A 72089-nucleotide genomic window follows, 5' to 3' on the forward strand; every position below is an offset into this window, starting at 1 on the left:
AACCAATAACAACTAATCACCTATGATTTATTGTGAAAATATTGTAAAACTATTGTAAACATGGTACCTCTCTCTATTTTTTTTTTTTTTTTTAAGGGACGAAAGGATGATATTTGGGTTGCAGTGCATGTCTACAACGTGGCCACCAGTAATATAAGAATCAACAATTTTTTTTCAAAATAAAAACAAAACATAAAAAGTTAAACACTTCAACCACTAGCAAAGCAAAACGTGAACCTCCAATAAATCTCCCACCTACCCCACCTACTACGTTGACCACTTCTCTTTCTTTACTTTTGGTCGTTGAAACCATTATTCATTATTCGATATTTTCCTTTATGTTCTTCTGTGAGCTCTCTGTCTCTACATCTGTTTGCTGGGTTTCTTCTCCACAATCAACAATTTGCTCTTTCATCAGTGGTCTCTTTGTGTTTGTGTCTATGTTTGTGTTTGTGTTATCAATCAAAAAGAGTTCCTTCTCTTGATTATAAAAAAAAAACAAAAAAGCTCTTTGTCCCTCTTTGCTACAGATTTGAAGATTGTGAATCAGTGAAGCTTAAGCACCTCCAAAAATTATCAGATCTCCTTCTAATCTTTGTTCTTCGTTGTGTTGTTTCATTTCTTTTTCATTTCTTCTAGATCTGATCATAACTTCATACCGGTGTACCCAAAATTCACCGAAAAAGCTGAAGCAAAAAGAAACCGTCCGAACCTCAAAAACCGGTCACAATTCTCAGAACCGTACGGTCTGACCACGGTTCGCATGGGTTCCTGCTTTCTTCCCGTAGAACGGTTCTTGAAGCTAAAAAAATTGCAAAATTGAGAGGTTCACGGTTTTTCCAGTCGGACCATATGGTCCGGTGTGAAACCATGATTGGGATAAGGTTACTTACCTCCAAAAGCCATACCAAAAGGAACTTCTCCCTAACACTTCTTCTAAAATCCTTAGATATCACTTGATTGAACTATGGCTGTGTGAACTTCCCAGCTCCCTGAACGTAAGGATCTGCCATCTTTTGTACCTTTATAACATGTGGTACTACAGAACTCTTAGATGCATGGTAGGCCTCAAACGTTTTAGCATTAAGTGAATGAATATGTGGTTCAAGAGAGGTTACAAATGTCAACCATTGTTCCATCATGCTTGGTAGCCATTTAGTCGTCATTGTTTCAATGTAAGGCTCAGCCCACTTTTCAACTTAAGCTTTATTTTTCCTATGCCTTTTTGGATTAACAAATCCGAGGCTGGCCTTCCATGATCATTCCAGTGAGTCACTATATAGGACTGGAAATAGCATAAATGGACTGCAAGCCAACGTGGAACCCACCATCTATGGACCTTCACTAACTCTTCAGATATTAAAGCAGCCTCCAATTTTTCCATCAACATCTCTTCCTCCGCCACTTTCAGAAGATGTTCAGCTTTACGAACTCTAGTCTTCTGTTCATCACCAATTTTTTTTGAAGATTTTCTAGTTTTAAATTCAGTTCAGGAATCTTTTTCTCAGCTACGTTTGCCCTGGCTTCCAACACATCTTTTTCTCACCGTCTCCCCCCTCAAAAATATCCCCCCATATACTTGACTTAATAAGCTTATATAACTAGGGTTTCAACCCTATTTTTCTAAAAAAATAACTCCAAATAATTATAAATTATAAAATTAACCCCACAAAATATTTACTTAAATACCCTTCCTTTTAATTTTAATTTTTTTTTTCGAGGTATTACAATTTTCTTCACTTATTTTCTTCACTGCCTCTCTCTCCCTCTTAGACCCAACCACTATCATCATCACTACTCGATCGGCAAACCATTCAAGATCAAACCAACCCAAGATCAAAAATCCATTCAAGCCGAAACCCACTCAATCTGAAACCCAAATCAACACCCACCCACCCACTTGACTTCTCGACACACCATCGTTCTGGGATGCAAAATTGGGATGCGAAACTGAACCATTTTGGGATGCAAAGACGTTATGGCAAGGTCTTTGAAGGATTGAGATTTGAGAACCAAAACAGAATCTAGGACCAAGGAAAAAGCTGACCCAACTTGCCTTAATGTTTTGTTTTTCCAATTATTGTCATTCTCTGTCATTGGTTTGATTTTGATCAGGTGAGTTCTTCGTGCGGCAGTGGTTTGATGTTGATCACGGAGAGTGAGGTGAGAGGGAGAGTGAGAGCAACTGAGACCGAGAGAGAGAAAAATTGTTAAAATATTAAATACACATGCTACAATAACCGTGCATATATGCACGGTTACTGTAGTAATTGTGCATTTATGCACAACTTTACACCTATTGATGTGGGTTTTTTTTTGGCTCAAAATGTGTAAAATCTATTACTTTTTCTATTTTGCACAACTTTACAAAAATTTGTGTCCATGTGAGTACAATAGCATGCTTATATAGACTATCTAGACTAAAGCCTAATTCTAATTTATGGAAATCTCAATTATTGAATTACAAAAATACCCTTGAATCTAGGAATTTAAATGTAATACTAATAACCTAATTAACAAATAAGGCTTAAAATCAAATCAAATTGACCAATAAAAATACAATGACTTCTAAAATTAAATAAAGCTAAATTAAAATAGAATTTACTCAGTGCTTCTTGCATCACATTAAGATACAAGATTCAAGAGAAGCAAGGTCCTCTGTTCTCCAAAGATTGTACAATTTCTTTTCACATGAGATGGACCTTCTCCTATCTTACTTGTAAATTTGATTTGTTAACTTCCTTCATAAATAGATCCAGGGTCTGGTCTCTCAATTTGCCAAGTGGCTACATTTTCTTCATTATATTCTTTATTAAGTCTAACATTGCTGCTGCGTCTGCAGGTACGTTAAAACTTTGTTTCGGAATAACATGACGATGATTCATCCAAAATGCGAGGAGAAGTGCTACATTATATAGTATACTAGGATAGTGTGGCCTACAAGGCCAAAGTGTAACATATTAATAACATTTTTAATATTAGGATCTTGTCAATGGAAATAAGTGATCAGCAAAGCACATTCAAACGCACTTCCATTATTTAGGGGAATTTTGTTTCTCTACATACTAACAAACTTCTGAATGTGCAGTCTGGTTCAGATTAAGTTGAAAATTAATATGAGCTTTTTGATTTTGCACCTTCACCATTTTACAAACAATTCCTGACATATTGTAAAGTATCAGTTTTGTAGCAGTGATAAGCTTCAGGGATAGAGAGACTGTTGATCATATTCAAACATGGTGGTGCACAACATATATAGTTCCAACATGTTATAATAAAGTTTATTATCATGGTTTGTTAATTGTTTTTGTTGTCATTGTTATTGAATATTGCCAGTAAATTTCCATTTTCTAAGTCATTCACTGTTGAAATGAAATCCAGCATTAGATTTAATGAAGAATGAAGAAGTGCAGGCCATTATAGTACCTCAAAAGTCAGCACAAGCAAGGTTTGTGATAGAACTTGGCCGCAAAACTCAGGTTCCCATCATTTCCTTTTCAGCAACAAGCCCCTCTCTTTCTCCATCCCAGAACCCATTTTTCATACGTACAACCCAAGATGACTCTGCACAGGTTAAAGCCATAGCAAACATTGTTAAGACCTTTGGCTGGCGGGAGATTGTCCTTATTTATGAAGACAGAGTATGGAAATGGTTTAATTCCTTATTTAATGGACGCTTTACAAGAGATTGACACTCGGGTGCCTTATAGAAGTGTCATTCCTCCATCTTCTAATAATACTGAAATCATTAAAGAGCTTAACAAGTTAAAGGAAAATTATACAAGAATATTCCTTGTGCACTTGACTGTTTCACTTGGCACAAACTTTTTTGTACTTGCAAAGAATGCAGAAATGATGAGCGAAGGGTATGCATGGATCCTCACAGCAGGGTTATCATCTTTGCTAGTTCCTATAAGCTCAAAGGTCATGAACTCAATGCAAGGTGTAGTAGGAATAAGGCCATACTTACCCCCATCTAAACGTCTTGAAGATTTTGAAAGAAAATGGAAGAGAAATTTAACCTCAATCAAAACAAAAACCAAGAGTACGTACTACTAGCTTTAACCTATATGGATTATGGGCATATGATACAGTTTGGGCATTGGCTATGGCGGTGGAGAAGGCTGGCATAGTGCATTCTAGCTTCTTGAAGAAAAATGATAGTGACAGTAATGTTGATCTTGCAGCCTTAGGCATTTTTGAAATGGGTACAAGGCTTCACAATACAATTCTAACTAATAAATTTCAAGGCCTAAGTGGGAATTTTCATTTGGTTAAGGGACAGCTAGAGCCTCCAGCCTTTGAACTGTTCAATATAATAGGAAAAACTGAGATTATTATTGGATATTGGACTCGACAGAGAGGGTTTTCAAAAGATTTGAATGATAATGGTGAAGAGACATACTCAACTTCAAAGGAGAGACTTAAAACACTGATCTTGGCCAGGATACACAACAGATCAGCCTACAAAGTTAAGGATTGGGGTTCCAGTGAAAAAAAGTTCTGAAGAATTCTTGAAAGTAGAATGGGATTCTCCTACTGATAAGCCTATCATATCAGGGTTCTCTTTGATGTGTTCCATGCTGTACAACATGCATTACCCTTTCCCCTTCCTTATGAATTTATACCCTACATGAATAAGTGCTAATTAACCAATCGGGCACAGGTCTAGCTTGCATCAGCAAGGGGAAATTTGATTTTGAGACAAAGATACAAATGATCAATGAAATGGCCACAAAATTCAATGCGAATATTGAAATTTGAAAGTCAGTACCGAATTCCCGTGGGTCCAACTGCTCTTGTTGCATTCATGTCGTGTGTAATGTGTCCGACCATAGCTATTTGAGCCTCTTAATAAGGCAAACAAAATGAAGGCTAGCTGTGCCTGTAAATTTGGGCCACGCAAAGTAAGCCAGTCAACTGTCAGCTGCCCAAAATTTTCAACATGGGATGGAATGGAATTTTCTAAACTTAATTCAAACAATTCACAGTTAACGACTTAACGTGTAGACCAAATTTTCTAAACTTAATTCAAACACTTTGCAAAATGCTAACGTGTAGTCCCCTCTGCTTTTTCTAGTTAGCATTTGGCAAGGTTAGCTTGATCTCAGTTAAACATTGATAATGGCAAACCAGAAACACCTGTTCTCTTTCCTATCGTTTCTCTCCCTCTCCCTCTGCCTCTGGGGTCAGATGACACGTAATTTGCCTAACCATAGCAACTTGAGGCAACCAAACTTTTGCCCTTCTCGGCCTTAATAGCTTGGATCCAGACTTGTTGTGCCAAATGCCATCATCACAACAAGTCAAGCGCATTTAACGCAATGGACCCAAGTTTTGGCCTTGTTTCTCAGATATTTACGTATCTATTATTTTGCGTCTCTTTTTTCACGTAATCTTTCATGAGTTAAAATGTCAACATTTTTAAAATATGAATATTCCTGCATCAATTACTGATATTTGTGTAAAATATTGCGTGTGAATAAATATTTTTCCATTAAGAAGGGCCACGTAAAGCAGTCTACGGTCAGCTGCGCCAAACTTCAACATTCAGCCGAATTTTCAAACAAGTAACAGTCTGTCGGATGCGGGTCTAACTGTTACAAAAACCGAAGTTTCGGTTCGAGTGATGATTTAAAAGTTTGAAAACCGTAGCAACCGACCCGACCGAAACTACTGCTGCATCTGCAAATTTAATTTCACTTTCACGTGTGTGGGTACTGGGTAAGTTTCTCCCTGTGTTTTGTCATGTCAGTGGACAGTAGCTGTTCACCACAAATTAATTATTAAAATAGTTGAAAAATACTATTTTAACTATTCTTATACTTGTGTATTCTTGCCATTTTTTATTTCAATTCTACCTTCTTTAGTCAAAAAAAGAAAAAAGGTCAATAGCTTTTCACCACAAAATTAACTATAAAAAAATTGTTTGAATCAATATTAGTAGGCAGTAGCTGTTCACGTCAGTTTGAACTTTGAATCGTTGTTAGGCAGTGGCTATTACGTGGGCATTAATAGCTTTGTCCTATTGTAGTTGCTGGGCTTAATGCAATTTCATCTTAATAACCAAATGAAAATAATAATATTAATGGCTCCGTATTCATAATCCCAATCTCATAATTTCTCTTAAAGTTCAAACCGTAGCTTGACTCTTCCTACCATCTGTGACCATTGCAGATGAGTTTCGCTTCCTGTTGGATAACATGTGTTGGGTGTCCTCTCTCTCAAATATGATTTCAAAATCTCATTTTTCTTTTTATCTTCTCTCGTTTCTCTCCTTATCTCTGTTCCAAGCTCATAAATATTTGGTTTTTTCCATTTCAAACTTTTTCTTTGGTTGATTTTTCTCTCTATTTTTTTTCTTTTCCTTCAAACCGATCACCCGACGAATCCGACCCGCCAAACTGAAGAATCGAGACAAACGGTTTCATCCGACCATTCAGTCAACAACGGGTGAGAAATCTGTTCACCCGACCTAAGCGGGTCGAGTGATGGTTTGAACCCAAACCCGATCCGTCCGACCCGTGGACAGCCCTAGTCGACATTGACAATGGCAAATAAGAAGTGTAGAGTAGTCCCCTCTAGGCTCTAGCTACCAATTTGCAAAGGTTTGACAATGGCAAACCAGAAGCCCCTCCTCTCTAAATTCCTATCCTTTCTCTTGCTTAGCCTCAGCCTCAGCCTCTGGGGTCAGCCGCCTTTGGTGATGGCAAAGGAGGTCATACCAATAGGAGTTGTTCTTGATTTGAAGTGCCCAGTTGGAAGAGTGGCAGAGAGCTATATGTCCATGGCGCTCTCAGACTTCTATGCTATGAATCACAACTATAGCACAAGACTGTCTCTCCTCATAAAGGATTCTGGGAATGATATCATTGCTGCAGCATCTGCAGGTACGTTTCTAAATGTTCTACGCATGTAACTAAGGACATGCTCACATGCTCAAGCTTGTTTTAGGTCTAAGCAACTTAATTAAGACTTGTACAAGGCTCCCACTAGAAGAGAAAAAGAGTACAAAAATTAAAATATTAGTTTTTCCCCCCAAAAAAAATAATAAAAAAGGACTGAATTATACTTTTGACCTTTAAAGGTGATTGTTTTTATCTTGGTTCTTTAAGTTTGAGAATTCTCATTGTGGTCTACCATGTTTAATTATATTTTCAAAATGATCATTCATGTTAGAATTATGATTATATTCATTATTTTCCTTGATAGCTTGAATTTTTGGAACAATTGATAATTTATTATGGTATTAAAATGAGTTTCTGAGTTCTATTATTGTCTTTACTCTCTAATTTTAAATGTAAAAAATCTCACGTTGCTAGACTACACTTTTTAAGGGGGAGTTTGAGCTCACATGTGAGGGGAATGTGAGGGGAAGTGTGATAATTATTATCAAATTATCAAATTCATCTTTTCATGACCAGCTTTGTAACTTATCTGACCATTAAGTGTGTTTGGAATCCGGTGGTTTCTAATGGGGGTGGATAGGAATTATAGGGGGATTTATGGAAATAGTAGGAAAATTGACTTAATTAGAGGTAGTCATCCTCCATAGAGAGAGAGATGCACTAATATACTAAGAAGTTGGTTTATTCTTCAATTGATATCTAATGTTGGATTACAATAATGTATTTATAGGAAACTCACTCTAATGTCATTGGCCTACATAGCTCAAAATAATTTGCTAGTTAATTCAACATGTGTTCTATGAATAAAGCCATGTGTTAAATGAGATACATGTACTCAAATCCTAACTAACTCATCCTAATTTCAATCAACTAGCTAACTACCTAATTAAAAGGATTACAACAATTATTTCATATTCCTAACAAAATCCCAGTAAAACAATATAATTTCTTAATCAGATTAGTCATGGACATGGATGAAATAACCATTTAGAATGCGGAATCAAATTTGATAGGCCAAAATGAAAATAACCCCAAATTTTGAGATTAAAAGTATAATTATTTTTTAAAAAATGAAGAAGAAAAAAAAAATTAATAAGTTTTGCATAATATTTAGATGTTTAATATTAGGATCTTGTTAAGGGAAATATACTTTGCACTAGGAACTTTAGAATTGCTGCAGATCCTAGTCTTTATACTGTGCGTTTGACAAGCACCAAAAAATCACACTTCATTTTTCTATAGTATTTTTAGCAAATAAGCTACCAACAAAGCACATTCAGGGATTCAGGGGAATTTTGCTCCTCTAGGTACTAACAAACTTCTAAACATGCAATCTGGTTCATTTTGGCTCCGTTTGGGAGTTCATAAGGGAAATGAATGGAATGAAATGGAATGATCATAAGGGAATAGAAAGGAACAGAATGGAATGGAATGGAATGTATTTAAGCAAGAGAAAGGAATGGAAAAGAATGGAATAGAATGGAATTAAGTAACCTTGATTGGATGTTTTAAAATGAAGGAATGGAAAGGAATAGAATGTAAGTAATTTTGTTTGGGAGCAACATGGAGGGAATGGAATGGATTCATTTTATAACAATATTACTATTAGACCTTTATTTTAAAATAAATAATTGAATATACAGGAATATTTTGGGAGTTTTAGTAAAAAAATCATTAAATCTAATTTCATTCCCTCCCATTCCTCCCAATTTTGGGGGGAATGAAAATTTGAGATTTTAAGGGAATAGAGAGGAATGAGTGTTCCCTCCTACTCATTCTATTCCCTTCTATTTAAACTCCCAAACAAGGGAATGAGCTTTCCATTCCCTTCATTAAAACTCCCAAACAAGGGGAAGGGAAGAATATTCTAAAATTATTCTTTTTATGTTCAGAATTACCCCCAGCCTTTTGAATTTGCATCCTCACCTTTTTACAAACAATTCTTGGCATGTTGATGCTCCAACTTGTTAACATTGAAAAGATTGAATTTTGCACAATGGATTGTTTGTAAAACCGTACAAAGATTACCTCTATATAGGCGCATAGATATCATGGTTTTAAAAATCAGTCCGGACTGATCGGTCCGACCGGTTCAATCGGGAACCGGTCATGAATCCAATCCGATTATAATAAACAACCGAAAAAGAGTTAAAAACTGGAAATACTCAAAAATCGGTTGGTTCAATCGAAAAACTGGAAACTGGTATGGTTGAACCGGTTTTGGAATGTTTGATGATTGATTAAAACACTGTCGTTTTGAACAATAGCAGCTACAACAAAAAGAGGAAAAAAAAAGAATATGAAATATAGGTAAAAAGAATTTAGAACCGTGATATGTGTTTTACAAAGAGAGTGTGATCCTCACTATTTCTTGAGGTGGATATCCTTTAGCTTCTTCAACTTCTTTAGCTCACTGATTTTTTATCTGGAGTTTTGCTACAATGAAAGGGACTAAGGATCCGTTTGGATACAATTGAAAACTGAAAAATACTGTAACAAAATAATTTTTAAATGTGTGAATAGTATCGTAAGACCTATTTTTAATGAAAAAGTTGCTAAAAAATGAAATTTATGGATCTGTGAACAATGCACGATGTGTCCTGATTTGTTGAAAATGGTTTGACAAGTCAAACTTTTTAGTTACTGTTCATATACTGTACATAAAGAGGAATCATAACAGTCCTAAAACACGTGAAAAAAAAAAAAAGAAAAAAAGAAAAAGAAAAATGCAGACCCAAACAATTCAGCCGAAGCAGTTTTGGCTTTGGAGACTTCAGAGATTGGATCAGACTTAGGCTATGTTTGGTTGGAGGGATTATAGGGAGGATGGAAAATAATGGGTGGAAAATGGTGTGGAAAACAGTATTTTCCATTGTTTGGGAAGCAAAGGAAAACAGAGAGGATGGAAAATTCGGGAGAAAATTTTCCTCCCGGACCCACCAATTTTTTTCCTCCCAAATAGGGAGGAAAACTGTGGAGAGAAAGCTGCTCTTACCGTGAAATTACACAAATGCCCTCTCCTACCTACCCTTCTCACAAACACAACGGTTGTCCTGGAATCAAGTAAAAAAAAAAAAAAAACCATAGACCGAGAGCTGGAGAAAAAAAGAAGAGAGAAAGCACTTCTTGAATGAGGGAGAAAAAGAAAGAAAAGAAGGGGGAGATAAAGAGATAAGGAAAAATGTGTATGGAGGAAGAAGAAGAAAAAAAAAAAAAAAAAAAAAAAACCAGAGAGAGCGAGCTGGAGAAGATGAAGGGAGAATGAGAGTGCTGGAACGTGTGTGGAGAAAAAGAAAAAGAAGGGGGTGGGGATAGAGATAACGTGTGTGGTGGAGGAGATAGCATAAAAAAAGAAAAAAAATAAAAAGAAAAACGTATGGCTGTAATGAAAAGATTGAAAAGAGAAATAATATAAAAAATAAAAAATCTTAATTGAGAAATGTTACTACAATATTTTCACAATAAATTTTAAGTAACAGATTGTTATTAGTTAATATTGGTGAGCAAAAAAATAATTTCTGTGGTGGGTTTTTTTTTTTTTTTTTTTTTGAGAAAGTCTGTGGTGGGTTCAAATTAGAACTAGTAACAACTTTTCACATAAATTTTATTTTGAAAATATTGCAAAAAATATTGTGGACGTAACACTTTTTATTGAAAAATATAATAGATGGTAAATTTTATATTATTTAATGAGTATAAATAAATCTATTTTTTACCAATTATGTAAGAAGGGTTTAATAGTCAATTTATATAAACTACTTTTTCTATCCTCTCACTTTTCTTTTCAACCAAACAAAAGAGTTTTCCATCCTCCCACTTTTCCATCCCTCCAACCAAACACACATGAGAGAAAACTAAATATTTTTCATCCTCCCATAATTTTTCATCCTTCCACTTTTCTACTCCTCCAACCAAACGGACCATTAAAGAATAAAAGAAAAAAATTGAAGTGGAAATTAGTGGGGTTGGAGAGGTAGGTGTGATATTTAATGGGGAGTGCATTTATTAATTAATACTTTTTTCTTTGTACTACCTAGACCTAGATACCCACGTTACTTTACAGCTTATACGGTGGGGCTATTTGCACGCTAATCCTAGAAAATCACATCACTGACACCGGATTTAAACCAAAAGGAGAAAAAAAAAAAAACAAACAGTGGGACTAAGGTGCGATTTGGATCCGGATTCCTGCTGCGTTTCTAATTTTTTTTTTTTTTTTTTTTTTTTGCCTCAGCCGCACTTTTTGACCAAGTAAGTAATGAACAGTATATTTGTGCACTATTTATGGGTCTCATAAATTACACTTTTCAGTTATTTTTTCATTAAAAATAGATCCTATAATATTATTCACACATTTAAAATTTATTTTGCTACAGTATTTTCAGTTTCAGTTTCAACAAAATAAATTCTATCCAAACAGACCTAATTATATAAGTATCATATATATAAACATAATAATAAACCAACCTTACTACAACTTTTTTATTATCTATTGTTAATTTAATACTTTTTTTTCTTAGAGTTAATTTGATATTTAATACATATAACTTCTTATATACTCTTATAAGTTGTAGATTAATTTTCTAAATACAGTACAAGAAAACCAAATTCATATATATATATATATGTATTTTAAAACTAAATATTATTAGTCATAAATTTATTATTTTTATAATTGAAAAATTATAAAATAAATATGTATGACATCACCGGTCGGACCATCGGTTCAACCCCAATCGGATCAGAAAACCGATAATCAGTCTCTTTTTCGGTTCTTTAACCGTACTGGTTTTTAAAACCATGATAGAAATACAGAAGTACATAATTACAGTAGTATGAAGCTCAAAGTATAAACTACATAGATAGTATAATGGACTCTGGGATCTAATTGGGCTTATATTCTAACAAACATTATCCATCATCTTTTGAAAATCTTTCAAATAATTGTATGTTGTTGCTATAATTGTTTTTTTTTTTTTTTTTGTCCTCATTATTGAAAATTGCCAGTAAATTTTCCATTTTCTAAATCATTCATTTCATTGTTGAAATGTTATTCAGCATTGGATTTAATAAAGAATGAAGAAGTTCAGGCTATTATAGGACCTCAAAAGTCTGCACAAGCAAGGTTTGTGACAGAACTTAGCCGCATATCTCAGGTTCCCATAATGTCCTTTTCAGCCACAAGTCCCTCTCTTTCTCCATCCCAAAACCCATTTTTCATACGTACAACCCAAGATGACTCTGCACAGGTTAAAACCATAGCAGACATTGTTAAGGCCTTTGGTTGGCGGGAGATTGTCCCTATCTATGAAGACACAGAGTATGGGAATGGTTTAATTCCCTATTTAATGGATGCGTTACAAGAGATTGACACACGGGTACCATACAGAAGTGTCATTCCTCCATCTTCTAATAATACTGAAATCAGAGAAGAGCTTAACAAGTTAAAGGCAAATCATACAAGAATATTTCTCGTGCACATGACTGCTTCACTTGGCTCCAAGTTCTTTGTACAGGCAAAGAATGCAGAAATGATGAGCGAAGGGTTTGCATGGATCCTCACAGCAGGGTTGTCATCTTTGCTAGATACTATAAGCTCAAAGGTCATGGACTCAATGCAAGGTGTATTAGGAGTAAGGCCATACTTACCCCCATCTAAACATCTTAAAGATTTTGAAAGAAAATGGAAGAGAAATTTAACCTCAATCAAAACAAGGAGCAAGACTACTACTAGCTTAAACCTCTTTGGATTATGGGCATATGATACAGTTTGGGCATTGGCTATGGCAGTGGAAAAGGCTGGCATAGTGCATTCTAGCTTCTTGAAGCAAAATGCTAGCAACAGTAATGTTGATCTTGCAGCCTTAGGCATTTTTGAAATGGGTACAAGGCTTCACAATACAATTCTATCTACTAAATTTCAAGGCCTAAGTGGGAATTTTCATTTGGTTAAGGGACAGCTAGAGCCTTCAGCCTTTGAACTGTTCAATATAATAGGAAAAACTGAGATTATTATTGGATATTGGACTCGACAGAGAGGGTTTTCAAAAGATTTGAATGATAATGGTGAAGAGGCATACTCAACTTCAAAGGAGAGACTTAAACCACTGATCTGGCCAGGATACACAACAGATCAGCCTACAAAGTTAAGGATTGGGGTTCCAGTGAGAAAAACTTTTCAAGAAATCTTGAAAGTAGAATGGGATTCTCCTACTGATAAGCCTATCATATCAGGGTTCTCTATTGATGTGTTCCTTGCTGTACAACGTGAATTACCCTTTCCCCTTCCTTACGAATTTATACCCTACATGAATAAAGATAAGCAGAGTAATGGGACATACGATGAACTTCTTTACCAAATTAAAACTCAGGTGGGTTTTTTTTTTTTTTTTTTAAATGATTTTCTTTTTGACTCTAGGTAAATAAAAGTCCTATGTTCTACCTTGAGTGTTCTACTTTATACTCCACCGACGGTAATATGTCATATGTATCTGATTTTTTTTCTATTTTAAATGTCAGTTACTTTATAAAGAAAACAAAATGACATGTTCTAGATTTTGATTGATGGAGTATAATGTAAAACCCTCAAAATAAGACATAAAATTTTTATTCACTTTAGATGGTGTGTGTTAGTTACTTCATTGAACTTTTTTCAAAGTCCATCAATTAGTAACTCTCTCTCTCTCTCTCTCTCTCAATGCAGAAGTACGACGCAGTTATTGGAGACATAACAATCCTAGCTAGTCGTGCCTTGTATGTTGATTTCACTTTGCCATATACAGAAGCAGGAGTGTCAATGGTAGTTCTAGTGAAAGATGATGAAAGCAAGAACTTGTGGATCTTCTTAAAGCCACTAAGCTTGAATTTATGGTTAACAACTGGTGCAGCATTCATTTTTACAGGTTTTGTAGTATGGGTTCTTGAACATCGTGTAAACACGGAGTTTAGAGGCCCTCCAAAGCAACAACTTGGCTTGATTTTCTGGTTCTCCTTCTCAACACTTGCCTTTGCTCATAGTAAGTTTTCTTCAACCCTATAGAAAGAATTTAGGGAAAAGTATATAAAATCCTCCATGTGGCTTCTTAGCAAAACAGGAAAGCCCTAAAATTTCGAATGTAATTCTTAACCCCACATGTTCATATTTAGAAATGCATTTTCACATAAAATAATACTAAATGATGGTTTTGAGTTACACTCAAAAACCTCATGAGGTTTTTATGGTACACTCAAAAACTTCAAGGGGATTAAGTGTTACACAATTAACAATTTACACATAAATAATACCACATAGGCTTAAGTGTTACACTCATGACCTAAAGGGCTTTCTGTGTTTGACGAGAAAACCATGATAAATTTTGTGCACTTTTTTTCCAAGACTTTATTCTTTCCCTTTGTAGTTAGTTTCAATTCAAAACATAGATATTCATTATGCATTTGTATATTAATAATAATTTAATGGTGCCTACAGGGGAGAAAGTCGTAAATAATTGGTCAAGATTTGTGCTAATCATATGGATTTTCTTGGTACTCATCCTAACTCAAAGTTATACTGCAAGCTTAACCTCAATGTTGACAGTACAGAGATTGCAGCCTACATTTGTGGATGTTAAAGAGATTAAAAAGAATGGTTATTTTGTTGGATATCGAAAGAATTCCTTTCTTAAAGGGATTCTAATAAAACAATTAGGTTTCCATGAGTCCAAGTTGAAGCCATATGAAACCCATGAGGAGTACCACGAAGCACTGTCAAATGGAACCCACTATGGTGGTGTTGCAGCTATTTTTGATGAAATTCCCTATTTGAAGTTGTTCCTTGCAAAGTATTTCTCTAAGTATACCATGGTTGGACCCATCTACAAAACTGATGGATTTGGCTTTGTGAGTCTCTCTCCACTCCTCCACACCCCCTCTTTAGTACCCTTCTAAGTCTTAAAATTTGGGGTTGTTTTATTTTGATTTCATTGTCAAAATGTTTTTTTCTATTTTTAAAATAGTGACTAACATTGCCCCTACTAACAAAACAATGTTGGTTCCTTTGGTTTTTCTTTCTTAATGGCCAAATTAGTTAGAAACATGAATTGAATGATCATTTTGAAAATTGAATCAAATTTGGAGGACCAAAATGAAAATTCTCAAAATTAAAACAATCCAAAAGGACCAAAACTTTTTAGAACAAAACTATAATTTAATCAAAAGAAAACCCACGAGTTTTCCTTTTATTTTAAGAATGCAATAACACCAACTACTTCTTCAGTAATCCCCTTTATTATTTATTCCTGGTCATTCTCTTCATGCTTCATAACTAATTCTTATATTTAATAAATATGTAATTCATATAGTAATTCTTATGAAATTGACTATTCTATTCATTTTTATTTACAAAATGCTATATTTTTTAAAAATGTTTCTTCAGGCCTTTCGACAACGATCTCCTTTAGTCCCTTACATTTCGAAGGCAATTTTTAATGTCACTCAAGATAAAGATAAAATTGAAGCTATTGAGAAGAAGTACTTTTCAAGTCAAACTGCTTGTGAAGGTCAGAGCACCACAATCTCTTCATATAGTCAAAGTCTTGGCGTGGATAGCTTTGGGGGCCTTTTCCTCATCACAGGAATCACTTCTATAGTTTCACTCTTGATTAATGTGTTTAACTTCATTTACTCACACTGGCCAGTTTCAAATGACAACAATAGTACTGGCAACTCCTTTTGGTCCAAAATAGTTGAAATGGCAAAACATTTTGACCAAAAAGATCTCTCACACGACTTCAAAAGAGAAGAATCAAGGTTTCATGCCGTAGTCAATCCTAACGTTTTGGACCCTTCGCCTAGACCTAGTATTGATGAGATGCAGAGCCACTCAAGGAATTCCATTGAAGGAACAGATGGTGTGGTTATACACGATGACAACAGAAGTCTTTCTTCAAGCTCAAAGGCATGAAGATGCATCTATGCAGGATGTACACAATTCATCATAGACATGGTTTTCTACCCTAATATTTAAGATAATCTCATTCCCCTAAGTTTGTTTAATCATTTATCACCTGAAAATAGAAGTTTATTCTTATCACTCATGATTGCATTGAATGGTTATTTTTCTCTACAGGAAGTGACTGCATTCTTTTTTCACTAGGTGACTATCATTGATTACATAATGATAGGTAAATTACATATTTCCCTATATAATTTAGGGTGGTTCAAAATTAAACTGTAAATATTAAAAAAAAAACAATGAACTTCCTAAATTGTTTTAATTTACACCCTTAATGAGTTACTATTAACTAAAAGTAACATAAATTTATAAAGTTGTTTCTCTATAAAAATAAATTATATAATTTTTGGACTAAAATCAATCTAAACACAAATTTCTTCCATGTAAAATTATAAGACCGGCACACTATATGCAAATTTTAAAACTATATTAGAATGTCATTTAGTTACTGACTTATTGTTATCAAAATATTCACAATAAAATTAATTTATCATGAACTCTAGTCTAAATCATATCATATAAATATTAAAAAAAAAAACTGTTTTTGGTTGTACTAAGTGGACACCCCCACCTTTTTTATGGATAATGCTGAAGCAATTGCATGAGCGTGATTTGTACTCGTGCATGTGTACAGGGATACATACTAGTATATTATAAAAGTTGAATCTTCAAATCGGTGGATGCATGCAATGATAACACGCGTTCATTCTCAAAACATACTACAATGATACATGGCAAAAAGATGAAAGAAGCACACAATAATAATAATCAATTTTTTTTCCTTTGTGAAAAAAGTACTATTATTATTATTATTATTAATAATAATTATTATTATTCAATCTAATTTTTCATTAATCTCAAGATGGCAACACATTGGTTTTTGGGTTGTGTATATGGGTCATGGGTCACAAAAATTGGGTTGATTTTGGGTGTTAATTGGGATGATTTGTGGGTCCTTTTGGTGGTGTTTGGTTTGATTTTGGCTTGTGGCCACGACGGCGGTGGTTAAGTTGTGGACACGATGGTGATTAGGATGTTATTTTTTTGTTGGGTTAATTTTAGTTTGGGGTTTGCAGTGGTGGTGGGTGGGTGAGTTTTAGTTTATGTGGTGGTTGGTGGGTGGGTTGGTTTCAGTTTATAGTGGTGGATGGGGGTAGGTTTCGATTTGTGGTGGTGGTGGCTAGTGGGTGTGTATATGTTTGATGAGAGAGAGAGAGTGTGTGTGTGTGTTTGACTGTGATATGATGAGTTGAGATATTAAGTTATAAAATAGTAAGTTAAAATAAATAAAGTAACTTTTTTAGGTGCTAAAATTTACTAAATATTTTAGGACGACCAATATGAATGCTTTAAGTTGAAGAACAAGAAGAATGAGATTTTAAGATAGAAGTGAGGGTAATTTAAATTAGGTTAGAGTAGAATTTCTATTTTGTATATAAAAAATATATAAAATAAAAAAAAAATTAAAAAAGAAGATAAAAGTGAGGGTAATTTAGGGAGACTATGTAAATTCAAAAAAGGAATATTTAAAGAGATCTCATTTCCTTACTTTCTTCCATAATTGCGGCTCTTGTATTTTGGTATTGCGACTCTCTGGTCTCAAATGTAGAACATGCTTATTTCCTCCATATTAGAGCATTCATGTCAGCTCGAGCAAAAATTCATGTTTATTTTAGTATAAGAAATTACTTTTTCTAGTTTACATAATTTTCAAAATACTCTACATTAGATTATTATTTTACGCTATTTTTCATTAAAGTATTTTTTTAATTTTTAAAATGGTTTATCTTTCTTTACACACAACAACCATATTTACCATTTTATTTCATCTTCGAGGTATGTAAAAAAAGAATAAATAACTAAATACAAAATGAATAGTGTTATGATTATTGTAGCAAAATTGTAAATTTATACAATTATATACACTGAGTGATGCGGGTCGTTTTTAGGCAAAACTATGTAAATTTTAGACCTTTTTCTATTACAAATGAATTGATGTGAATGCACTTAGCCAACATGACTTTTGGTCGAATAAGTTAAGTGCTAATTAACCAAGCGGGCATAGGTCTAGCTTGCATCGGCAAGGGGAAATTTGATTTTGAGACAAAGATACAAATGATCAATGAAATGGCCACAAAATTCAGTGCGAATATTGAAATTGGAAAGTCATCACCAAATTCCCGTGTGTCCAACTGCTCTTGTTGCATTCATGGCATTCATGGCGTGTGTAATGTGTCCGACCATAGCTATTTGAGCCTTTTAATAAGGCAAACAAAATGAAGGCTAGCTGTGCCTGTAAATTTGGGCCACGCAAAGTAAGCCAGTCAACCGTCAGCTGCCCAAAGTTTTCAACATGGGATGGAATGAAATGGAATTTTCTAAACTCAATTCAAACAATTAAAAGTTAACGACTTAACGTGTAGACCCCTTTACTTTGCAAAATACTAACGTGTAGTACCCTCTGCTTTCTCTAGTTAGCATTTGGCAAGGTTAGCTTGATCTCAGTTAAACATTGACAATGGCAAACCAGAAGCACCTGTTCTCTTTCCTATCATTTCTCTTACTCACCCTCTCTCTCTCCCTCTGCCTCTGGGGTCATGAGCCTTTAGTGTTGGCAAAGGAGGTCATACCAGTAGGCGTGGTTCTTGATTTGAAGTCCCCCGTGGGAAGGGTGGCAGAGAGCTACATGTCCATGGCTCGCTCTAACTTTTATGCAGTGAATCATAACTATCGCACCAGACTCACTCTCTTCGCAAAGGATTCTGGGGATGATGTCATTACTGCAGCGTCTACAGGTACCTTATGAAATGCCACTGGAGATGTGTTTTTGTTTAAAATAAAAATTTCTTGACGACACAATATATATAATTCAAGTTGTTTTAGGGACACAAACTATTTCACAGTTTCTTTGTCACAATTTTAATCTGGCAAATTGTAAATACTTGTCTATCACTTATATATGGACTCATCATTTTTTCTCTACCATTCACACTATCACATTATAGTTGTGACAAGATGTTGTGATCAAATTAATTTGTGGTACTAAATTTTTTCTATATAATTCATCCAAAAAGTCAGGAAAGTTTTACATTACATAGCATATTAGGATAGTGTGGCCTTCAAGGCTGAACTGTTGCATGGTAATAACATTTCTTTTTCTTTGTCTTTTTTCTTGAATGAAAGATATAGCATGGTAATAACATTTCTAATGTTAGTATCTTGTCAAGAGAAACATAATTTTTCTATTAAAGCCAGCTCTATGCATTTTGAGGTTCAATAATGCAACAATGTACTTTTTTTATATATATTTAAATATTAAAAATATATATATATATATATATTTACTTAAAATATATGTTTCTTGTGTCTTACTATTGTTTTTCTAGATGCAAAATTGCTAATTAAATTTTTGTATTCAAGTTTATCTAAAGAACCTTTGGAAGACTCGATTTTATATATATATTTTTTACATATATATCCAAGATATATTTTCAAGTACCACCGGGCCTTGTGCCTGAGTGGTACCCAGGCCCTAGTGCCTCGTCAAGCTCGGGGGTTCGATCCCCCTATAAACCAATTACCCAGCAAAAAAAAAAAAAAAAGATATATTTTCAAGTAGGCATTTATATACTTAGATCTGCATCACATAATATTATATTATATCAAACTATTGATTCAAAATCATGTATTGTACATTCTCAAAATCATTATTACATAATATAATATGTCATATATGAGTAATTAAAAAAAATTGATGAAGAAAAAAAAACATCTCATATGTGATTAAAGTAATAATAATACAAAAAAAAAAAGAGTTTTTAGAAATATATATATATATATATATATAATGATTCATTTACATACTAGCTGAAATCACCATATCAGACTAAATTTAGTGGAAATAATTGTTACTATAGTGGAATGGATTAGCATGTGCGGAAATTTAAAACAAGATGAAATAGAGGGTAATTGGTACCATGCTTTTAAAAATTTAATTGGACAAGTCAAAGAACCAAAATAGGGAGTGGTTCTCAGTTCTCTAGTCTAATCAGAGTCAAACTGATAGTCAAACCGGTTATATCATAAATAACTAATTAATAATTTTAAAATTATAAAAATATACAATAATTTTATAACTAATAATATTTAGTTTTTTAAAAGATTATTGAAAAATAACTAATAATATTTAGATAAAAAAAAATATAACAAATGAATTAGCATAGAACAAGTTTATATTAATTTTATTTATATTTTTTCATTTAGTTTATATATTAATTATTATGTATATTTATTACATATATAATAACGACTATTTAGTTAATATATAATTATTTAGATATTTATAATTATATACTAAGTGTGTGTATGTATGAGTATATATATATAGCCATCTATTAAATTTAGAGTAGTGCTATAGTTTATAGGTACTGCAAATTTATTAAATTAGGCTAACAAACTAATGTGTAACTAATTATAAAGTGGCCATTCAAATAATAATTTTAAATCGATTGAAGCCTACCAATCACATTTATTCTCATATTAATTTTTTATCAGAGAATTGTCATATTAATTTGTAAACTTTATACTGTACAACTTGTAGTAACTATAACATTTTCCTTGAATTTATTGTTATGTTTGTGGTTTTTATTTATGCCATCTGTAAAATTCATGCTAAATTTTTGTTGTGTGGAATGGCCAACAACTGGCAACTAGGAATCACTATACATTTTCCTATAAAAAAAAAAAAAAAAAAAAAAATTGAATCACTATACATTAATAGAAAAATTCTACAACCAAAAGCAAAATGAAACGAGGAATATCCTCACCTAACCCATATGCACCCCACTATTGTCTTTGATCGGCTACCAGCCTACCACCAACAGACCAACTTTTCTTCTTCTTTTTTTTTTTTTTTTTTTTTTTTTTTTTTTTTTTTTGCGATGAACTTATTATCTATACTCTATAGTACAAATAAATATGGTAAAATACTGAAATGGTGCTTGCTGCCTTGGGGATCATTTCTTCAATGATGAAGGTTGTAGGCCTAGATATCATTTCTTTAAGAAAAGAGGAACGTTTTATGTAAGGATTCTCTGTGACTGTTTGGATTTTGAGATTTCATTGTCATCAAATCTCTCTCTCTCTCTCTCTCTCTCTCTCTCTCATTGTTGTGGACTTATATGTTTTTTTTTTTTTTTTTTTTAAATCTGATCTTCCTCTGCTACAAGGAAGAATCAATGGGTTGTTCTTTGTCATTTCATCAACCTGAAGGAATATATGACAGAAAATAACTTCCGAAGTGTGCAGTTTAGAGGTGAGGCGACTGAATTTTCCAAAAAACGACTATATTTGACAATAGTCTGAACCATCCCATAACCAGTCGAATCAGCCCGATTTGCAGTTTCTCCGGTTGAACCACATATTTTCAGTTTTTTAGAATATGATACAGTTTTCGATTAAACTGGCCAGTCCAGTTCAGTTTTCAAAACCTTGATTGTACATGTTAACTAACTGGAATGGAAGATTCCGACCTTTTCGGGTGGAATGGAATGGAATTTATAACTATTCATAACTATGGTGTAAAGTAATAGAAACTGATTTATAAAATGTAGGGCTAATTACTATTTTGATCCCTAATACTGGGTCTATGTGTCAAAATATGTCATATTAGTTGCTAATCTTTTGATAATGTGTCAAAATAATCCCTCCCATTAAGTGATTGATAGAAAAAACTTATTTGGCTAACGTTAATATTAAAATATTATTTTTTATGCCACATGAGATGCAACGAATCCTTCAAAAAAAAATAAAAAAACCCTAACTCTTTTAACTTTAAACAATACTAAAAAAAATTAACGAAAATAAACCAACAAATCACATTAAAAACATGCATTCTACAGGGCGGGTTTGGGGGAAAGAGTGCCCTTATATATATGGTCTTTAACATTCAAACTTAGACTTATAAAATCTTTTGTTGTTGTATTATTGAATTTATATTTTTATGTTTAAGATTTCAATTGTTGTATTGTCATGTTTGAATTATTTTTATTATTTTAAATACTTACATTATTGCATTGTTATGCTTCTAAAAGGTTTTGTAATGTTAGAATTTTATTTTATTTTTTATGTCTAATGATTTTTAGTTTAATGAATAATATATTTTAAATCAAATTTTAATAAATTATAAAACAAAAAAATAGAGTGGGATGGGGCAAGGTAGGCACACACAGATGCTTGCTAGGATTGGACCAAAAAAAAAAACTTATCCAAAGTGACAACCAAGGGTGGGGAATAGAAAACTCATCCCATAACCACCTCGTTGCCACTCATAGTGGGGATTATATGTTCTACACTCTAAATCTCCCACCTAAAGAAAAAGAAGAGGCAAGACTTAGAGCACATCCCACGAGCCAAAAGAAGAGTTCTTTCTTCCCTTCTTTCTTTCTTTCTTTCTTTTCTTTTTTTTGGGGGGTGGGATGCTAATATTTGGGGCTTAAGTAATACTCCTACAGTCAAAGAAACAATCCAGCTGTTTACAATTTGTGATTCTTCCATTTGGGAATCTTAGATGGTACAATGATCCCACTAAAGCATGTAAAAAGAAAAAGGACTAATGTCCACTTTTAGTGTTCTACTTTATTTTTTACTAATCATAACTTACCACAATTTATTTTTCCTTATAAAGTGACCAAAGTTTAAATGAAAAAAAAAAAAAAAAAATCAAACATTTGGTTTATTTACAGTTAATGAAGCATGAAGTGAAATACTCACATGCAGAGTGGGATACAGGATTTTTATTCAACTTATTACTAGGAACTTTTGAATTGCTGCATATCTCAAGTTTAATTTAAAGGATGCCCATGGGGAATTTTGCTTCATGTATTAATATACGAACTTCTCATCATATAGTCTGATACAATTGAAGTTAATAAAAAAAAAAAGATACAATTGAAGTTCAGAATTTATCAACATTTACCTTCACCTTTTTACAGACATATGTTGGCATATCGTAAAGTATCAGTTTTGTTATTAAACATTGCAAGTAAATTTTCCACTTTCTAAGTCATTCATTTCACTGTTAAAATGAAATCCAGCACTGGATTTAATGAAGAATAAAGAAGTGCAGGCCATTATAGGACCTCAAAGCTCCGCACAAGCTAGGTTTGCGATAGAACTTGGCCGCAAAGCTCAGGTTCCCATCATTTCCTTTTCAGCCACAAGTCCCTCTCTTTCTCCATCCCAGAACCCGTTTTTCATACGTACAACCCATGATGACTCCGCACAAATTAAAGCCGTAGTAGACATTGTTAAGGCCTTTGGTTGGTGGGAAATTGTCCTCATTTATGAAGACACAGATTATGGCAATGGCTTAATTCCATATATGTTGGATGCTTTACAAGAGATTGACACACGGGTTTCTTACAGAAGTGAAATTCATCCATCTTCTAATAATACTGAAATCAGTGAAGAGCTTAACAAGTTAAAGGCAAATCATAAAAGAATATTCCTTGTTCACATGACAGCTTCACTTGGCTCCAAACTCTTTGCACTTGCAAAGAATGCAGGAATGATGAGTGAAGGGTATGCATGGATTCTCACAGAAGGGCTATCATCATTGCTAGATCCTATGAGCTCAAAGGTCATGGACTCCATGCAAGGTGTATTGGGAATCAGGCCATACTTACCCCCATCTAAACAACTCAAAGATTTTGAAAGGAAATGGAAGAGAAATTTAACCTCAATTAGAACAAAGAGCAAAAGTATTACTAGCTTAAACTTTTTTGGATTATGGGCATACGATACAATCTGGGCATTGGCTATGGCCGTAGAAAAGGCTAGCATGGTGCATTCTAGCTTCTTGAAGCAAAATATTAGCAACAATAATGTTGATCTTGCAGCTTTAGGCATTTTTGAAATGGGTACAAGGCTTCGCGATACAATTCTAAGTACTACATTTCAAGGCCTAAGCGGGAACTTTCATTTGGTTAAGGGGCAGTTAGAGCCTTCAACCTTTGAACTATTCAATGTGATAGGAAAAACTGAGAGGATTATCGGATATTGGACCCGACAAAGAGGATTTTCAAAAGATTTGAATGGAACTAGTGAAAGGGCATTCTCAACATCAAAGGACAAACTTAAACAACCTATCTGGCCAGGAGACACAACAGAGCAACCGTCAAAGTTAAGGATTGGGGTTCCAGTGACATCTGGTTTTAAGGAATTCGTAAAAGTGGAATGGCATTCTCCTACTGATGATAAGCCAAGTATATCGGGGTTCTGCATTGATGTTTTCCATGCTGTACAAGAAGCATTACCTTTTCCCCTTCCTCATGAATTTATTCCCTACATGAATAAACATAAGCAAATTAATGGGACATACGACCAACTTCTTTATCAAATTAAAAATCAGGTGAGTTTTTTTCTCCCAAGGTTTTTCTTCTAGCATATGCCTCTAGGTGAATAAAATCCTTTATAGGAAAATGCTAGAGTTACAAACTTTTTTACAATTTTTTTTTTACAAATTACTAATGTGGTAAATAGTTATTAGTTATTGGTAAGTAAAAAAATGATGTAAGTGTAGGCCCATATGAAGGACCACTAAAAATTTCCCATCTTAACAGTTTGTAAAGATGTTGTAAAAAAGTTTATAATTGTAGTATCACTCATCCTTCATTCCACTTTGAGGATTTCATTTTATACTCCATCAATTGCAATATATCATCTAAATGTATTTGATTTTTATTTTTATTTTACAACATGTCATATTGCTGATTTTTTTCTATTTTAAATTTTGGTTACTTTATAAGAAAAAGGGAAGGGGAAAACATGTGCTAGGCTTATGATTGGTGAAGCATAACATAGAATAGTCAAAGTAGGACATAAGAATTTTATTCACCTTAGGTGGGTGTCAATTAGTTACCTCATTTAACGTTTCTTAAAGTCCATAAATTCATAATTCTCTCTCTAAATGTAGGTTTACGATGCAGTTGTTGGAGACACAGCAATTGTTGCTAATCGCTTATTGTATGTTGATTTCACTTTGCCTTATACAGAATCAGACGTGTCAATGGTGGTTTTGGTGAAAGATGATGAGAACAAAAACTTGTGGATTTTCTTAAAGCCGCTAAGCATTAATCTATGGTTAACAATTGGTGTATCATTCATCTTTATAGGTTTGGTAATATGGGTTCTTGAACACCGTGTAAAAACTAAGTTTAGAGGTCCTCCAAATCAACAACTTGGCTTGATTTTTTGGTTCTCCTTTTCAACACTTGTCTTCGCTCACAGTAAATTTTCTTCAACCCTCTAGAAGATATTAGGAAGAAGTATATAAAACCCCATTGTGATATCTTTGCAACGCATAGAAACCTCCAGAAGTTTGTAATGTAACACTTAACCCCTACATGGTATTATTTTGTGTGTAAACCATTAAACACCCATGAAACTAAATAGTGAGTTGCTCATGTGATGACATGTGTCCAAATTTAGGGATTCATTTTCACATACAGCATTACCAAAGTGGGGTTTCGATATTAGCCAATTAATGGTTTACACACAAAGCAATATTAACGAGGATTAAGTGTTATACTCAAAACCTCAAAGGGATTTTTGTTTACGTAGAAATCACATAGAGTTTTGTGTATATTTTCCAAAAAATTTATTCTCTCTTTGTGGTTTGTTTGAATTCAAAACATGGATATTCATTATGCATGTTAATATTAAAAATAATTTATGGAAATTATAGGGGAGAAAGTGGTAAACAACTGGTCAAGATTTGTGCTAATCATATGGATTTTTGTTGTACTCATCCTGACTCAAAGTTATACGGCAAGCCTAACCTCAATATTGACAGTAAAGAGATTGCAGCCTACATTTGTTGACATAAAAGAGATTAAAAATAATGGTTATTTTGTTGGATACCAAATCATTCCTTTGTTAAGGGACTTCTAATAAAACAATTGGATTTTCATGAATCCCAGTTGAAGCCATATTCGACCTCTGAGGAGTAGCATGAAGCATTGTCAAAAGGAACCCACAATGGTGGGGTTGCAGCTATTTTTGATGAAATCCCCTATATCAAGCTCTTCCTTGCAAAGTATTGCTCTAGGTACACTATGGTTGGACCCACCTATAAAACTAATGGATTTGGATTTGTGAGTCTCTCTCTCTCTCTCTCCCCCCCCCAAAAAAAAACCACCCCAAATTATTCTTTTAATTTTAAGAATGCAATAAAGAATGCCATTGCATTATTTTAAAAGAATGCTATAATTTTGTAACATTTTTCTTCAGGCCTTCCAACAAGGATCCCCTTTAGTCCCTTACATTTTGAGGGCAATTTTGAATGTCACTCAAGATAGAGATAAAATTGGAGCTATTGAGCAAAAGTACTTTGGAAGTCAAACTACTTGTGAAGATCAAAGCGCCACAATCTCTTCACATGGTCCTAGTCTTGGTGTGGACAACTTTAGGGGCCTCTTCCTTATTGCAGGAATCACTTCCGTGGTCTCACTCTTGGTTTATGTTTTTAACTTCTTTTACTCACATTGGTCTACTTTGGGCAACAACAATCCTGCCAACTCCTATTGGTCCAAATTAGTTGAAATGGCAAAACATTTTGACAAGAAAGATCCACAAACATTTCAGAGAGAAGAACCAAGGGTTAGGAATGGCAATTTTTCCTCGCCCCGCTTAACCCGCTCCTCCCCGCTTCGTCCCGCGCGAGTTTTCCCCACCCCGCAAAGGCGATGGGGTGGGGATGGGGCAAGATTTTAGCCTTGCACCACGGGGCGGGGCGGGGCGGGGCGGGGCGGGGATGGGTTTAGGCTTTTTAGACCCACCCCGCCCCTCCCCGTCCCTGCCCCACCCTGCCCCACATTACTAAAGGTTATAATTATAAAATTTTCATACTCTAAAACCCTACTATTTAAACAAACATATTAATATTAGCATATTTTATTCTATCTAATGTGATTCTCTGCCTTTATTTTGTTGTGTTATACTATGAGATTTTTATTTATTTATTTATTTTAATGATTGTCTTGTTAAACACTTGGATATATTATTCAATTGTTTCTAAAAATTGATTTGATTTGATGGGATAAATTTAGTTGTAATTTCAAGTATATTTTTATTAATGAAATAGGTTTCATTAAAAAAATTGTACTAGTTGTAGGACAAATTAACAAAAAGTAGAGTTTTACGGGGTGAGACGGGGCTTCGTGGGGCCCCAAAGGGTGGGGATGGGGTGAGAAAGTATTCCCCGTCATGCGAGGCGGGGCGGGGCGGAGATGGAGTAAGACAAAACCATATAGGGCGGGAACGAAGACCCCATCCTTCGGCCTCGCCCCGCCCCGCCCCATTGCCATCCCTACCAAAGGTACATGTTGTAGCAAGTCCCAACGTTTTTGAACCTTCTCCTAGTATTGATGATATGCAAATCCACTCAAGGAATTCCATTGAAGGAACACATGATGTGGTTATACACGATGACAACGGAAGTCTCTCTTCAAGTTCAAGGCATGGTGATGCATCTATGCAGGATGTACCCAATTCATCATAGACGTGATTTTCAACCCTAATGTTTAAGATGATATCATTCCCCTAAGTTTGTTTATTAACCAAAAATAAAAGTTTAGTCTTATCAGTCATGATTGCATCCAATGGTTATTTCTCTCAATAGGAAGCTATTTCTCTCTATAGGAAGTGACTACATTCTTCTTTCACAAGTGACTATCATTTATTAAAAACTAGGGAAATTAGTACATAGTTCCCTATATAATTTAGGGTGGTTCAAAACTAAACTGTAAATATTAAAAAGTTTTATTAAAACCCTGAACTTCCTAAATCGTTTTAATTTACACCCTCAAAAGTAACATAAATTTATATAAGTTGTTTCTCTCTAAAAAAATAATTATATAAGTTTTGGACTAAAATCTCCTCACAATGTCACCAAGATACATTCCTGATATCATTTTCTCAAAGCCCCGGACAAAATATCATACATTTGATTTAATCCCCAAACATATCATACATTTGATTTAATCCCCAAACATACAGTACCAGTAATGTTAACTGGGAAGGCAACCGAACCTTACCTGATCATTTGGACATCTAACTCGATGTCATAAGAAGTTCTCGGTAAATGAGATGACCAGAAATTTCCCCATTCCATGTTGAAAACCTGATGCAAATAAGGATGAGTCAACTTTAACAAATATATAACAAAGTAAATCAATTCATCAGATAAAGAATCTGATGATGTCTGTCTAGAGACACAAAGAAAGGATACCATGCCTCCAAGTTGTAAGAACCCCTTGACACCTAATGATAGCATCTGTCCGCTCCAAATAACAGGCATTTGTACCTGTTCCAATTATAACAGCAGCAATAGTGTCTGGATCATGATAATGTCCAAGAGCTAAAGTTCCCACTGTATCATTAACCTGCTTAAGAACATAAATAAAATTATGCACAAAATCTAAGTGCAATAGATGCACAAGTAACTCGAGTTGTAAATAAACACAAATCAATTACATGTCACATTGCATGTTCTTACGCATGCATGTCATTTAATAGATTAGAATTTAGAAGTGCCTAGATTGATGGTTTACACGCAAACGCTAAGATTGGCCAAAGCCCAGTAAGCTTGAGGTTGAGTAGAAAGGGGAAATCGCTCAAAACAAATAATAGACCTATCAGAGGGTTAAAAAAAAAAGGAATAACTATTACCCCTCAAAAGAGCTGAACCTCATCTGCTCATCATCATGTAAATATACACATTTCCAACGTCAAGATAACGATGATGATAAAAATTAATGCTAAGATAAATAGCTCATGTTCTATATTTTGTAAAACATTATATTTATAGTTCATGTATAATACCCATTATGTAGTAGTTATACCATATGTAATTAATGTGCTGATTATGTATTGCTTCAAATATTGGGCAAAATACATTAAGAATAAATTTTCATATTCATTAGTGAGTAAATGACCTTTTATTAAGAATAAGATTTAATGATTTTTTTACTAAAACTCCTAAAATACCCTTATATAGTCAACCCTTCATTTTAAAATAGGGGTCTAATAGTAATATTGTCATAAAATGATTCCATTTCATTCTCTCCATGTTGCTCCCAAACAGGATTACTTACATTCCATTCATTTTCATTCATTTATTTTAAAACATCCAATCAATGTTACTTAATTCTATTTCATTCCATTCATTTCCCTTACTTAAATACATTCCATTCCATTCCTTTCCATTCCCTTATGACCATCTCATTCCATTCCATTCCTTTATGAACTCCCAAGCGGACCCTTAATGGATTAGCCGTTTGAGCATATTTATTCTTCAAAAACTCCTTGTTTGGTCTATTAATTATTTAACTTCAGCCCATCAAATTTATGTCCAGCAATTAATCTTGTAACACCCACTACATTAGGATTATAGACCTAATTAATCAAATTAATTTGAGTAATAATTTCGTGAGGCCCATTAAGCCTATAAATAGATCCATTAAACCCAATACAGAGTTTGAACACTTTGTGCAGAGGTTGTTCTAACCATACTGTACTGGTTAAGCCAACCAAGGTCTTGAATCTCTTTAAAGAAAGTGAGTGCCACAGTCTAAATAGTGTTTTATATTTCTATCTTCAAATAAATAATATTTAGAAGTATTATTCAGTTTCTTTTTATGTTATTTCCATTATTATTGTGATTGTCCCAATAGTTATAAGTGAGCTTTAATTATTATTTCAATTTCTCTTTAAAATTTTGTTGTGTTAACGTTTGCATTTATCTTCACTCCAATCATTCCCCTGTCCCATGCCCCTTGTCTATTTTCTATTTTTTATCTTTAGAAACACCCATGCCTAATTGTTTAATTTCTCTTTTGTGTAACATTTCCTATTTAAAAAAGCTAAAATATTGCCAAGAGGATCATATTCAAGCTTATTTCAATTGAACATTAAAAAATTTTGGGTAAGGGGGTTCATAATTTTATATTAAATGATTAAAACAAAATTATTATACATATTCTTTTCTTTTCTTTTCTTTTTTGCCAACTCAGGGGGTTCATTTGAACCCCCTAAGCTTCACTTGCCACCGGCCCTACTTCAACCAAAGAAAATATTCTCTATTATGAATCTTTCATATAGTGACCCTCTTACATAATAGTAGATCTTGTCAATTAAATTCAAGTTAGGATTTACCATTCATGCGAGTGAGAGAACTATCATGTTTTGCACTCTGAAAATACTTAATAATTTCCCTTCAATTACAATATTTACCTTATATTAGTATAATAATTTGGAGGAATTCCACATAATGAAACCGATTTTTTTTAATGGGTATAGTATATATACTACACATGACAATCACTTCATCAGATCAGTTGATGATGCATATCACATTGAACATTAACTTTACTATTTTCTAATTATTTTTATGTTATTTTGGATTTTAATCTATGAGGTTTTATGTCAAATGATAAGCCCTCTTTTTGTGTCACTTTAAATAAATAGTACAAAGTCACATGATACTATAAATGTCATATTTGCTAACAACTTAAATCATATTGACCAAGTGTCCATTTGGCATGCATTTATAAGCTCAATTTTTAACTTTTAAGTTTTATGTACAACTTTTTTTAAATCTCACCTTTTTTTTTCTTTTTTTTTTTAAGTACAAATATATTTTAACACACTTTCAAAGTATGATAAAAATTATTATTATATATAAATTTTAAAAAATTTGTGACCACCCTAAATCTTTTTAGGCCTAACATGATTAAACTTTGGATAAAATTTAGCAACAAATTTGGTTGTAAACTAAGGCTATAACTCCACTTAATATTTTTTTTATTGGATGTGAATTTTGACAAATCCACCTTTGGATTACATTTTCTTCTTATATCCTCCATACTTTCAAAATTTCATGAAGATCAAAGATTAATAACTATGTCACCAATCAAATGTTTAAATTTCGAGTAGTTTTTTGTGATCTAAAATTATACATAAAAAATAAGTTTAAGGATTGAATAGTAAATAATATCCGATTAGCATTAAATTTGATATGTGTTTTAAGAACATAAAGATCTAGAACATGCAATTCAACGGTTAGATTTTTGAAATATATAGTCATGTTAATTTTTTTAGTGAGAGTTGTAGTCTAAGGCTACAACTAAGTTACTTTGGTCTCCTTAACAGTTTATTACGTCCTTACAAATAAAAAGAAAAAGCCCAAGAAAAATTTTATTTAACTAAAATTTTAAAAGAGATATAATTTGCAGCATTGGCAATGAGAAATGATTTCAAAATAAGAAAATTAGTTGAAGAAAATTATAAGACTTTATATATTTGCGTGGGTTTTTTTGTCAATATATAAAGTTCTCTTTTTGTTATATTTTATATAATTTAAGTTTTTTTAATGACAATCCTTTAAAAAAAATCTTAGAGCCGCCATTGTGAGGTACTACAAATGATGTTATTACCACTAAACTAAGCTCTGTTTGTTTTAGCAATGATATTTTCTAGAAAATAAGTCATTTTCTAAGAAGCATTTTCTATAAATTTATCTCATTTTCCAATATTTGGTAGTAACTTTAAATGAGTTTAAAAACAATTTTCTAACTTTCCTTTTAACTTACTATGAGATAGAGTTGTTTTCCAAAAAATATTAGTACAAATAATCTATTAAAATAAGTTATACTATTTATGTTGATCAAAAATTGTTTTTCTTTTACTCATATTTTTTTATACTACCAAACACTAAAAAACACGGAAAACAATCTTTACACAAGAATTTCCATCGAAACAAACGGAGTGATATGATTCATCCAAACTCGAACATACATATTTATAAAATTCTTGTTGAAATTGTTGTTTCACAAGAACATATATACATTCATAATACCCCAAATATTATGATTATTTTATTCGAAAACCCAGAAAGAGAACACTATTGTAGATGAATCTTCTTTATTACAACACACCATGGAAAAACATAAATTTAATGATCATAATTATGACAAAAAACACCAATAGCAGGTCCTGTAGTTCCATTATAACATAGACCCTCAGGTTGAAGCCGCCAATCACAAGGATCGCATGTGTAAGACTGAGAATCGTAAATCTCCATGCTGCTGAAGCTTCCCCCTTGCCATTTGAAACTGCAGAATACTCTTAAAGTATCACGGATGACATATTTGTCACCATAGGCAATTTCAGTGGGAGGAAACTCAACCTTTGTGTTTCCACAATCGGCTGTAGCTTTCAAGTTTTTAGCAGTCACGTTATTATAGATTTCAATTGTAACAGCTTCTGCATTTATAGAGAAATTAGTAACAATTATAAACAGTGCAAGCAACAACAATGGTGATAAGTTTTTATTGAAATGACTCATTTTGTTTGTCTGTAATTGTATAACTGGTGGTGGGTGCAAACATAGATGTTAACATGTCCTTTATTTATACTGTGGCTGTAGGTTTGTAGTTCTATTTTGCTTTTAGAAAAAAGATCAAATGTAGAGTAGTTCTAGGATCACAAAATATTTCACAATTTTTTTGCCACGACTCTTACGTGGCAGATTGTAAGTAGTTAACTATTACTTACACATAGACCTACTATTTTTCTTTACCAATCATACTCTGTCAAGTCACAACTGTGACAGTAAGTAGTGAAAAATTATATGGTCTTAGACTTTTCCTAAAATGTAGTTAACAATCGAAGTTTGGTTGGCATTAGCCTAGATTTCGAGGTTTGTTGGAGTTAGCTCAAATTTTGGGGGTGTTTACTATATTTGACTTAATTAAGAAAACAGCTCCATGTAGCTGAAGCTTCTCCCTTGCCATTTGAAACTGCAGAATACTCTTAGAGTATTGGTGATGACGTATTTGCCACCACAGGCAATTTCAGTGGGAGGAAAATCAGCCTTTGAGTTTTCACAATCGGTTGTAACTTTCAGGTCCTTAAGACTCACGAAGGCAAAAAAAGTATAATTATTTGTTTACAGGTTAGATAATGCTACATTTAGAAACTATTTTACAATATTTTTACAAATTGTTGATGTAACCAATTTTTACTGGTTCTCAATCGTGTCCACCACTAATATTGCATGACTTTGAACCCCAAATTCAGGCAACATTCAAGTTTATCTCAAGAAACGACAGTCACACATTATAAATGTCTAAACCACATTAAATCAAAGTATTAATTTTGGGGTGATGTGGGGTACACTTTTAATGAGGTTTTCACCCATTTCTTCCTTGCAATTAAATGTATAATAAAAAATAAAATAAAATAAAGGCATGCCATTGGACAAAAAATATGACAATTTCATCTTCTTTATACGGTTTCCAGATAAGGTTAACTCCCAAAAAGAGCTCTAAGTAACCCTACAAATTTGGACCATACTTATCTCAAGCATCGTCATAAGAAAGATAAATAGATGCCACTTTACTACAAACATTTAATGGTCATGATAACATAATAAATGACTGTGATGAAATGGAAATTTTGGACTTCAGTAATTTAGTTTGACATTATTGTCGAGGTACATGTCTATTGAAACCTATTGAAGTTGTCTTACAATGATGCAAATATCTCTAACTAGTATAAACTATATACTCAAGGTGGAATTTGGTGTAAGGATAATATTTGTTGCATAGTTTTACGCACATTTCATTTTTAAACTGAAATAATGACTTGAAGTCATGATTTTTAAATTTAAAATCACAGTTTCAATTTGTGTGTAATAAACACAATCCTTTAGTGTAAGGAGAATATAAAACATCTATCTTATATGAAGGTGAGTCCTATGTTTGTAGATTCCACCCCGTATGAAAGAGGATTTTTTTTTTTTTTTTTTTTAAGCTAGAAAATGAGATACGTTATATGGGTTTTACTAGCATATGCTCTTAGCGTATCTATTAACAAACCATTTTAGAAAACTATTTATAGGAAAATGAAAAATGACTAAATTTTTTCAATTTTTCATAAAAAAATTTCCTAAAATTAATAATTAATGTATGTCCTAAAGGCATACATTAACCGAACTTATGTTATATATACATGTCACACAAAATACATATTATCCTCTTTCTTACAACATGTGGATTCCAAAATTGTACGAGACTCGTATATATGTCTTGAAAGAAATGATGCATATGTGAAATGCTTGACATAATAATTATTGAACGCAAACATGGTCTTAATTACTATATTATGGCTGGATTTTGTTTGGGTTTAAAGTTTAAACCTCATTGCCTAAGGCCTTGTTTGAGAGGAGGAAATGGAATGGAATGGAAAGGAATAAAAAGAATAATTTCAAAATATTCTTCCCTTCCCTTGTTTGGGAGTTTTAATGGAAGGAATGAAAAGTCAATTCCCTTGTTTGGGAATTTAAGTGGGAAAGAATAGAATGGGTAGGAGGGAACACTCATTCCTCTCTATTCCCTTTAAACTTCAAATTTTCATTTCTCCTGAAATTGGGAGGAATGGGAGGGAATGAAATTAGATTTAATGATTTTTCTACTAAAACTCCTAAAATACCCCTATATATTCAACATTTAAAAAAATAAATAAATAAGAGTCTAATAGTAATATTATTATAATAATATTTCATTCTATTTCCTCTATGTTACTCCCAAACAAGATTACTTACATTCCATTCATTTTCAATCTTTTCCATTCTTTAATTTTAAAATATCCAATCAGGGTTACTTAATTCCATTCAATTTCATTCTTTTCCATTCATTTCTCTTACTTAAATACATTTCATTCTTTTCCATTCCCTTATGATTGTTTCATTCTATTCCATTCTCTTCCCTTATAAACTCTCAAATGAAGCCTAAGTGTGGTACAGAGGGCAGATGAAAATGTCTAATGAGCTTCACAATATAGTAATTAAGAGCTAATAGGAGTAATCTTATTGACTTTATTGACCAGCTTCGACTAACCTGCACAAAAGTAATACTATATTCGTAACATGCATGGCCCTATTCCCTCGAAAAGGATTGCTATTTTCGATTATCACCTATCATATTCGTACGACAACTCTATACCTTTCAGATATTTTTCTTCGTTAGAATTTAATTCCCACCTATTCATTGAAGCTTCTATATATATATATATATATATAGAAGTTAGCTTTGAATGGGCTTTCTTACGCAATCTCTTTTTCTTTTAATGTGATCTGGGGTTGATAACATTCAATATGTTGCAATGGAGACCTAATAATTTTACCTATATTATATACTTAGTTGTGAGACTGAGATGTCCCTTTTGAAATTGGATCAAAATGTCAACAATTGAGAATCATCCCAGATGTGGATTATTAATGTCAAATGCCCCATTACTGAACATTTGGAAATGAAATGAATTACTCGGAATAAAAATTTGGAAGAGGAATTCTTTGTAAAGAACACCATTTTCACATTGCCAGCATCAAATTATAAATTGATGGAAATCTCACCAAGAAAAAAAATATATGGACAATCCTTCCCTTTATACAAGAAGATATGGAAAATGTGTCGCGGCAAGGAGAGCTGCTCCGACGCCTGATCCATCTTCTGTGACCATAAGAATGACATGTTGAGCTGCTTCTTCCCCCAATATTTCTATCATGGCTTCATGCAAGTATTCCGTAAACATTGTATAGCTTGTATATAAACCCCCTTCAATTGCAACAACTATTCTTTTCATTTTAATATCACTTCTACTCCTCCCACCCGTGATCCCACCACTTCCATCCCGGCCGATCTTTTCCAAGATACCTACAATACCAGCAGCTGCCAATCGGGTAGCCCTACGAGACACCACATCGCATACCTTTACAACGAGCTTTCTAACCTTTAAAGGGACATCAGGAATCTGAAATGACAAAAGCCCATCAAATAAACACGTTATCAAAGAACCAATTTATTTTATTTGAGGTTAATCATTCAACCAGGGAACAGGAAAACTGAATGTAATAGATGTGTCTACCTCCAATGTGTCTTTCAAGATTCTTGCTACTTTGTCAACTCAGGAGAGTCAATCTCATGCATCTCAGCCATCAATGGTGTCCTGAAACAAAAAAGGGAACAAAGTTATAACCTGTTGCATTAATTGAGTGTTCAGAAGGCATTAAACTGTATTACAAGCATAACAATGCTGCAAATAAATGCAAAAGAATTTGCTGAATATCAAGGAATCCTAGTTCAGGCACGTGTAATTGTATGCTCATGTAATATCGTTATTATTTTAAACTTGCCTTTAGCTCCTAGAAGTTACGAATCTGGTTCTAATTTACAGGCTTTTAAGTGTTTAACTACATCATTATTCCTTCCTGATACAATTCAATTCTTTGTTCCTTCATCTAAAGCACCTTGATAGGTTTCTTCAAACACTTCTTCACATTCTCACAATCTCCAAATGCATATGCTATATTATAATTCCATTCATTTTTAGTTGATAAATAAATAACTATCTACTTAGTTGTTTATATTTCTATAAGATCACTATTACATTTGAATGCCTAGACATTAAATTACAATAAATGTCAAAACACAATTAATCCTTTTCTAGCAAAGATACAAAACATCAATAGTCATGAATAAAAATACCACCGCGCATTCTTGGTGCGGTGGTCACTCCACAAGTATAAGTGTTTGTGAGATATGATAGGACAAGGACCGGAGTTCAAGTCTCCAAAAGGAGGTTTCACGCATATATATATTTAGATTATGCTAAGATAGAATTTCTATCTTGTAAAAAAAAAAAAAAAAAGGTCATGGATAAAAATACCATCAAGCTATTTGAAATAACTTCCAGCAAATGTAAAATTTTTACCTATGCACAAAGACAAAACAGAAACACTATATAGAGGCCCCATAAAGAGACAATAGCTTGGGTAGATCCTCATTTTATTTTTTATCATCTGAGATTTGCTACAGTATTATAGTATTGGACTCTACACTTAATATTTTAGGAAGCTAAACTTGCATCTTTATATAGAATTAGGAGCCAATAGGCAGCAGGATTGAAAGCACAACATAGCAAGAGTCTCATGTGAGCAACACAAATGCAAATATCTTGTGTCTGCATACGTTGTTGTGTATGAGAGTGAGAGAGAGAGAGAGAGACTCAAAATAAAGGGCGTTGATAACTTTGGAAGAATATCTCCGAATATTTCTGCCTCTTGTGACATCCTCAGAATTACTCTCCTCACAATGTCACCAAGATACATTCCTGATATCATTTTCTCAAAGCCCCGGACAAAATATCATACATTTGATTTAATCCCCAAACATACAGTACCAGTAATGTTAACTGGGAAGGCAACCGAACCTTACCTGATCATTTGGACATCTAACTCGATGTCATAAGAAGTTCTCGGTAAATGAGATGACCAGAAATTTCCCCATTCCATGTTGAAAACCAGATGCAAATAAGGATGAGTCAACTTTAACAAATATATAACAAAGTAAATCAATTCATCAGATAAAGAATCTGATGATGTCTGTCTAGAGACACAAAGAAAGGATACCATGCCTCCAAGTTGTAAGAACCCCTTGACACCTAATGATAGCATCTGTCCGCTCCAAATAACAGGCATTTGTACCTGTTCCAATTATAACAGCAGCAATAGTGTCTGGATCATGATAATGTCCAAGAGCTAAAGTTCCCACTGTATCATTAACCTGCTTAAGAACATAAATAAAATTATGCACAAAATCTAAGTGCAATAGATGCACAAGTAACTCGAGTTGTAAATAAACACAAATCAATTACATGTCACATTGCATGTTCTTACGCATGCATGTCATTTAATAGATTAGAATTTAGAAGTGCCTAGATTGATGGTTTACACGCAAACGCTAAGATTGGCCAAAGCCCAGTAAGCTTGAGGTTGAGTAGAAAGGGGAAATCGCTCAAAACAAATAATAGACCTATCAGAGGGTTAAAAAAAAAGGAATAACTATTACCCCTCAAAAGAGCTGAACCTCATCTGCTCATCATCATGTAAATATACACATTTCCAACGTCAAGATAACGATGATGATAAAAATTAATGCTAAGATAAATAGCTCATGTTCTATATTTTGTAAAACATTATATTTATAGTTCATGTATAATACCCATTATGTAGTAGTTATACTATATGTCATTAAAACTAGAGGAAATATGAATTATTATGATTTATATAATTCAATATATGACATATTGTTTTAATGAGCTCACAAATATTTAGTTATTGTGACTTACTTAATAGCATAATCATTTTTTATATTTTTTTAATGCATGTATTATTAAATTTTCTTTTATGTTCTGTTGATTTTTTGTTTCAATTGTTACTAAAGCAACTAAACTTGACTACTTGAGTAGGAATGTCATATTCCAAATAAGTTTTTTATTAATATAAATCTTTTTTTTAAATTAAAAAACCATATATAATATATACCTATTAATTATTATGATGAATATCTATTATTAAAATTTTTAAATAAAAAATCTATAACCCCCCCCCCCCAAAAAAAAGCAATCTTAATAAATAACTATCATAATTATCAAATTTTATATTTAATATTTTCATATACAAATACCATCAAAATAAATATTTACTAAATTGGTCAATCAAAAATTAGAGTACACATCTAATAACATATATTTAAAAAATAAATAAAAAATTAAAAAGAGAGAGAGAGAGAGAGAGAGAAAGAGTACATATAGAATGAAGTTAGCACATCTAAAATTGGAGTATATACGAGGTGCATACACATTATTTATCACCTGGTTACTCATAATTGGACAACCAATAAAACTTGCAAATGCAGGATTCATCATTGCTACTGGATTGTGAAGAATTTGAGAATGATTCTTACAATTTGCATGGTCATGGTTCTTAGCATTTCAAAATGTGCTAATGACCAACAAACTAGTTCATTTGGATTAGCCGTATCAGACATCGTTATTTGAGAGAGAGAGAGAGAGAGAGAGAACAAAGGAAGAATGCAGCAGGCATCTAAACTTCGCAAAATTTTCATTATGACATATTATTCTTCAAATGAGATTATTTGTGGTTTAAACTCGCTGTCACCCCACTTGTTAAATACTCCATCCTACAATACAAGATGGAAAACCTACATATCAAATGTCAGCAGTTCCAATTACCCAAAAAAAATGAAAAAAGGTTGATATGGTTATGGTTGGGATGATGTAAGCTGCCTTATGTTGTACTTAGCCAGTTCCTTGTACTTTTCAACGACCCCAATCAAGCACACAGTCTGACAACATTGAAAAAAACAAAAGATTTATCATAGTCAAGAAAGGTTCATCAAATAACAGACATCTAGCAACAAGTAAAACTTCAGTCCTTTCACATGAGTTGCTGCTTTATTCGAAATTGAAATGCATGAAAGCTAATGCTTTGATAGAGAATTAGCTAACATTAGTAAAACAGTTTCTACAAGCATAACCTCTAAACCATTACAAAAAACTTCAGGGTACATGGAAGAAAAAGTAAATAAAAGAAACAAAGCGAAAAGATAAAACAGAGTAGTATCACAATCAAGACATGAAAGTTGGATTTGATGCAATGCAACACCTATAGCCATTAGTAAAAGTTCAAAAAATAATTATGAAAGTCAAAATTCCAAAGTTCTCTGAAACTCTTGCTGATAGAGTTTTAAGTTATATAACCATGGTACCGGATCAACAAAACAAGATTCAGACTCAACCCAACAAGAGACCAAAGGTTAGCAATAGCAAAAGACGGTGTAAAAGATGAACAAGAAAGCATAAAAATTCAAGTTCTTTTTTAGCAACAGCAAGAGAACATTCTTACCTTGACAATTTCAACTACAATGGATTTATCAGGATTTTTAAGATCAACTTTATGTGGTCCAGGGATGGATTTTGCAACTGCATTTATAATCTTCATCCGGTCAATACCACTATTTGCATGGGCTTCATACAATACCGCAAACTGCACAGAAGTTTAGAAAAGTCAAAATCCATCTCAGTATGTCATAAGATTTTAGATTGTGATATACACAGTAGCCAAGGGATGCAGTTTGCACAGATTTTATATAGGGACCCAACCAAATAGCCAACAAAACCTGGTGATTCTATACTTCAATTTCTTTAGTTCATTTTGTTTCCTACAGTGCTGGGAATATGAAAAGAGAGAGTGGGGCGGGGAAGAGAACTGGTCAGTCTAAATTAAATAAGATCTTCACCCAATTATATACCTCCTAAATTCAAAGCTGATGAATGCGAAATTAGATTAAGGTCATCAATTTACATTAGGTATTTTGCTTGAGTCCCTGACTTAAAAAATAAGGATTTGGAACTTTGAAAGTGGATATCATCACATTGTCCTGGACTCTCTCTCAGACACACATGCCTAGAATACAATGACCATATTTGTGCATATATATAGTCAACCACAGGGAATAAATCCAATGGAAGGTCAAGATCCAGATTGATGTTGAGTTAGTCATTCTTATTTTCAGAAACGTGTACTACTAGATTACAGCACGCAGCAATCTCAGATCATAACAGTCCACCAAATGTGAAAAAAGAGGCAATGTACATATCAAACTGGAATAAAAACTTAAAAAATGCATTGGTGCATACCATCCGCTAGCTAACAATTAACTAGTAAGTTTGAAAACCACATAAATCAAGGTTATCAGTTGTGAATATTGTGAATTTCTAATCCCAAGTCAGCACTAACTGCTAAACCCTTTGTCCATCTATTCAGTTATTTAAATTCCTTCCCTTCAGATATGAAATTTGCAATATCTTTGCCCAAATTTCTGGCCCATTTCATTTCCCATGACTGGATTCTTGACAGAGCATTTGACTATTCTATAATTAACCTCAATTCAATTCAGGTACCCTGCATCTATAATTTGACCCTTAGTCATGACTTCACTGAATATAAATATCATGATATGCTCGAATACACTTTCATCTTCAAATCAAACCCACAATGAGCTGATTCTAGCACTATGATTAGGGTTAGGTGGGTTTCTAGTTATGTGCATCATTGTTATGCTTGAACTGGGGCCAGTTTCACTTCAGTCATTTTTTTTAAAATAACAATTTTTTTTTTTTTTTTGGCAGGGATAAATAACAGATTTAGTAAGATGAAAAGCATGTAACCCAAAAGTAACAATAATTGTATTAATCAACTAAGGAAGTATACAAAAATTCAACAGGATGAATCAAGTACACAGGCTATGTACCCAAATTACCCCCAAAGAAGAATAAAACATACAACAAGTTCAAAATTTCTAACAAATTGGAAATTCTGCATCCTTCTGATGAAATCCAATAAAATAAAGATCTTGCAAAATCAAACTTAATTCACTTCAATTTATTGACAAAATCTGAGATCTATTGAAAATTGTTTTTTTCACCATATTACATTCTAAGTTCAAAGTCAAATAACTAAAACCAGCTTGAACCATCACTGACAAAAACTAGAAAAAAGTCATAAAATAAAAAAAAAAGGACCTCTGATGAGTTTATCCTATTAATGCTGTTGGTAGAAAGGCTCAATTTTGCCACTTTTGGGAAGTAAAAGAGCGTTGATGGAAAAATATAATTTAGATTCTTAGTTAACAATGTTGAATATATGTCCAATAGGGTGTTTCAAGGGAAATTATCACTTAGGCAGCTTTGAATAATTTAGAATCGGTTTATCAGAAAGATACGATATGAAATGGTATAGTTGATTAATAGTATTACCTTTTGTGGGTTTTGAGTTTCCACTGGAAAATATTCTGCAACAAGAGGTTTGATTGCTCTTGAAATTTCTTCCTCAGAAGCATAGCAGGCCACTTCAATAGGTAATATCCGTAAGATGAACCTATACAAGAAAACAAACATGTTAGCTTGCCAGCACCAATATAACATATCTTCTGTCTATGTCCTTTGTATGATTTGACTGAAAAGCAATTTAAGAACCTTGACATGTGTTTCCTTGTTGATGCAAGAGATGTCATCATGTGCTGCACAATATTTATGGGGCTGGGTTCTCCATCTCTTTTCCGCATTTGAATAAAGACAACACCATTACAAGATGTATCAAGCTTGAAAAAGCGCCTCTGTATAACAATCTACCGTCAGCTCAAGAAAAAATACTAAAGGCACACACAAGTTTTTGAGTCAGAACAAAATGACAAAAGCAAGAATGCCACCAGCAGCAAGGGCAGTGAACATATGGTGAACTCTTCACAATATGAGGACCCTTAGAAGGGTGATGTATATAAAAAATATGCATCCACTGCCCAACTTAATGGGAATAACTGATAATTTTGCACTTTCAGCTGTTGTAAAATGTCAATGAGTCATGAAGTACTTGTTATTCAACTAAATGATTAAGAAAATTGGTGACTGATGATAACAAGTCACTCTATCATTATTTTCAATTTCAAATATTTGACATAACATCAGTTTAAGATAAATCATAGAGCAATTCTAGAGACAACAAATTTCACAACTTATAGAGGTGGCAAGGTGTGATTGGTGCAAAATCAATTTCAAGTGAGCCCATCACTGACACCACTTATATTGTACAATAACTACAGTATACCAACTCAACAGTTGTGAAAAAAGATATATATATATATATATATATCTCCCTTTCATTCAGATTCAAAAGGTGCTATAGGGTTTCAAGGACTGGAACTAACAGTTTGATTAAAGGAAGTACAGTTGTCACTGGGGTTGTGGCATCAATTTTTTTTACTTCACTCATTGACGTTCTCTTCCCTCAGTGAGTTTGTCTATGTGAACAAGACAAAGGATTGATATAAACCACCTTCAATAATGGTTGATTGTGGTGCGACTAACATCAGTGATAGAATTTCATTCTGAGCCGTCCATGATAAATATGAGCAAGGGCAGAATCAATAATAACAATTTCTCACATTAATTATTTTAGAAGTTATAAATACATCAGAATATCGAAGAATTCTTCAATTCACAGGCCAATGTAAATTGGAATCAAACTTGAGCTTATCAAATTGATCCATTTGAAAATGAGGCTGCAATGCTCTTTAAAAAATGAAGCTAAAATGTGATACAAGAAGAATTTGTATAATACAATTTAGATGAACACAGTGGCATTAAATTGAAAATTTTAGTCCAGAGAGAGCTTGGAAACAACACACAAGATATCATAACATGACAGTAGCAAACTTTACCAAATTGCTAGAAGAAATGACTAGATGCATCAGCAACCAAAAATTATTAGCATAGCCTGGATAGAAATATTACTGCCCACATATCATATTTGAATCGTAAAGAACTCTAGAATTAGCCAAAATATTTTTTTGACAAATAATAAACTCTAAGATTATACACACAGTTCTCCTAAAAAACCACATTAAAATAAAGTCACAATCTAAAAGAGAATCTACAAAATCTACCACAGAACACATATCACATGTTCCAAGAGGGTGGCACCACTCAAATAAAGGATTTCATCTTGATAATTGAAACCTCAACTCTGTTAAAGTACAATAGTCACAATATTACAGAGGCAGGGGAGAGATAAAAATATTTGAACAGAAGTTAATAAGATAAAATAACAACAATTAGAAGAAGGGCCAGGAAAATGCACAAGGAGAACAAAAATATAAAAAAATTTGGGGAGATAGAAACTTGAGAACAATTTGACATATTCAGGTTTGGCCTTCAAATCTGATACGGTTAAAATAAAATAGAACAAATGAAGCCAGAAAGTATAGCAGCTCTAGCTAACTCACCTTGTTCTTATCTCCCAATTCTTCCAGTTCAGCCTCAATTAGTTTATCAATGGACTTCTCCTCCACTTTTGCATGGATCACAGATTTCGTTGCAACCGTTTCTACACATTGTTTCTTTGTTGGAGGCTCCTCAGTTTCTTTTGGTTGATTCTCATGATTCTTACCATCCCCATTATTATCATTATCTGGTTGATTCTCATCATTCTTACCATCCCCGTCATTATCATTATCTTTTTCTTCAGTCTGATTTCCACGGTTCACATCATCTTTTGTATGAGGATCAGACTCCTGATTTATTGCATCTTGAGGATTGGACTCCTGATTTATCACATCTTTATGACTAGCAGTATCATCCCCATGAGTATCTGATTTATGACTAGCAGTATCATCCCCACGAGTATCTGATTTATCGTCCTCCTCCTCCTCGTCCTCCTCATCATCATCATCATCGCTACTAGAAGAGTCAGAATATGAGAACTTAATCTTCTTATTTGAAGGTTTATTAGGTAACTCAGCAAGCTTCACACCCGAATCCTTCGCATGGACTAGCTCTTCATAAAACTTAAAGGAAATGGAAAAAAACAAATCAACCAGCATTAGGGTCTGTTTGGATAAAACTTATTTTACTGAAATTGAAAACTGAAAACATTGTAACAAAATAATTTTTAAATATGTAAATAGTGCTGTGGGACCCATTTTTAATGAAAAAGTTTATAAAAAGTGGAGTTTGTGGGACCTGTGAACAGTGCACAAGTGCACTGTTTACAGAAGACTGGGTCAACAGTTGCGGCTGAAAAGGAAAAAAAAAAAAAAAGAGGAAACGCAGATGCAGCACTTTAAGTGATATCCAAACAAACACTTAGAGTAGCTACCTTAACTCCACCTCATTGATAAGGGGAACATAATGTTCAGAATTTTGTATTTTTCTGCATCCAAGAATAAAAAATATCACACACACACACAAAACATGATATAAAGCTCATTCCAAGGTTCTCTATATATTTTGTCAAGCTTCATAAACAACAGTGTCACATGGAAACACTTCCGCTTACACACATAGTTACGATAAAGCTTATACAGGTTCTATCTATGTCTGACCAAATTTCAATGAAAACCAGGCAACAGAACTTTGAAAATCAAGTTGGAACTAGAAGTGAAGCACAAGACCCATTCAATCACATCACTATAATCACAACTACCTTAGAAGGAGCATAAAGAGACAACAAATACTGTTGAATTCGAATTGAACAAGCATGAACACTATGTTTGAATTGAATATTGAAGGGGTAGATTATTAAAAATGAAGAAGAAATAATAAGAAAACATAAACAATATTCCTTTCCCTAATTTTTTACTAAAAAAAAAAAGAAATATCATAGAAATTATCTTTGAATAGGGAGAATGTGAAATCCTCAAAGATTAAATGCATATCATTATTGTCCTTTGATTCACAACTTTCCAATGAAATCATTTCTAAGCACCCAAAACCCAATTTTTCCCCATGTCGCAAATAAACAATTTGACCTTGAAAACCCTTCTCTTTTTTCTTTTTCTTTTTTTCATTCTTTCAAATACTCAGCCAGATTCCACTTGCATTTCAACTAATTCTTCAAATTATTTATCCATATATTCAACAGAAAACAAGCAAAACCATACTTTTCCCAAATCTCCAACCTAATTAGGCAAAAATTTCCATTTTCTTTTTCCTTTCACACACTTATTTTAACTTTTTAAAAATAAAAAAAATGTCACACAACAAACAGTAATTTTACTAAATGTCATTCTAATTCAACCCCAAACTTCTGTCAATACTAAAGAAACATGATGTAAGTTAATTATTGAGAACCCAGAAAAGGAAAGCATAAAGAAATAGACTTTAACAACAATAAACATATACCCATAAGGCAATTTCATGAGCAAAAACCAAAAAATTAATTCCAACAAACAAAATAATAGAAAACACAGAGACATACAGAGTCAATAACGTTAATGGCTTCATGAGAGGCCTGGCGTTCTCGGCCACCATCACAGGTGATAAAGAATCCTTGTACTCCTGGCCTTAATGGGTACGAACCCTTCTTCTTGACTGCCTTCTGTAACACAAAAAAAAAAAAACCATGTACATGATGAATAACCAAGCTCACAACAAAAACAATACTATAAGAAGAGAGAGAGAGAGAGAGAGAGACATTGTGGGGAAGATAGCGCGGCTTTCTCTTCCTGCTGTTGTTGCCTCTGTTGTCGTTCGTGTGTGACTTCGATTTGTTCTCTGTCCCCATATTCAGAGAGACAGACAGAGAGAGAAGTAGAATAGTTCGAACGTTTTTCTTAGAGTGTTTGTTCCAACCTTCGAAGGTTTATGTGCTACTCAGTTCGAGATGGAACCCCTTTTTTTTTCTTCAAATTACAACCCACCACCCACGCGTGGTTTTGTCAAAATTAAAGTTGCCTGAGGTTTGAATTTAACACTTTCACCGCGTGAAGTTAGCTCAGTGAAATTATATAATTTACTTTTGTTAAAAATATTATTAAATATGTAATTTTATTCTACTTTTATGCACCTCTTTTTCAAAAACATTAAAATATAAGATCAAAAAAAATCAAACGGAATAATTGCATTTTATGATTTCAACCCACAATCAGGCAACTTAAATTTCAATCAAACCTTAAATGGATAAAGTGTCAAATTTTAAATCATAAGTAGGTAACTTAAATTTCAGTCAAATCAACTTTTTGTTTAACAACTACTATTTGTTTAAGAACAAAGTTTCTCTCCAAACTAGTTTTGAGAGAAACCCTATAAACTCATCATATATATTTATATTGAGTGTGAATTTTGAAAATCTAACTGTTAGATTGCATGTTCTTATTATATCTTTAATGCTTACAAAATTTCAAGAAAATCAAAGATCAATTTTTATGTCATCAAATAAATATTATAATTTCAAGTTTTTGTAATCTAAAGTTTTATATAAAAAATAATAAAAAAAGGTTAATTGATCAAATAGTAAATAATATCCGATTTGAGCGAAATTTGATGTGTATGTTTAGAATATAAGGAACATTAAATTAAATGGTTAGATTTTCAAAATTCACACCCAAAAAAGAAATATATGAGAAGTTTAAAGAGCTTCTCTCCAAACTAGTTTGGAGAGAAACTTTGTTCTTTGTTTAATTGCGTAAAAAATTTATATATTTTTAATTAGGAGGATGGATATGTAGAATTTATTAGATAGTTTTAAATTAGGGCTAATAAGGTTATTCATACATGTTTTGTAATTTTTTTTAAATGATTTTTTCACCCATGTCATGTCTTAACCAATATCACTAATCTAGGAGGGTCAGTAAGAACTAAGAAGATGTATCTTAAGTTAGAAATAGGTTTTGCAGTTTATGTGGTTTTTTTAATACAAATTTGTCCATAGTGTTGGAAAGAGAACAAAAGATAAATTATAAGTTCATTTAATATATTATTTCTTAATACAATAAACATATTAATTATTGTTATTAAATACCTGTTTGCATAGTGTTTCTATTCCTGTGTTTTGGCATTTCGCATTTCATGCCTTTTTTTTTTCATTGAGAAGCGCTTTTCAGTGCTTTCTAGTGGGTCCCATGCACTGTTCATTGGACCCATAAACCTTTTTTTTCAACAAAACTTTCATTAAAAATAGGTCTCACTGCACTATTCATACATTTAAAAATTATTTACTACAGTGTTTTCTGTTTTCTGTTTTTAATTTTCAGCAAAATAAGCAGTATCCAAACGAACCCTAAGATTAAATTTTAGAAATTATCTATTGTTTCTAAATACAATAAACATATTAATCATTGTTGTTATTATTGGAGCATTTTAATGTTATTTAATTAAAATGGTTTATATTACAACATAAATGTAATTGTAAAGACGTGGGAGTTAATATAGAAGATAAAAAGTTAGTGGAATGTTTACTCCCACATTGAAAAGGAGAGAGACTCTTTATTTTTATTTTTTAATTGAAATAATTAATGTGCTGATATGTATGACTTCAAATATTGGGCAAAATACATTAAGAATAAATTTTCATATTCATTAGTGAGAAATGACCTTTTTATTATGGAAAATGAATAGTCATTCACCCACTTAATGGATTAGCCATTTGAGTATATTTATTCTTCAAAAACTCTTTATCTGGTCTATTAATTATGTAACTCCAGCCCATCAGATTTATGTCCAGCAATTAATCTCGTAATGCTTACTTCATTAGGATGATGGACCTAATTAATCAAATTAATTTGGGTAATAATTTCGTGAGGCCCATTGAGCCTATAAATAGACCCATTCAGACCCAATACAAAGTTTGAACACTTTGTACAGAGGTTTTTCTAACCATACTGCACTGGTTTAGCCAACCAAAGTCTTGAATCTCTTTAAAGAGAGCGAGTGTCACGCTTCAGTCCAAATAATGTTTTGTATTTCTATTTTCAAATAAATAATATTTAGAAGTATTATTCAGTTTCTTTTTGTATTATTTCCCTTATTATTGTGATTGCATTAATAGTTATAAGTGAGCATTAATTATTATTTCAATTTCTCTTTAAAATTTTGTTGTGTTAACATTTGCATTTATCTTCACTCCAATCATTCCCTTGTCCCATGCCCCTTGCCTATTTTCTATTTTTTATTTTTTAGAAACACCCATGCCTAATTGTTTAATTTCTATGTTGTGTGACATGTCCTATTTAAAAAAGCTAAAATATTGTCAAGAGGATCATATTCAAGCTTATTTCAATTGAACATTAAAAAAATTTGGGTAAGGGGGTTCCTAATTTTATTTTAAATGATCAAAACAAAATTATTATACATATTCTTTTCTTTTCTTTTTCTTTTTTTTGCCAACTCAAGGGGTTCATTTGAACCCCTAGGCGGCAAGTGAACCCCTAAGTTTCACTTGTCGCCGGCCTTGTTTCAACCAAAGAAAATATTCTCTATCATGAATCTTTCATATAGTGACCCTCTTACATAATAGTAGATCTTGTTAATTAAATTCATGTTAGGATTTACCATTCATGTGAGTGAGAGAAGTATCATGTTTTGCACATTGAGAATACTTAATAATTTTCCTTCAATCACAATATTTACCTTATATTAGTATAATAATTTGGAGGAATTCCACATAATGAAACCGATTTTTTTTTAATGGGTATAGTATATATACTATACATGACAATCACTTCATCAAATCAGTTGATGATGCATATCACATTGAACATTAACTTTACTATTTTCTAATTATTTTTATGTTATTTTGTATTTTAATCTATGATATGGTAAAATAAGATAGAGTCTACCTTTGGGGTTTTATATCAAATGATAAGCCTTTTTTTTTTGTGTCACTTTATGGTAAAATAAGATAAAGTCTACCTTTGGGGTTTTATGTCAAATGATAAGCCCTTTTTTTTGTGTTACTTCAAATAAATAGTACAAAGTCACATGATACTATAACTGTCATATTTGCTAACAACTTATATCATATTGACCAAGTGTCCATTTGGCATGCATTTATAAGCTCAATTTTTAACTTTTAAGTTTTATGTACAACTTTTTTTAAATCTCACCTTTTTTTTTTTTTAAAGTACTAATATATTTTAACACACTTTCAAAGTATGATAAAAATTATTATTATATATAATTTTTTTTTTAAAAAAAAATTGTGACCACCCTAAATCTTTTTAGGCCTAACATGATTAAACTTTGGATAAAATTTAGCAACAAATTTGGTTGTAAACTAAGACTATAACTCCACTTAATATTTTTTTTATTGGATGTGAATTTTGACAAATCCACCTTTGAATTACATTTTCTTCTTATATCCTTCATACTTTCAAAATTTCATGAAGATCAAAGATTAATAACTATGTCACCAATCAAATATTTAAATTTCGTGTTTTTGTAATCTAAAATTATATATAAAAAATAAGTTTAAGTACTGAATAGCAAATAATATCCGATTAGCATTAAATTTGACATGTGTTTTAAGAACATAAAGATCTAAAACATGCAATTCAACGGTTAGATTTTCGAAATATATAGTCTTGTTAATTTTTTTAGTGAGAGTTGTTGTCTAAGGCTACTGATGAAGTGTGACTTCGTTAGTCGAAATGGGCAGATGGAACTCCATGTCCGCACATAAGTATCCTTTAAGAGGGTCACCGGTGTGGTGCCTGCCACAACGCCTCTAATGCCAAAGTTAGAACAGAAAAGCAATTCGTGAAATAGAAAATGAGCAAGATAGTGATGGGTGCTTTCTTAGAGTGTGAATATGTATCTCCTGATGACAATGTGAGAGCTTTATATATGTGGCTTTGGGTGTTAGCCGTTGTGGTTGTTAATGCCATTCTTAGTAACGCCTCTTTCCCAATAATGGAGCTTTTAATAGGTTTCCAACGGTCTGCTTGGCTGGTTTTGTAACCGTCCAGGTCATCAATCAACTGCATTGAATGACTTTCCTACCATTGTCAGTGATGACTAGTTTCTTCGTCATTTAAGATATCTTCGTCATGAGCGTTGGCTTCGTCTCGAGAATGTAACCTTGTCATTCCCATCAGTTGCCCCCCAGGTTCTATGGTCGTCTATGACGTGTCATGAGGACCGTAGAAGATGAAAAGTTTTCCTGAGCTGTCTATGACTCTTGGGGTTTTGCTCCAAATTTAATGCGTAGTGGCGGCGCTACATGCAATGTGGCCACGTAGGTGCGCTGATCTATGGAGTTAATGGCATGACCCCTTGGGTTTCCCGCTGGTTTTTCAATCGTTTTTTAGCCTTAACTTGAAACTTCTCCTTTTCTAGTTTCTTTTACTTTTCAGATAACAAATCCAAACGCTGTTTCGAGCTTCCTTCTTCTCCAAACCAGTGTGCTGCGCCTTGGTGTTTCGCCATTTGTGGAGGTATGTTTTTCCTTACACGTTTTTTCTTACCTTTTCCTTCTGTCTTACTGTAGTATAGTTTCTGATTCTTTTTTTTCTTTACTTCATTTGCTTTTGTTGGTCTTTGATTTTCTTGGGGATTTAGCTTGTGTTGTCCTTCTTTGCCCTTTGTTTTCTGTATTTCCATGGTTAATAGTTCTGAGGTTAGGGTAGCTTGCCCATCGATTTCCTTTCTTTTTGCGCGCCTAGGGGGGTCTTTGGGTGTTTTCCAGCATTTAGAGAATCTTGTGTTTGAGGGTAATTGTCTGAGTGTCGTTTTGGGCGATTTGCTGCCTTTGCTTCACCGATCACTTAATTGGTTCGAGGGTTTAGTAAGAAGGAGAGAGGTGATGTCTGAGATTAGGTCTAGCAACCTCAAGATTGGGCTATCGTCTAACAGCGACCCAGTGGAAGGGGACACAGCCGTCTCTGCTCCTCGGGAGGTTAGGGCTTTTCATGCCCTTAAGGAGGTGTGTGGGTTGGATGCTGAAACTGTGAGTAGATTCAAGGATAGGTTTCAGTTTCCGACACGAGTTTGTGTTCGTCTACCCAATGACGAGGATAGGGCCTGTCATTTTTTTCCAGGTGAGGTATGTTTTTACGAGTCGACCTTCACCTGCGGGCTTAGGCTCCCCGTCCACCCGTTCCTGATGGAACTCCTGGCCCATTTTGGTATTGCTCCGGGGCACTCATGCCCAACTCGTGGAGGATTGTGATCAACTATATGTAAATATGGTTGGCCTCCAACGGAGACATGATCTAGGTAGGTGAACTCACCTATCTATACCGTTTGAAGGAGTCGAAGGAGTACGGGTATTATGAATTAGTTCCTTGGGAGAGAAGAACTAGGATTGTCAAGGGTTTACCTTCGTCCTTCAGATATTGGAAGTCACGATTTTTCTTTGTGTCCGGGGATGATTTCGAGACTCAATCCAGCAGTGATTGGGGCGATATCCCGAGGTTGCTTCGTCCGTAGGGAACCCCGACCTTAGGTGCGTCAGTATTCTTCTCCATCGTTTCAGTTTTGTTGCTTTGATGTTTTATCATCACTAACTCCTTTGTCTTCAATTTGGCACAGTTAAGAGACAGCCTAAGCTTAGGAGCAGGCATAAGGAGCGCATCAAAACCGCGATTGGATACGCAGAGTCAATCGAAAGCTGGGACAATCTGGTTGATCCCCGGACCCTTGCCTTCTACAACCTTGGACCTGACCCGTCTCCTTATGTCCTTTATAATATTGGCATTGAAGGAAAAAAAAAGTAAGTATTGTCATCATCAGTGTCGGTTCTTCTCATGTACACTAAAGGTTTCCTGCTAAGTGTTTTCCTCTTACAGAAATGACGACCAAGTTTAACAAGGACATGTATGCGAAGATGAGGTCCAAAAAGGACGAACCGCTATACAACTTGGGGAAGAAGGCCGTGCGCATAACCGGGAAGGGCCCTTCCATCAATCCCCTTGGCTCCGTGACTCTTATGGTTTCTACTACTGAGACGATGAGGACGACCTTTCCAACCACGTCGATAGAGGAGATCTCTACTCCAGGCTCCAAAAGACCACACGTGGCTGATAAGGAGAAGGAGAAGGTTGATTCCCGATCATCCACGATATGGGATGATGAGAGGCTGGCTGTAGACAGGGCTCACGAGGTTGTCACTCTAGCAGATTTTAGGGCCCTTTCTGACATGTCACTGAACGAGGTCGCCTCTCGTCATGTCCACAGGCTCGTCCAGGTATGGTGTTCATCTTTCCCACCTTTTTTTTTTTTTTTTTTTTAGCTGACAACTTAAGAACTTCTTTCCAGGTGTTGGGGGAGAGCCTTCATATCACCTCTGAATATTTCACTCAAGAGGCCAAGGTGGCATCCCTAACATCTTGGATGGAGGCTTTAGAGAGGGAGAATTCTGAGTTGAAGAAGAATTTGATCGTCTCTATGGACGAGACAACTTCTTTGAAGGCAAAGGTTAAGACCCTAGATGACGACCTGAGAGTTGAGCGCAAATTGACTCAGGAGAAGGATGAGCAGCTCCTTTCTGCCAAGGAGAAACTTAAAACGATTGCTGCCAGATCAGTTGAGGCCTTCCAGACTACTGACTAGTACAACACAGTACTTTTCAGTTGGTACTTCAAAGGTTTCGAGCTTCTCAGGAGATATCTGGTCAAGCATCCTGCTGGGGTCGACATAGAGAGTCTAGACCTGGAAGAGGTTGATAAGGAGATGGCAATGGACAAAGCTGCTCAATCCTCCGCTCCAGAAGGTGATGTCTCTAGAACCGCTATTGACGCCCCGGCCAATGATGCCTAACTTAGTTACTTAGAATCTTTTTGTATGGACGCCTGTCATATTTTGGGCCCCCTTTTTTTTTTTTTTGGTAAATCTAATTTCAAAACAATTATTTGTTATCTTATTTCGAAGACAATGCTTGTGGCCCAGCGTTTATGGATCACTAGAAAGAACAAGGATAATTGCCCGTTGTTTTTGGCCTTTAATTGACTTTATGATTTTGCACTTTCCTGTTTGTATGATTGTACCTTTGTTTGTACCTGACATGTTTGTGGCGTTTTGAGTTCGTCCACACCTTGTATTTAGCATAAATTTCTTAGCTGTAATCTCTCCATTCGTCAACAATTTGTTTCTTACTCTCGATCCTCTAGAAGGGCTTGGATATAGCCTGAGTTTTGTTTTGATTTGTTGCAAGGTTCTTGTCCCTTTTCTTCTTCTTCTCTCTCTTTTTTGTGGATTCGTCGGTAGCCTGAATCTGTCAAGAGGTATCTCATCCCTTGCCCCTGCTAAAGGATTGTGCCTACGTCAGCGACTTGTTCCCGTCAAGGCCGGGCTTCTTATTTGACTTATACTCATTAAAGGAATATTTGTTGCATTTATGGCTTCGTTGGTGATTTACATCCGTCAAAGCAGAATCTTATCACTTAGCAATTTTTTGGTGACTTACATCCATTTAAGGAATCTTGTCACTTAGGGTTCGTCAGTGATTTACATTCTTCTTGGCGGAATTTTATCACTTAACTTTATATGCCTTTTATCCGTTGGTGGGATCGTCAATAACTTACATCCGTCAAGGTGGAATCTTGTTACTTAGCTTTTTTTTTTTACGCATTATACCCGTTGGTGGGATCGTCAGTAACTTACATCCGTCAAAGCGGAATCTTGTTACTTAACTTTTATTCCTCTTTGAGACACCATGAATCCCAGGAATTTACCCGAAGCTACCCCAAAAACATACTTACTTGGATTCAACCTCATCTGGCATTTTTTGAGGGTTGCAAACGTCTCCTTCAAGTTGTCCAGATGTGTGAGCTTTTCTTTACTCTTGATGAGCATATTTTCCACGTATACTTCCATGTTCCTGCCAATCTGTTGACTAAACATTTTGTTCACCAACCTCTGATACGCAGCTCCAGCATTCTTCAATCCAAAAGGCATTACCTTGAAACAATAGAGTCCTTGACTTGTGATGAAAGCGGTCTTCTCCTGGTCTTCCTCAGCCATCCTGATCTGGTTATATCCAGAGAATGCGTACATAAACGTCAGTAATTTGTGCCCGGCTGTAAAGTCCACGAGCTGGTCTATTCTCAGTAGAGAGAAGCTGTCCTTTGGGCATGCCTTGTTCAGGTTGGTGAAGTCTACACACATCCTCCATTTTCCATTTGCTTTCTTCACTAGGACGACGTTCGCGAGCTATTCAGGATAGTACACTTCCCGGATGAAACCTGCCGTCAAGAGCTTGGTAACTTCTTCTGCAACTGCTTGATTTCGCTTCGGGGTGAAGGTTCTTCATCTTTACTGGACGGGTCTCTGTTCCTGGTTCACATTCAACTTATGCTGGATGACTTCAAGAGCTATGCCCGCATGTCCTTATGGCTCCATGCGAAGACATCAATATTTTCTTTAAGGAATTGGATGAGTCTTGTTCTCATCTCAGGGCTTAGCGTCGTTCCTATATTTGTTGTCTTGTTCGCTTCTCCTTCAACCAATTCCACTGTTTCCAGGTCCTCCACTATATCTTCTTCCTTCTTTTCAATCATCCATGTGTGGTTCTCCTTCGCAGCCAAGACGGCTTGATAGCATTCCCTTGCCAGGACCTGATCCCTTTTTACTTCACCGACACCATTATCTGTTGGGAATTTTACCTTCAAACAGTAGGTGGACGTCGCCGCTTTCCATTTGTTGAGTGTGGGCCTTCCAATGATGACGTTATAGAATGAGGGGCAGTCCACCACAAGGAAGTCTAACTGACGGGTCAACTACACCGGGTAGGTCCCCACTGTCACTGTCAACGTCAACGTCACTATACCCTTGGGGTATACCCTGTCTCCACTAAAGTTGACGAGGGGAGAGTCAAATGGGCGTAGTCTCCTTGGGTCTAGCTTCAGCTGTTGGAAGGCAGGAAGGTAGATGATGTCTGCGGAGCTGCCGTTGTCCACGAGGATCCTCTTGGTGTTGAATCCCTCTATATTCAACATTATGACCAAAGGATCATTGTGGGGTTGCTTCACTCCTTTGGTGTCCCCTTCATTAAAGGACATGTCTCGATCTATTCGTTGTTGCTTGGACGGAGGTATGGTGTGGACACTATTTACTTGCCTCTGGTAGGCTTTCTTGAGGGATTTAAATGATCCTCTTGAGAATGGCCCTCCTATAATAGTCTTTATCTCCTCGATCACATCCTGCAGGGGTTGGGACGGGCGGTCGTCACCCCGGGAAGAAGATCCGTGCTGGTTCTTATTATCATCCACAAACTTATGATACTCTCCCTTCTTCACATATTTCTGTAACTTCCCTTTCCGTATCAAGTCTTCTATTTGCTCCTTAAGGTCCCTACAATCTTCTGTGTTATAGTCGTGGTCTTTATGAAATCGGCAGTACTTGTTCTTGTCGCAGACATTAGGGGATGAGTGTAATGGCCTTGGCCATTTGAGGTAGTGTTCGTCCTTGATCTGCGTTAAGATTTTGTCAACAGGCATAACTAGGGGCGTGAATCTTATCGTCCGAGGGCCTTTATCATCTTTTCTCCTATTCCCATCATTGTTCCGACGATCTGGACATTCCTTCTTTTGACCTCTACGGTCGTCTCCCTTCTTTGTCTTGTCTCCTGGTTTCTCTACATCCTTTATGGCTGCTAGAGCATCCTCGGCATTCATGTACTTCTGTGCCTTCAGGAGCATTTCCGCCATTGTCTTTAGGGGGGTTCTTGGCAAGGGAGGCCACGAGATCTTTGGACCTCAGTCCCGCTTTGAAAGTCGTCAGCTGCACCTTGTCATCAGCTTCATCCACCTCCAGAGTCTCCCGAGTGAAGCGTTTCACGTACAACCTCAGGGTTTCCTTCTCTCCCTGTCTAATGGTGAGTAAGTGGTCGACGAGCCTCTTTGGACGCTGTCCCCTATTAAATGATGCAAGAAGGCATTGCTCAACTGCTCAAAGTTGTCTACGGACGAAGTTGACAACTTTGTAAACCATTCCTGTGCGGCTCCTTTGAGAGTAGTGGGGAAGGAACGACATAGTATCTCGTCAGGTGGCTGTTGAAGACCTAGAGTTGTCTTGAAGGTATTAAGGTGATCCTGAGGGTCTCTGAGTCCGTCGAACGGCTCAAGTAGTGGTAGGCGAAACTTTGACGGTACAGGGCATTCAAGTACCACCGTAGTGAAAGGCGAATCTGTGGCCCTTACCATTCTGTCTACACTTTGGTCCGTTTTCTCCTTAATGGCGTTCCTCAGTTCGTCCATTTCCTTCCTCATTTCTCTAAAGAGATCTGAATTCTGCTCCTCCAGAGTAGTTGGCCTCTAATGTGTACTCCTCCTATGGCTATCCCCTTCTCCCTCCAGGTTATCTTTGGACTGGTTCTCTTCATGTTGTGCCTATTGGACCTGCTGAAGTCGTAGCTTCATTTCCTGGTTTTGCTTGGTGAGTTCTTCAATGGTGGCCGCAAGAGCTTGAACTTGTTAGGCCAAAGCTGCAGAATCTAGATTAGGTTCCATCTGAATGTAGAGAGTTGACGGAAACTATGTTCTCAAATATGAACACGAAAACGTTTCCCACAGACGGCGCCAAACTGATGAAGTATGACTTCGTCAATCGAAATGGGCAGATGGAACTCCACGTCCACACGTAAGTATCCTTTAAGAGGGTCATCGGTGTGGTGCCTGCCATAACGCCTCTGATGCCAAAGTTAGAACAGAAAAGCAATTCGTGAAATAGAAAATGAGCAAGATAGTGATGGGTGCTTTCTTAGAGTGTGAATATGTACCTCCTGATGACAATGTGAGGGCTTTATATATGTGGCTTTGGGTGTTAGCCGTTGTGGTTGTTAATGTCATTCTTAGTAACGCCTCTTTCCCAATAATGGAGCTTTTAATAGGTTTCCAACGATCTGCCTGGCTGGTTTTGTAACCATCCAGGTCATCAATCGACTGCATTGAATGACTTTCCTACCATCGTCAGTGATGACTGGTTTCTTCATCATTCAGGATATCTTCATCATGAGCGTTGGCTTCGACTCAAGAATGTAACCTCATCATTCCCATCAGCTACAACTAAGTTACTTTGGTCTCATTAACAATTTATTACGTCCTTACAAATAAAAAGAAAAAGCCCAAGAAAAAATTTATTTAACTAAAATTTTGAAAGAGATATAATTTGCAGCATTGGCAATGAGAAACGATTTCAAAACAAGAAAATTAGTTGAAGAAAATTATAAGACTTAATATATTTGCGTGGTTTTTTTGTCAATATATAAAGTTCTCTTTTTGTTAGATCTTGTATAATTTAAGTTTTTTAATGACAATCCCTGAAAAAAATTCTTAGGGCTGCCACTGTGAGGTACTACAAATGATGTTATTACCACTAAACTAAGCTTTGTTTGATTTAGCAATGATATTTTCTAGAAAATAAGTCATTTTCCAAGAAGCATTCTCCATAAATCTATCTCATTTTCCAATATTTGGTAGCAACTTTAAATGAGTCGAAAAACAATCTCCTAACTTTCCTTTAAATTACTATGAGATAGAGTTGCTTTTCAAAAAATATTAGTACAAATAATCTATAAAAATAAATCATACTATTTATGTTAATCAAAGATAGTTTTCCTTTTACTCATCTTTTTTTATACTACCAAACACTTAAAAACACGGAAAACAATCTTTACACAAGAATCTCCATCGAAACAAATGGAGTGATATGATTCATCCAAACTCGAACATATATATTTATAAAAATCTTGTTGAAATTGTTGTTTCACAAGAACATACATTCATAATACCCCAAATATTATGATTATTTTATTCGAAAACCCAGAAAGAGAACACTATTGTAGATGAATCTTCTTTATTACAACACACCATGGAAAAACATAAACTTAATGATCATAATCAAAACAATAAACAAAAAAAGTAGGTCCTGTAGCATTATAACATAGACCCCTGGGTTGAAGCGACCAAAGACAGGGATCGCATATGTAATTATCAGAATCGTAAATCTGCATGAGGCTAATGCTTCCCCCTTGCCATTTGAAACTGCAGAATACTCTTAGAGTATCATTGATGACGTATGTGTCTCCATAGGCAATTTCAGTGGGAGAAAAATTAACCTTTGTGTTTTGACAATCGGCTGTAGCATTCAAGTTTTTAGCAGTCACGTTATTATAGATTTCAATTGAAGCAGCTTCTGCATTCATAGAGAAATTAGTAACAATTATAAATAGTGCAAGCAACAACAATGGTGATAAGTTTTTATTGAAATGACTCATTTTGTTTGTCTGTAATTTTATAATTGGTGGTGGGTGCAAAACAGAGATGTTAACATGTCCTTTATTTATACTGTGGCTGTAGGTTTGTAGTTCTATTTTTGCTTTTAGAAAAAAGATCAAAGGTAGAGTAGTTCTAGGATCATAAATTATTTCACAATTTTTTTGTCACAACTATTTCGTGGTAGATTGTAAGTAGTTAACTATCACTTACACATAGACCTACTATTTTTCTTTACCAATCGCACTTTGCCAAGTCGCAATTGTGACAAAAAGTTTTGAAAAATTATATAGTCTTAGGCTTTTCCTAAAATGTAGTTAACAATCGAAGTTTGGTTGGCATTAGCCCAGATTAAGAGGTTCGTTGGAGTTAGCTCAAATTTTGGGGTTGTTTACTATATTTGACTTAATTAAGAAAACAGCTTCATGTAGCCGAAGCTTCTCCCTTGCCATTTGAAACTATTGAATAGTCTTAGAGTATTGGTGATGACGTATTTGCCACCACAAGCAATTTCAGTGGGAGGAAAATTTGCCTTTGGGTTTTCACAATCGGTTATAGCTTTCAGGTCCTTAATCCTCACGAAGGCAAAAAAGGTATAATTATTTGTATACAGGTTAGGTAATGCTACATCTAGAAACTACTTTATAATATTTTTACAAATTGTTGATAAAATCAATTTTTACTGATTCTCAACCATGTCCACCACTAATATCGCATGACTTTGAACCCCAAATTCAAGCAACATTCAAGTTTATCTCAAGAAACGACAATCACACATTATAAGTGTCAAAACCACATTAAATCTCAAAGTATTAATTTTGGGGTGATGTGGGGTACACTTATAACGAGGTTTTCACCCATTTCTTCCTTGCAATTAATTGAATAATAAAAAATAAAATAAAATAAAGGCATGCCATTGGACAAAAAATATGACAATTTCATCTTCTTTATACGGTTTCCAGATAAGGTTAACTCCCAAAAAGAGCTCTAAGTAACCCTACAAATTTGGACCATACTTATCTCAAGCATCGTCATAAGAAATATAAATAGATGCCACTTTACTGCAAACATTTAATGATCATGATAACATAATAAATGACTGTGATGAAATGGAAATTTTGGACTTTAGTAATTTAGTTTGACATTATTGTCGAGGTACATGTCTATTGAAACGTATAGAAGTTGTCTTACAATGATGCAAATATCTCTAACTAGTATAAACTATATACTCAAGGTGGAATTTGGTGTAAGGATAATATTTGTTGCATAGTTTTACACACATTTCATTTTTAAATTGAAATAATGATTTGAAGTTACGATTTTTAAATCTAAAATCACGGTTTCAATCAATCCTTTAGTGTAAGGAGAATATAAAACATCTATCTTATATGAGGGTGAGTCCTATGTTTGTAGATTCCACCCCGTATGAAAGAGTTTTTTTTTTTTTTTTTTTTAAGCTAGAAAAGGAGATATGTTATATGGGTTTTACTAGCATATGCTCTTAGGGTATCTATTAACAAACCATTTTAGAAAACTATTTATAGAAAAATGAAAAAGTGACTAAATTTTTTCAATTTTCATAAAAAATTTCCTAAAATTAATAATTAATATATGTCCTAAAGGCATACATTAACCAGACTTATATTATATATACATGTCACACAAAATAAATATTATCCTCTTTCTTACAACATGTGGATTCCAAAATTGTACAAGACTCGTATATGTCTTTAAAGAAATGATGCATATGTGAAATGCTTGACATAATAATTATTGAACGCAAACATGGTCTTAATCACTATATTATGGCAGGATTTTGTTTGGATTTAAAGTTTAAACCTCATTGCCTAAGGCCTCGTTTGGGAGGAGGGAGTGGAATAAAATGGAAAGGAATGAAAGGAATAATTTTATAATACTCTTCCCTTCCCTTGTTTGGGAGTTTTAATGGAGTGAATAGAAAGTCAATTCCCTTATTTGAGAGTTTAAGTGGGAGAGAATGAAATGGGTAGGAGGGAACACTCATTCATCTCTATTCCCTTTAAATCTCAAATTTTTATTCCCCCAATTTGGGAGGAATGGGAGGAAATGAAATTATATTTAATGATTTTTTTACTAAAACTTCCAAAATACCCCTATAAATTTAGCCATTTATTTTAAAATAAGGGTCTAATAATAATATTATTATAAAATGATTTTATTCTATTCCCTCTATGTTACTCCTAAAAAAGATTACTTAAATTCCATTCATTTTCATTCTTTAATTTTAAAACATCCAATTAAGGTTACTTAATTCCATTCCATTCCATTTTTTTCCCTTACTTAAATACATTCCATTCTATTCCATTCTTTTCCATTCTCTTATGATCAGTTCATTCAATTCCCTTCTCTTATGAACTCTCAAACGAAGCCTAAGTGATACATGAAAATGTCCAATGAGCTTCACAATATAGTAATTAAGAGCTAATAGGAGTAATCTTATTGACTTTATTGATCAGCTTCGACTGACCTGCAAAAAAGTAATACTATATTCATAATATGCATGGCCCTGTTCCCTAGAAAAGGATTGCTATTTTCGATTGTCACCTATCATATTCATACGACAACTCTATACCTTTAAGATATTTTTCTTCGTTTGAATTTAATTCCCACCTATTCATAGAAGCTTCTATATATATATATATATATATATATATATAGAAGTTAGCTTTGAATGAGTTTTCTTACTATATATATAGAGAGAGAGAAATTAGCTTTGAAAGGGCTTTCTTACACAATCTCTTTTTCTTTTAATGTGATCTGGGGTTGAAAACATTCAATGTCTTGCAATGGAGACCTAATAATTTTGCTTATATTATATACTTGTTTGTGAGACTGAGATGTCCCTTTTGAAACTGGATCAAAATGTCAACAGTTAAGAATCACCCCAGATGTGGATTATTAATGTCAAATGCCCCAATACTTAACATTTGGTAATGAAATGAATTACTCAGAATAAAAATTTGGAAGAGGAATTCTTTGTAAAGAACACCATTTTCACATTGCCAGCATCAAATTATAAATTGATGGAAATCTCACCAAGAAAAAAATATGTGGACAATCCTACCCTTTATACAAGAAGATATGGAAAATGTGTCGCGGCAAGGAGAGCTGCTCCGACGCCTGATCCATCTTCTGTGACCATAAGAATGACATGTTGAGCTGCTTCTTCCCCCAATATTTCTATCATGGCTTCATGAAAGTATTCCCTAAACATTGTATAGCTTGTATATAAACCCCCTTCAATTGCAATAACTGTGCTTTTCATTTTAATATCACTTCTACTCCTTCCACCTGTGATCCCACCACTTCCATCCCGGCCGATCTTTTTCAAGATACCTACAATACCAGCAGCTGCCAATTGGGCAGCCCTACGAGTCACCACATCGCATACCTTTACAACGAGCTTTCTAACCTTTAAAGGGCCATCAGGAATCTGAAATGACAAAAGCCCATCAAATAAACACGTTATCAAAGAACCAATTTATCCATTTGAGGTTAATCATTCAACCAGGAAACAGGAAAACTGAATGTAATAGTTGTGTCTACCTCCAATGTGTCTTTCAAGATTCTTGCTACTTTGTCAACTCAGGAGAGTCATCCTCATGCATCTCAGCCATCAATCGTGTCCTGAAACAAAAAAGGGAACAAAGTTATAACCTGTTGCATTAATTGAGTGTTCAGAAGGCATTAAACTGTATTACAAGCATAACAATACTGCAAAAAAATGCAAAAGAATATGCTGAATATCAAGGAATCCTAGTTCAGGCACGTGTAATTGTATTCTTATGTAATATCGTTATTATTTTAAACTTGCCTTTAGCTCCTAGGAGTTACGAATCTGGTTCTGATTTACAGGCTTTTAAATGTTTAACTACATCATTATTCCTTCCTGATACAATTCAATTCATTGTTCCTTCATCTAAAGCACCTTGATAGGTTTCTTCAAACACTTCTTCACATTCTCACAATCTCCAAATGCATATGCTATATTATAATTCCATTCATTTTTAGTTGATAAATAAATAACTATGTACTTAGTTGTTTATATTTCTATAAGATCACTATTACATTTGAATGCCTAGACATTAAATTACAATAAATGTCAAAACACAATTAATCATTTTCTAGCAAAGATACAAAACATCAATAGTCATGGATAAAAATACCACAGTGCACCCTTAGTGTCCTGGTCACTTCACAAGTATAAGTGTTTGTGAGATGTAATGGGGTAAGGGTCAAAATTCAAGTCTCCAGGAAGGAGTTTCACGCACATATACACTTAAATTATACTATGATAGAATTTCTATTTTGTATAAAAAAAAATAAATAAAAAAATAAAAAGTAATGGATAAAAATACCATCAAGCTATTTGAAATAACATCGAGCAAATGAAAAATTTTTACCTATGCACACAGACAAAACAGAAACACTATATAGAGGCCCTAGAAAAAGACAATAGCTTGCGTAGATCCTCATTTTATTTTTTATTATCCGAGATTTGCTACAGTATTATAGTATTGGACTCTACACTTAATATTTTAGGAAGCTAAAACTGCATCTTTATATAGAATTAGGAGCCAACAGGCAGCAGGATTGAAAGCACAACATAGCAAGAGTCTCATGTGAGCAACACAAATGCAAATTTCTTGTGTCTGCATACGTTGCTGTGTATGTGTGTGTGTGTGTGAGAGAGAGAGAGAGAGAGAGACTCAAAATAAAAGGCGTTGGTAACTTTGGAAGAATATCTCCGAATATTTCTGCCTCTTGTGACATCCTCATAATTACTTTCCTCACAATGTCACCAAGATACATTCCTGATATCATTTTCTCAAAGCCCCGGACAAAATATCATACATTTGATTTAATCCCCAAACATACAGTACCAGTAATGTTAACTGGGAAGGCAACCGAACCTTACCTGATCATTTGGACATCTAACTGATGTCATAAGAAGTTCTCGGTAAATGAGATGACCAGAAATTTCCCCATTCCATGTTGAAAACCTGATGCAAATAAGGATGAGTCAACTTTAACAAATATATAACAAACTAAATCAATTCATAAGATAAAGAATCTGATGATGTCAGTCTAGAGACACAAAGAGAGGATACCATGCCTCCAGAAGTTGTAAGAACCCCTTGACACCTATTGATAGCATCTGTCCGCTCAAAATAACAGGCATTTGTACCTGTTCCAATTATAACAGCAGCAATAGTGTCTGGATCATGATAATGTCCAAGAGCTAAAGTTCCCACTGTATCATTAACCTGCTTAAGAGCATAAATAAAATTATGCACAAAATCTAAGTGCAATAGATGCACAAGTAACTCGAGTTGTAAATAAACACAAACCAGTTACATGTCACATTGCATGTTCTTACGCGTGCATGTTATTTAATAGATTAGAATTTTGAAGTGCCTAGATTGATAGTTTACACGCAAACGCTAAGATTGGCCAAAGCCCAGTAAGCTTGAGGTTGAGTAGAAAGGGGAAATCGCTCAAAACAAATAATAGATCTATCAGAGGGTTAGAAAAAAGGAATAACTATTACCCCTCAAAAGAGCTGAACCTCATCTGCTCATCATCATGTAAATATGCACATTTCCAATGTCAAGATAATATTGATGATAAAAATTAATGCTAAGATAAATAGCTTAACAAGGTATAATATTTCATGCAAGAGAACTTGTGTTAAAAAAAAGGAATAACTATTACCCCTCAAAAGAGCTGAACCCATCTGCTCATCATCATGTAAATATACACATTTCCAACGTCAAGATAATGTTGATGATAAAAATTAATGCTAAGATAAATAGCTTAACAGGTTATAATATTTCATGCAAGAGAACTTGTCACACTCAAAAGGCCTAAAATATGTTGTTATCATAATGAGATATCCTCATATCCACTGTTTCGCACAGAAACTTCGTAAAAATGGTAGAACGATTCTGTATGGGCCACAAGGAAAGCTTACAAAGTCATCCAAGGTTGACCAAGGAACCACTCTAAGTTCAATCTTTATATGTTAATACTATATACTGATTAATTAAGCGAATCTACTCCAACTAGGTTTTAACTAAATATTTCATAATCATCACATAAATTCATAGAAAACACACATCATAAACTGTACATACATATGGCCATTAATCACTTTTCTAAAAGATGTTTTACAATACCAAGCTATCGATTTCAACTTTCAACGCTGAAAATGGTTACAATAACATCATTTAATTAGGATCCTAACAACCATATCTCCCTCCCACTATTATTATTGATCAATGACTCATACAATATCAATTACTTCTTTGTTTTTTCAGTTTGTGGAAAAATGTAGCACTTAAGTGTCCATTTGGGAACAGTTTATTTAGTTGAAATTGAATTTTTTTTGCTGAAAGTACAATAAATAAAGGTAAAAGTTCGCTGAAATATTACAGGACCCATGAATAGTACCAAAAAGTGTAATGGGACTTATGAATAATAGCAAAAATAAGTTAAAGAGTAAAATAAGCTGGCTTTTTAAGCCAATGCCAAACACAACCCTAATTTCATCTCGTCGCTTAAAAGCAATAAAAACCATAACTATATATTAAAAAGAAGAATAACTGTAAGATAATCAGGACCTCCTTTAATGGACAATATCCTATGTGTTCAAAAATAACGAACAAAATATGTTAAGAGCTAAAGCTATCAGAATGGTGGTTAATATCTACTCAAGAAGTAATGATATTACCCTTTTTTTTTCTTTTCTGATAAGTTCAATTTTATTACCTTTAACAGTTTGCCCTTAAAAAAGATTGCGATATTTTAACAGTGGAATAGGAAAGTAAAATCCAATAGAAAGCTATAAACAATACTTAGGACAAAATTGGCCTTTGCCTCTTTCTATCAAGCAATCCAGCATTTTGTCCCATTTCTCAAACTAATTAAGAAAATGCCCCTCTTTTGAAACTCGATTTTCTCAAAATCAAGTTTAAAGTATATATATATATATATATATATTCTGGAGCCCTATAGTGGCGTTTTAAGGAGTCTATAGTGACGTTTTAAGGAACCTATAGTGGCGTTTTGGAACTCGAGCTCCATGAACTCGAGTTCCATGTAAGTTTTTGTTTTTTTTTACCTATAACTCGAGTTCATGGTGCTCGAGTTCCAAAACACCACTATAAGCTCCTTGAAACGTCACTATAGGGCTTAACTCGATTTTGAGAAAATCGATTTTCAAAAGAAGGGCATTTCCCTAATTAATTTGAGAAAAGAGGCAAAATGCTGGATTGTTTGATAGAAAGGAGCAAAGGCCACTTTTGTCCACAATACCTACTTAGGTCAATATTAGTAGCCTAAAAACTTCAAAAAGATCTATTATGTATCATAGCTTTCTCAGAAATTATTATGATTGTATTAACAGGTACCATATACTTGTGGAGTGACCACCACACACCTTTAATGCGATAGTCACTCTACAAGTATAAATACTTGTGAGGTGTGGGAGGCAAGGGCCGGGATTTAAGTTCCCAGAAGAGAGCTTCACACACATATACACTTAAATTATGCTAAAATAAAATTTATATCATTTATATAAAAAAAATTAAAAAATAAAAGGCACCATATTAACACAGAAGGCATTAATTATGTAGTATGATTAGGAAAAACTAACATAAATCAAACACGTAACCACGTCAGGCAAAGACTCATGGTATGTACTATAAATTTATGTACAATTTCTTGGCTCAAAAATCGTGGCCTTTGATGGGCTTAAAGTGAAACAAGGATTCATGTATAGCTAAATAAATTTTTAGATTAAGGCGTAGTTGTGTTTAAATATATATGTAGGGCCTTGTTTTTCAGGCCAGGCCCAAGATGCATGGAACCTTTGACCAGCGAGCCCGATATAATGAATTTGTAAAGAGTGGGCCAAAGAGCTGGGCTATAGACGGACAATGACCATCACGGTGTTCCTCATGGGCCAAGCTTCCCAGATAGAATTGGTCCTCGGCTCGATCCGAGGAGCTTTTCTTGGTGCTTCCGGTGTGTTCGGGATCCATCCTCTCCCCTTTGTTTCTCTTTACTCCCACTTTATAGTCGTTTTCCTCCTCCTGACTGGGGTCCCCAAGGTAGGTACTTGTCCCATCCGCCCTTACCTCCAGTTGTTGGGAGTGGTTGTAAGGACAAAGAAGTATGACTGTGTCAGGCACAAGGCACTGAATACAATAAAGGCTGCCTTCCCTTATACACTTTTGTGCTTTCCCTGCCATGTGGAACGGTCTGGAGTTTCGCCATTGATGGTCTGTTACCTATTTTACCCTTGGCTATATCCATCCGAGGAGGATTTTTTTATGGCCGAGGAGGGGTTTTTCTATGGACTGGGCCCCTGGCCCAGTATAGATATTGAAATGGGCCTATTAGTCTTTTTCCCCCCACAATAGCCCCTCAAAATCCTATTGTTCAGCTCCTCGAACGGGCAGGAAGGTTTTGGTGACATCGGGCCTCTGTCACGGTTTCCCAAGCCTTGCCTTCCATTAATGCCAGAGTCTCTTTGTTTGCTCGAGGCGCGTTCTTGGCTATGGGATATTCTTTTAATCTATCCCAACTACATCTCTGTCATTTCGATACACGAGGTGCGCTTTAATTAGGGCTCTTTCACGAGGTGACATAAATCCAATGGTTTAAGGCTACTTTGGAATTCGAATGAGATTAATCTCGTTTGTAATTCTTTCCTGGGGTTTTGGAGCGAATTGATTACCTCTAGATTCGTCCTCCATATAAGACGTGCAGTGAGGGACAGTCCCTCCTTATTTGCAAAGTCTTGAATTTTCAAATTTCTATCTCCTCAAAAGTTCCTAAAGTCCCTACTACGAGAGTGACTGAGATTTTGGGAGCGAAATAATCATGGTTGGGGTGAGGGTGAAGGAACAAAATCCCCTTCAGAAGTCTTGGGTATCTCCAAGATTCAGAATGGCCCTTTCAGAACAAGGGAGACAAAGGCTCAAGTCCTTTCTTCTCCTCGATACGGCAAGAAAGGAACCTCTTTTTCCTTCAGCCAAAATCCAAAGCAGGTGGATGTCGCATCAGATTTTTGGTGCGACAGCATTGAGATTTCCCATCGCCGGTACCATTCGCTCCCGCTCGATTATTGCTAATATGGTTCTTGCTCGATTGCTGTTAGAGCTGGTACGGGGATTTGGCATTCCTGCTTCTTCCTCTCTACCATCACTGGCACCATCCAGGTACTTCTGCTTCTTCTTCTCTTCCATCACTGGCGCCACCCAGGTGCCTCTGCTTCTTCTTCTCTTCCATCACTTGAGCCGCCCAGAATTGCCTAACCGTCGTTAGAGCAAAATTGAAGGATCTATCGTCCCCGTGTATTTTTTATGTTATAATCTTTTATTTTCAGTTAGCTTATGATTTCAGGCTTGTCTAAGACCCTTTATGTATATTGTACTGTCTCTTTATCTAATAAAAGATGATTTTATCGCATTTTACGTATCCTTTCTCTTTTGCAATGATTATCGTGTGAATGGATGTACTGGTGTTTTTTCCTTTGAATCGTATTTAGAACCGATGACCTGGTCGGTAGAGTTATTTATCGAAATCTATGAGCACAACAGTGCCAATTTTAAATAAGTTAACTATACAGGACTAACCAGGATAACAGTCGCACGCTCCATATTGCAAATAGAGTAACCGCCTAAGGATGTGCAAGCTGAAATTAACTGTCCGAAGGGGTCGTCGGGCATTAGGGTCCTTTCCCTAGTTTCCGATGATATTCGTAGCTTTAACTTGTTTTAGGTATATGATCCAAAGACCTTGCAATACTCTGGTTCCGTCTAGCACTTAGGCTTTGTTTTCAATGTGCCTAGTTTCCCATAGGCTTGAGTCCGAGGACCATACAACGCCTTGGTTCTATCTAGCACTTGGGCTTTTCTCTCAATGTGCCTAGTTTCCCTGTAGGCTTGAGTCCGAGGACTATGCAAGGCCTTGGTTCTGTCTAGCACTTGGGCTTTGCTTTCAATGTGTCTAGTTTCCCCGTAGGCTTGAGCCCGAGGACTATGCAAGGCCTTGGTTCTGTCTAGCACTTCGGCTTTGGTCTCAATGTGCCTAGTTTCCCCGTAGGCTTGAGTTCGAGGACTATGCAAGGCCTTGGTTCTATCTAGCACTTGGTCTTTGCATTCAATGTGTCTAGTTTCCCCGTAAGTTTAAGTCCGAGGACTATGCAAGGCCTTGGTTCTGTCTAGTACTTAGGCTTTGCTCTCAATGTGTCTAGTTTCCCCGTAGGTTTGAGTCCGAGGACTATGCAAGGCCTTGGTTCTATCTAGCACTTTGGCTTTGCTCTCAATGTGTCTAGTTTCCCCGTAGGCTTGAGTCCGAGGACTATGCAAGGTCTTGTTTCTGTCTAGCACTTGGGCTTTGCGTTCAATGTGTCTAGTTTCCCCGTAGGCTTGAGTCCGAGGACTATGCAAGGCCTTGGTTCTGTCTAGCACTTAGGCTTTGCTCTGAATGTGCCTAGTTTCTGCATAGGCTTGAGTCCGAGGACTATGCAAGGTCTTGGTTCTGTCTAGCACTTGGACTTTGCGTTCAATGCATCTAGTTTCCCTGTAGGCTTGAGTCCGAGGACTATGCAAGGCCTTAGTTCTTTCTAGCACTTAAGCTTTGCGTTCAATGTGTCTAGTTTCCCCGTAGGCTTGAGTCCGAGGACTATGCAAGGCCTTGATTCTGTCTAGCACTTCGGCTTTGCTCTCAATGTGTCTAGTTTCCCCGTAGGCTTGAGTCCGAGGACTATGCAAGGTCTTGTTTCTGTCTAGCACTTGGGCTTTGCGTTCAATGTGTCTAGTTTCCCTGTAGGCTTGAGTCCGAGGACTATGCAAGGCCTTGGTTCTGTCTAGCACATGGGCTTTGCTCTCAATGTGCCTAATTTCCCCATAGGCTTGAGTCCGAGGACTATGCAAGGCCTTGGTTATGTCTAGCACTTAGGCTTTGTTCTCAATGTGCCTAGTTTCCCTATAGGCTTGAGTCCAGGACTATGCAAGGCCTTGGTTCTATCTAGCACTTGGGCTTTGAGTTCAATGCCGTAGGCTTGAGTTTGAGGACTATACAAGGCCTTGGTTCTATCTAGCACTTGGGTTTTGCTTTCAATGTGTCTAGTTTCCCTGTAGGCTTGAGTCCGAGGACTATGCAAGGCCTTGGTTCTGTCTAACACTTGGGCTTTGCGTTCAATGTATCTAGTTTCCCCGTAGGCTTGAGTCCGAGGACTATGCAAGGTCTTGGTTCTGTCTAGCACTTGGGCTTTGCGTTCAATGTGTCTAGTTTCCCTGTAGGCTTGAGTCCGAGAATTATGCAAGGCCTTGGTTCTATCTAGCACTTAGGCTTTGCTCTCAATGTGCCTAGTTTCCTCGTAGGCTTAAGTCCGAGGATTATACAAGGCCTTGGTTCTATCTAGCACTTGGGTTTTGCATTCAATGTGTCTAGTTTTCCCATAGGCTTAAGTCCGAGGACTATGCAAGGCCTTGGTTCTGTCTAGCACTTAGGCTTTGTGTATTAACTTCTCTCTCCACAGGAGATTCAACGAACTGGATTACTAAGCCCATGAGAGTTAGCCCCTTGTCAGGTGCCTAGGGCAAATGTCTAACGTTAGAAGCCCCTAGGACCACATTTCACTTAACAACCATTCCCGCGTAATCAACACTTCGAAGTATGGGCCTGAGTGGAGGCTGAGTGACGACAACGACGATGTGTTTTGGGAGATAAGGGAGGGGCTTTCATGTAGCTTGTACTACCGCCATAACGGTCTTTCTGATGGACTCCTGGTGGCAGGAGCTTGACCTCGCCGTGATTGATCGTTGCATTTGCTAACACTCTAGCTCTTCCCACAGACGGCGCCAATTGTAGGGCCTTGTTTTTCAAGCCAGGCCCAAGATGCATGGAACCTTTGACCAGCGAGCCTAATACAATGAATTTGTAGAGAGTGGACCAAAGAGCTGGGCTTTAGATGGACAATGACCATCACGGTGTTCCTTATGAGCCAAGCTTCCCAGATAGAATTGGTCATCGGCACGATCTGAGGAGCTTTTCTTGGTGCTTCCGATATGTTCGGGATCCATCCTCTCCCCTTTGTTTCTCTTGACTCCCCTTTTATAGTCGTTTTCCTCCTCCTGACTGGGGTCCCCAGAGTAGGTACTTGTCCCATCCGCCCTGTAAGGTTGAATTTAATCAACCATGTGTTGGTTTTATTCCATGACAAGTTTGCTTGTAATATAGCACTTAGAAACCTTGTATTTAGGTGGGAATCATGTAAGGGTAGTGTGTGAGAGAGTGTGAAGAAATGCTCAAGACAGTGCAGTGAAGCAGAGACTCACGATTAGGACTCGCGGGTGGCTCGCGGCTTGTAAGCCGCCAAAAGTTGCTCACGTGCAAAGCATGCAGGGGAGCTGAACAGTCACGCCACCTGGAGCACTACACGACAAAGATCCAGACTGGCCATTAAGTTAGCTCGCGACTGGATCTCGCGACTTGGTCAAGTCGCGAGGTCAAGTCGCCAGCCAGCCCTGTTTTTGGAAAAACTGACTCTTCGTATTCCATTCTCACACCAGTATAAATACCCCTCATTCCCACAAGATATGTGTGGCTATTCAGAAAGAAAAACCCTAAGAGAGGTTTCTTCAAAACACCCACCCAATTAGAGAGAGCTACTCATTCTTAGAGAGAAATCTTTGTAGACACTTCTCATTCCCTCTCTCATTGTCATACCTATTGAGAGGAGATTTCTATCCAAACACTACCCACACCCATTCAGAGTGTTGAGTGTTTTTGGAGCTTTGGGAAGCATTGGAAGATGCCAAAGATGGCGGATGCTATGGTTTAGTAGCGGAATCTGGTAAGCTAGAAAAGAAAAAGGTTCGGTGCAACCTCGTTAGAGCAAGAAGCTTGGAGGGCTTAGGTACATCGGGTAGATTAGGCTTGGAGGGTCTATTGCTGTTCATGTATCCCAACTACATTTTCTAGTGGATTATTGACTACTTGGAGGGCGGCGGAGAGGTTTTACGCCGAGGGCTTCGGTTTCCTCTTCGATAACACATCGTGTGTTGTCCTTGTGTTTGCATCTCTCTTCCCTTTGTCTTTGCCTTTTATTTTCTGCTGTGGATGTGATTTATAATTGGCTTAGATTGATTTCCAATTCTGTTTATAGCTTATATTCATTTTTCGCACACTAGTTGTTTGTCATTAAGCTTGAATTGGTTAATTTGTTATTTGGGGGTCAAAACGTTCAAGGGTGTTTATACACGTTTTTGAACTTTCACGCCCTTACCTCCAATTGTTGGGAGTGGTTGTAAGGACAGAGAAGTATGGCTGTGTCAGGCACAAGGTACTGAATACAATAAAGGCTGCCTTCCCTTATACGCTTTCGTTCTATGTGTTGTCTTTCTCCGCTTTCGTGCTTTCCCTACCCTGTGGAACGGTCTGGAGTTTCTCCATTGATAGTCTGTTACCTCTTCTAACCTTGGCTATATCCATCCGAGGAGGATTTTTCTATAGCCAAGGAGGGGTTTTTCCATGGACTGGGCACCTGGCCCAGTATAGATATTGAAACGGGCCTATTAGTCTTCCCCCCCCCCCCCCCCCCCACAATATATTTTTTTAAATTATCTTTATGCGTTCTATTATTTTCTCACAGCTTAACGGAGTTGC

General features: G+C 35.0%; 3 protein-coding genes and 3 pseudogenes across 3 annotated transcripts; 2 read left to right on the forward strand and 4 right to left on the reverse strand.

Annotated features, from left to right (window-relative positions):
* Positions 1–6150: 6150 nt before the first annotated feature.
* LOC115981793 (glutamate receptor 2.8-like) lies at positions 6151–16011 on the forward strand. Its single transcript, XM_031104152.1, has 5 exons — positions 6151–6890; positions 11967–13279; positions 13612–13924; positions 14377–14786; positions 15322–16011. Exons 1-5 carry the CDS (start codon positions 6617–6619, stop codon positions 15847–15849), a joined length of 2838 nt encoding a protein of 945 aa, XP_030960012.1. The 5' UTR covers positions 6151–6616; the 3' UTR covers positions 15850–16011.
* A 2323-nt stretch (positions 16012–18334) lies between these two features.
* On the forward strand, positions 18335–27460 carry LOC115950167 (annotated as a pseudogene).
* Positions 27461–35232: 7772 nt separating this feature from the next.
* Positions 35233–37582, reverse strand: LOC115981810 (annotated as a pseudogene).
* Positions 37583–38701: 1119 nt separating this feature from the next.
* On the reverse strand, positions 38702–46075 carry LOC115981802 (putative neugrin-like protein DDB_G0288135). The gene is made up of 7 exons (XM_031104163.1): positions 45854–46075; positions 45638–45757; positions 43665–44225; positions 41860–41999; positions 41641–41761; positions 39728–39868; positions 38702–39167 (listed from the first exon to the last, which is right to left on the reverse strand). The coding sequence occupies exons 1-7, from the start codon at positions 45941–45943 to the stop codon at positions 39084–39086; spliced, it is 1257 nt and encodes a 418-aa protein (XP_030960023.1). The 5' UTR covers positions 45944–46075; the 3' UTR covers positions 38702–39083.
* An 8392-nt stretch (positions 46076–54467) lies between these two features.
* LOC115950176 lies at positions 54468–55802 on the reverse strand. The gene is made up of 2 exons (XM_031067419.1): positions 54936–55802; positions 54468–54872 (listed from the first exon to the last, which is right to left on the reverse strand). The coding sequence occupies exons 1-2, from the start codon at positions 55800–55802 to the stop codon at positions 54468–54470; spliced, it is 1272 nt and encodes a 423-aa protein (XP_030923279.1).
* A 5671-nt stretch (positions 55803–61473) lies between these two features.
* LOC115950183 overlaps positions 61474–72089 on the reverse strand; it is a 14804-nt pseudogene continuing 4188 nt past the window's right edge.

The sequence above is a fragment of the Quercus lobata genome, chromosome 1 (genome assembly GCF_001633185.2).
Source record: "Quercus lobata isolate SW786 chromosome 1, ValleyOak3.0 Primary Assembly, whole genome shotgun sequence".
NCBI lineage: Eukaryota > Viridiplantae > Streptophyta > Magnoliopsida > Fagales > Fagaceae > Quercus > Quercus lobata.

What these genes read in the sequence shown, in the direction of transcription:
- LOC115981793 (XM_031104152.1), top strand. Translation starts at nt 6,617, where the DNA reads ATGGCAAACCAGAAGCCCCTCCTCTCTAAATTCCTATCCTTTCTCTTG. An exon ending in TTTACCAAATTAAAACTCAG is followed by an intron (nt 13,280 to 13,611) that starts GTGGGTTTTTTT and finishes CTCTCAATGCAG; the next exon opens with AAGTACGACGCAGTTATTGG. An exon ending in AAACTGATGGATTTGGCTTT is followed by an intron (nt 14,787 to 15,321) that starts GTGAGTCTCTCT and finishes ATGTTTCTTCAG; the next exon opens with GCCTTTCGACAACGATCTCC.
- LOC115981802 (XM_031104163.1), bottom strand. Translation starts at nt 45,943, where the DNA reads ATGGGGACAGAGAACAAATCGAAGTCACACACGAACGACAACAGAGGC. An exon ending in CGCGCTATCTTCCCCACAAT is followed by an intron (nt 45,758 to 45,853) that starts GTCTCTCTCTCT and finishes TTTGTGTTACAG; the next exon opens with AAGGCAGTCAAGAAGAAGGG. An exon ending in CCATTAACGTTATTGACTCT is followed by an intron (nt 44,226 to 45,637) that starts GTATGTCTCTGT and finishes ATTTCCTTTAAG; the next exon opens with TTTTATGAAGAGCTAGTCCA.
- LOC115950176 (XM_031067419.1), bottom strand. Translation starts at nt 55,802, where the DNA reads ATGGCGGAAATGCTCCTGAAGGCACAGAAGTACATGAATGCCGAGGAT. An exon ending in TCAACTTTAGTGGAGACAGG is followed by an intron (nt 54,873 to 54,935) that starts GTATACCCCAAG and finishes TACCCGGTGTAG; the next exon opens with TTGACCCGTCAGTTAGACTT.